The sequence below is a fragment of the Eucalyptus grandis genome, chromosome 7 (assembly GCF_016545825.1).
Source record: "Eucalyptus grandis isolate ANBG69807.140 chromosome 7, ASM1654582v1, whole genome shotgun sequence".
Lineage (NCBI taxonomy): Eukaryota > Viridiplantae > Streptophyta > Magnoliopsida > Myrtales > Myrtaceae > Eucalyptus > Eucalyptus grandis.
The window spans coordinates 42,798,269-42,870,357 of record NC_052618.1 but is presented as its reverse complement, the minus strand read 5'-3'; the positions used below and the strand labels follow the sequence as shown (position 1 = coordinate 42,870,357).

General features: G+C 39.0%; 3 protein-coding genes across 5 annotated transcripts; all 3 read left to right on the top strand.

The window, feature by feature from the left end:
• The first annotated feature begins 14,676 nt into the window (after positions 1–14,676).
• Positions 14,677–22,729, top strand: LOC120296157. Its single transcript, XM_039317825.1, has 10 exons — positions 14,677–14,868; positions 16,728–17,270; positions 17,707–18,864; positions 19,007–19,334; positions 19,517–19,772; positions 19,856–20,072; positions 20,185–20,537; positions 20,747–21,084; positions 21,167–21,230; positions 21,985–22,729. The coding sequence occupies exons 1-10, from the start codon at positions 14,713–14,715 to the stop codon at positions 22,727–22,729; spliced, it is 4,158 nt and encodes a 1,385-aa protein (XP_039173759.1). The 5' UTR covers positions 14,677–14,712.
• A 1,847-nt stretch (positions 22,730–24,576) lies between these two features.
• On the top strand, positions 24,577–63,470 carry LOC120296358. Of its 3 annotated transcripts, none has more exons than XM_039318245.1 (3): positions 58,905–59,202; positions 59,651–59,888; positions 60,565–63,470. In XM_039318245.1, exon 3 carries the CDS (start codon positions 61,525–61,527, stop codon positions 63,328–63,330), a length of 1,806 nt encoding a protein of 601 aa, XP_039174179.1. In that variant the 5' UTR covers positions 58,905–59,202; positions 59,651–59,888; positions 60,565–61,524; the 3' UTR covers positions 63,331–63,470. The 3 variants fall into 3 exon arrangements, with proteins under 3 accessions (XP_039174180.1, XP_039174179.1, XP_039174181.1); XM_039318247.1 differs by having other exon boundaries at positions 60,565–61,476; XM_039318246.1 differs by lacking the exons at positions 58,905–59,202; positions 59,651–59,888 and adding an exon at positions 24,577–24,631.
• Positions 49,274–58,915, top strand: LOC104455602 (the record flags this gene model as incomplete). Its single annotated transcript, XM_039317824.1, is given in 12 exon segments — positions 49,274–49,492; positions 49,660–50,158; positions 52,012–52,554; positions 52,993–53,629; positions 53,632–54,149; positions 54,291–54,618; positions 54,801–55,056; positions 55,140–55,356; positions 55,471–55,823; positions 55,975–56,481; positions 57,234–58,425; positions 58,850–58,915. Coding segments are annotated over 11 exon segments (4,773 nt in total), but the record flags the coding sequence as incomplete, so codon positions are not given.
• Positions 63,471–72,089: the final 8,619 nt, after the last annotated feature.

The window sequence follows — 72,089 nt, the reverse complement described above, 5'->3', positions numbered from 1 at the left end:
TGTATGTATGTATGTATGTATGTATGTATGTATGTATGTATGTATGTTTGTATGTATGTTTGTATGTATGTATATGTAAAACCAAGTTTGTTACTAATCATGTTAAGTTATGCTATGCATGATTACGGCTAGAGGATGTCTCTGGGCGGAGCAATTGTATTAGATGACAGCTTTAAGGAACCTCAAAGTATTAAATGCGTGAAGAGGGTGAACGAAATAGCCAAACGGAATTGGAGGGTTTATGTAGATAAAACCAACATATATTCCCAAGGGATTGAGGGGGCACCTGATGCAGTATCCGATTCATGTGAGCAGAGATGATAAAGTCGATTCTTTGGCTGGTCTTGAAACGTTTCCTGCAAAATCCTCCGTTCCCCCACCACTCTTGCCGATGCTCTCACAACAAGATCAACTAAGTAAATTAGTTGCATTTGATTATAAAAGTGAGCAAATGCAATGGATATATACACCTAAATTTTCAAGTGATTTTAGGTTAAATCCCTGTAATTTGAACTTCTGAAACCGGGAAATATGAGGAGTAGAATGAGAAAGCATGAGCATGACTAAGCAATTTGGGATTTAGATAAGATACTCTCTACTAATTAAAGCAAGTTGTGGGATCACATGAGTTGGGATGTTATCGTGTGAGTCTTGCATTTTGCTCAAAGTTTTCAGACACATAACTTTCATCTACATCAATGGAGATATAAATCGTGTGGTTCATTTAGTTCTTCTTCCGAATATTTTCCAATGGAGATTCATGCTATAAAGTTGTTATTATCTTAAAGGGAAAAGATTAAACTTTTCCAGATCAAGAAAAATGTCTTGCCAGCCTTGTCGATCAAGAGAAAAGAAACTGGCTTTGATCTCTTTTTTTTTTTTAATTTGTGAAACAAAAAAACTAAAAGACATTATTAATAGTGTAATTTTAGTTAGAAAACTCGTTAAAGCTTTTCTGTTAAATTCTTGAAAGACCTTAAAAATCTAGCATATTATACTATAATTAATTTTTGCACATTGAATGCATTTATATTGGATAAAATGATTCTTTTTCTGTCCCAAATAAAAGTTGAAGAGCTTTTTAAAGAGAAAAGTAAAAGTGCTGCATAAAAATTTCTTGGTGATATATGATAATAAAAGTGCCTTTTGCTCATTAAGTGCAATCAAATTTAATGAGTTTAGAGCATTTTTTATTGATAACAACTAGTATAATGAGAAAATTTCAAGAGTTAACTTTTTTTTTTAAATTATTAGTATAATTATGAACATCACATCTAAAAATATCATAATCTAGAGTAATAAATAGCTAAATTAATTTTACGAGAATGAGAAAACCTTAATGTCTAAAAAACTCTATTATGCATGACAATTGATATTATGTATTACAAAAAAGACTAAAGATGCAGGTATGCATAACACGTGTCACCGGTTGACAACATTAAGTATATTATCACAAGAACGAAGGTAGCCATGATCGAACCGGTTGCTAGCCTGCAAGAAAGTGTTGAAAATATCGATATCTACTTTAGACTCCATTTGTTTTAAAGAAAACAGTTTTCTAGAAATTATTTTATGACTTTCTTGTGTTTAAATGACAAAAACTAATTGATTTACAGAAATGTTTTCCATAGATTGAAAGTAACAAGTTTAGATTTGGGAAAAAATGACTTTCTTTTTTTGGCAAGAAGGAAATCGGTTTCTGTTAATCACTTAACAAATAAAAACAAACCATTTTTCTTGAAAGTGATTTTCTTGGAAATTACTTTCTTTTATCATGAGATTTTCAATTAAATAAACACACCTTTAGTACTAAAATTGTTGGCTCACTTGACTACTGTGGAGTTACATGCTATATTTAAGAAGTTACACACCGACCAATTAACAAAGGAAAGGTTGACAATATTTAAGTGATAGAAAAAAGCAATTATATTGTAAGGATGGACATATTTTGTTAAAAAAAGCTTTGTAATGTTAAATAAAATTGAATACATAAAAATAGCACAAGTATGCCAAATTGAATCATCATGGGCATCCAAATTTGCTTCCTGGCAAACCATTTTGGTGGATACCATTTGTCTTTACATGTGCCCAAAACTCGAGTTCATTAAATTCTCCTCCTCCAGTCACCATGACTTGTATTACAATGACTAATTTTTACAGGTCCCTCTCTCTCACATATATATTACTTTGTGCCGCCAATTTTTATTGATTGATTATATAAAAAAATATCTCTTTTGAAAAATAGTTCATAATAAAGGAGGTTTTCATTGAGTATTTTTTGTCCAGACCGAGGACCGAATCGCCCATTGGGTTCGGTCCGGTTTGAAATCAACCAGGATCAACCAATAATTTTTTATTTCATTTTTGTACTCCTTAAAAGGGCAACCGAGGACCTTACCAATCCAATGGGTTCGATGATGAGCGAGGTCAGCAAAGAAAGGCACGCGGTGAGGGTCAAGTTGGGCGAGCATTGAACATAATGAGTATCGAATGTCGAGCGGGAAGCAACAAGCCAAGCGAGCATTGAGCGGCAAGCGGCACAAGTGACCCAAAGCGAATGAGGCGAGTGTCAAGTGGTGAGCGAAGAAGTTGTTTATTTCGATTTTGGCAAATTGAAAACTAAGAGGACAAATAATACATAATAGAACAAATACTATAGCATGATACCATAAAGAGTTGTTTATGCCTTTTTGGACGTCGTGAGAACTCCTCACAAAAACATTTTCCTCATTAGTAAATTATGACTATTGACACCGTAAAAGATATTAAAAATCTAAGTTATTAATGAATAATGTAAAATTACTTGAACTCATCACTAAAGAGCTGTTTAATATTGTTGATGCTGTTTATTTTAAGATTTTCTCTATATAAAAAAATTATAAGTAATATATTAGATATATATATATAAATAGTCAAGGTTGGCAGGTTGGACCGACCGAAACTCTCGTGGTCGAGAACCAATCCGTACAATCTTGGTCCAGGAATTTTAGGACCGGGGACCGACCCAATCTCCTTGGGAACCGGACCCGGGACCGGCGGGGTTGGGCCGGTCCAGGATTGGTCCAGGGTTGACCCTAGACCGATGCTCACCCCTATTACTAATAGATGGAGCAACTATTCTTAAATATAGTTACAGTGCTATATAAGGACAGATATTCCAGAGGCTATGAATGATAGTTTGGAATATAGAGCAGCATCAATCAACAGTGAAGAGTTCTCTAGTTGAATACCCTAACTCTATTAATTATGCATTTTGTACTTGATGTAGTGAATTTCCAAGCTATAAAATTAGTTAATCGGTTGAAATTTGTAATGAAAGAAGGTTAAAAAACTTATTGATAATATAAATAAATAGATGCATCAAGCAGAGAGGTAAATTTCTCCAATTGAATAATTAACTCTTACTCCTTTTCATCTTACTATTTTCCATGCAAATTGTTGTTTGACTTTCCCGTGCATCACGCTGGCTATAAAGCCAGTAATATGATAGTAATAGTGTGTCACTTACCGTTAAAAATAATAATAAAATTTAACGTATGGGTCATACAACTTGTCGTGATATTGTTACTTGAGTCTTAAAATGTAACAGATCACTAATCAATGATTGGTCTTTGCCGACATCGTCGTCCAGTACTAAAGGGGAATGTTGGAGGGGTAAACTATGGGCTCTTAGAAGTTATAAAGGAGAATTCTCTTTTCCCCGAAAATGCAAATTCACAATGGAGAAAGTAGTGGTTGAGGGACCGGCATGCATGTGTGGACAATAAGCATTATACAAATTTTATTCTTCCTGAAATTAAGCGTACACAAAGCTCTTTCAAATATGGACATCTTTAATGGTTTCCTTGAACATGCTTAATATAATAGCATATATATTTTCCAATATCAAGTGAAAAAAGAAATTCGATAGTATCACGATAATGCACTTGATTAGAATTTATACATAACCCTCCAATGTATGGTCCACTATCCGGTCCCTCATCATTGAGAAAATTCCAAAAAGAGCTTGAAGTGCCCTCATTTTCTCAAATAAGAGACATAAAATGGATATCGTTTTCAATAAGAGTTTGAGATACCCTCGTTTTCTTAAATAAGGATTTAAAATGAATCTTGTTTCAAATAAAACCTGAGGTGGCCATGTCGGTTCAAAGAAAGACCTAATTCATCGGCTGATAAGGGCATTTTCTTCCTTTACTTTTTTGAATTTTTCCTTTTTCCTTTTTCTATATTAGATGAAATTTTTGAAAAAAAAAATGGAAGGGGAAAGGAAAATGGCAAGGGCTCTATAGGCCCTCGGCGCTGCCGCCCCACCATCCCCAAGAAGGGTTGGCGATGGTGGGGGATGGCCGACCAAGGGTTGGCGAGGGTTGCCACCCTCCCTTAGATCAAGTCGCCGGCCACGGCCGAGGCCCGCCGAGCCTCATCGATACTTGGTCAGCCATCCCCCACCATTGCCAGCCGACACCGACAACGAGGGCTTAGTCCTCGCCTAATTTCCTTCTTTTTTGTTTTTTGTTTTAAAATTAATTTATTTTTAATATAATTTAAGTAATATTTTAAATTCCTTCACTGATCGGAATATTTAGCCGGTTAGCGAGTCAAACTGTCATGGTCACTTCAAGCCTTTATTTGAAACTATCATGGTCATTTCAGATTTTTATTTGAAATAAAGTTCATTTCATAATCTTATTTGAAAAAATGAGAACACTTCATATCCTTATTTTGAATTTTCCCCTCATCATTATGGCTTAGGAGACAAACCAAAGAAAGTGAATAGTAAAGGAATTAGTCACAAACTCTGTATGAAGTGTGTAGAAGATAATGCAGAACAAAAATCTTATATTACCATACGTCTTTTTATACGGCCAAGCACCATTCGTTGCAATTGTCCCGAACTTTGTTGCTACACTCCATAAAGCCTAATATTCCCCGTCACTTTCCCCTTCACTTCGGTAGCCTTGGTCCGGCTCTGCTCCACAGCCTACTCTCCTGAAGACAACCAAGGATGAGAATTCCGTAGAGTATTTCTCGGGTAAAGATTCTCTTGAACTTGGGTAACTTGTAAAGTCTTAAAAGAGTAGTTAACTCCGAGAAGGTCATTGTCTTATCGAACACTTCTTCACATTTGTCACAGCCAACAATTAGTTCCATATTTTTGCGCGACCCCACCACCAGCTCCTTGATTTGCCCTACCTTCGCTCAACGAGAAAATGGGTGGGAAAAGAATCTCCAAAAGGGGCACCCGAAGCCTTTATGTCTCTCAAGTTGGGTAACGGAACCTTTGGGAGACCATCGTACTACCATATGTGCCTCAAGTTGTCCAGATCACGCAAAACTAGCATCTGCATTTCACCATTCTTTCTAACCGTCCCATTACTTTTGTTTATGATTTCAATCGAACGGCATGATTTCACTTCTAGAACCTTGAGACAGCACTGTAGCCTCTTCCGTGGGGCAATGCATAGGAGATTGTCAAAGTACTTTAATTTAAGGGATTCCAATTTGCAAAAAGACTAGGTGGGAATTTGATTGTTCCATAACTCTTTACACTGAACGCCTTTAATTCTTAGCCCTCTACATTGGGAAATGCACCAGGATAATGTGAGAAAGGACAATAAAATTGTTTGTTCTAAAACATGATATTGCAAGAACACATATGAGCATAGTAAGGAGCAGAGCAAACCATCTCATTGAACAATGGCTTTGGCAATTCATCATCCTCTTCGGCTGTCTCGCCTAATGACCTCTTGACATGCGTAGGACCCGCGATAAATGCTCCAAAGTTATGGCACCATAAAATTCATAGACTTCTTAAGGAGGCAAAATAGTACAAACAACTTCCGGAACTGAAATAAATCAAGTCATTGAGCTCGTCAAAGTCTTAGTGAACTTAAAGCAAGGAAACTCATCACTTCCGCTTTTGTTCAAACGCCTTCTTCCTTGGGAGTCGTTTCCTTCGATCTGTTTACAATACCCAATGGTGAGCAAATTTCAACCCAGACATCTTTCAGACAAGGAAAAATCAAAACTATTTTGAAGTCACTCTTCACCACATTTCTCAGCCTTCCCGCTTTCCTCTCCCTCACTTCTTCCAATTTGGGGAGCAATAAAATTTTTATTCCGCATTTGAATCGCTGGATCTAAATTCAAACAACGATTCCAAGGAGGAATAATTAAAAACATAGGAAATTTTCTCAATCTCACGTATACTAGTAGTACAACTCGATTCAATAAATTCAAAAAAAATCAAAATATTCAAAAAATAAAAATCAATGTTGGCTGGCCGACCATCATGTCAATGTTAGCGACTTCTGGTCAAAATTGGCAGAAATGACTACATCTACCAAATCGTCAAAAGGTTTAAAACTAAATTAATACAATTGAAATGTTTATAATTGAATTGGTCGTCATGCAATAAGTTTAAGACTTTTGGATAATTTTCCTATCGATTACTAGTGGTGTGGTCAACTAATCACCATTGCTTGCAAGTACGAGATACCTTACACATGTCTCCAAGTAAGATGAGATTTGTAACGCGTGAATAATAATGATTGATCGATTACATGAGAATCGGCTCGTGCTAAATTGCAATACAACAATAATGAGTTCTAGAGTCAAAGAACATTAAGTCAAAAAGAATTCCGCCCCTAAAATTTTTTAGCGTCAAATAGGATACTTGTCTCATATACCGCAATTTCTAAATGTCTTTTTAGAGACAAATTCAAAACAAATGAAAATCTGCCACTAATCTAAGTAATTAGTATTATTGTCTCTAATTATGACTTTTAGCTACTCTTCATCCAAAGCATATGTGTCTTGATATGACTGCTCAATACCACGCACGCTCCCCACGTGCATGACTACTTTCAACCCTTTTACACATGTCTCCAAGTAAGATGAGATTTGTAACGCGTGAATAATAATGATTGATCGATTACATGAGAATCGGCTCGTGCTAAATTGCAATACAACAATAATGAGTTCTAGAGTCAAAGAACATTAAGTCAAAAAGAATTCCGCCCCTAAATCATTTCGTTTCCTAGATTTCCATTATGACTGGCGAAAAATTTGAGATGCATCATTTTTTACTTAAGAAACCCACGCACTCATCTTAAGAACTTTCATATTTTCTTTTTCTTCCCTTTCCTTTTCCATTCGACTCTATATATTTTTCGGTGCTTCAGCCATCTCCAAGATCAATAATCTCTAATTATTAGAATGATTAGCCATAGTTATCGAGAGATGGTGCATGATAATTGAACGTAAAAGAAAGATTTCTCTTAATAATTTTAAAAAATAAATAAATTGTGATAGGGCTTGAGATATAAAAGAAGGAAGAGAAACTACTCAATTTTGATTATGCAAAAAATTAAAAATAAAAATTGTAAAATTCAATTAAACACACCCAGTAAATTTGCTGAACACGGAGAAAAGCCAAAAGGAAAATAAATGAGGAACAGACATATCTCCATTTTCCTCTTGGATCTCCCATAATTTTCTCATCAAGCAGCAACCAAGACTGCGACACACGTACGTGATTAACTATTACAAACATATTATATTTGCTCTTATTCCTATCTTTGTTTTTTCGTCTTCTTTTCTTTTTCATTTTTTCCACAAGGAGATAGTCAAATTTCCACTTTCGGTGGATGTCTCCATCATGAACTTTAGTGGAGAATAATTATTTTTATAATAAAAAAAAACAACAAGAAATTTTTTCAAGTGACTAGCTCGTGGTAATTATTATGCAAAATAAATAGCATATTCTATGTTCATGTATCAGGAACTGATAATATTTAACTTCCCATGGAAAGTTAGGGGAAAAGACACGTTTAGTGTTCCCGGGAAGACAGCAGAAGGAAGATACGAGGATATTTATAAAGACCGATGTAAAACATTTCTTTGTTCCGGAAATTTTGACAAAAAGTGGATCATGTTCTTAGGTTGCTGTTTTTGGTATGCCCATTTTTATGGTCAAGGGCATGTCATGACAAAATTCTAACAATAAATATATTATTCTTTATTAAGTGTTGTAATGCATATGTACTTTATAAATTTTAGGCTAAAATTTATATTTTCTTTTTGGTGATTCTATGATTATCTACTTCTGAGAAACCGTTCCCCAAGGAATTGTCCAAAAAAGAAAAAAATGATCTCTAGCAATGGGTGTGTCTGACTAGAAACAGAGTATATTCTTTACTAAAAACGAAAAACGTGAATACCTTTCGAAATAAAGTGGATGCAAATTTGTCAAACCGAAAGCCATGCACACCATAAGCGTACCAAGAGGCAGAGGGCATAGATGCCAAACAAGGCTAAACCCTATATGTCACCGTCAAAACCGTTCCTCCAGCTCGGGGAAGGACGTAGACGCTCCTGAATTCGATAGAGTAGATGCCACCATCTTAATAGACAGTTCCTTCTTTAAAAGGCACTGTTGGAATTATTGACTTGCAGAGACTTGTTCAGAAATTAGTAAATATGGCACTCAAGCCGAGGCTTGATGATGATTTAAGGATCATACTTGACCCCTCATTATCAAGAATTCCCAACCACAGGAGCAGATTTCTCCCATAGCACGGATGTCCACTCCCGGCTCGACTTAAGAAATATTTAAGTCTGTTCAGTATTATTTTGGATAGTTCTAATTTAATAGCAAATACAGGACAACAACACCAAAGTAAGTTGGTGTCTTGTTTTTACTTTTCACGAAACGTATTACTCAAGTGGCGAGAATCATGCAATCATGCTTGCGAAATGGACTGTCAAGACATTCTATTACGGTTCTATTCTCATTTCTTTTTCTTTTTTTTTTTTTAACATACTATTCTCATTTCTTGACTAACTTAATTTTAAAGTGAAACAAATGAGACCTCAAAGTAATTGTTTTCAAGAATGGACTTTTGCCAATGTGAAAATGCTTTTCTGTGGGCGCACTTATATTATATGCTCAAATGGAACGTGTTAGAAAAACTTAAAACGTGCAAAACCCTTCAATTATCGAAGACCCAATCTTTCGAAATCATGAATCAATCCGCCCCTGCTATTAACCAATAAAGGAATCCCACACATCTTTTGAGAATAATACCTTTTGGTCGTTTTTAGATGTGTTCGCCGCCAGGGGTTGGAGTATCTTGGCTAATTGTCTATCTAGATTTTGCTTCGATAAAATAATAATAATAATAATAATAATAATAAAATGCGTTCATTTGGGAAAGTGCAAATGTATATACTTTTTTTTTTTTAATACTTTGAGAGGCATAATTTGATGCAAAACTAATATACTAAATAACTTTTTTTCATTTGATACAATACATGGTCTTAAGAATAAGTGAGTCACATTCAATATTCAATTATTAAATGTATTACTTATTATTAGTGCTTTCAAAATACTTATTCCATATATTTAGGGATAAATGCAATGGAAGTCATAAATTTACAACAAAAATGGGATTAAATCCTAAAACTTTCAAAAAGTTCAACTAAGTCCTAGTACGAATGTGCAATCGAGTCTTCAATCTTTTAAAAAATACAATTGAGTCTTAAAACTTATCAAAAATTATAATTAAGTCTTAAAACTTTCAAAAAGTGTAATTAACACGATGACCCGAATGAATCATTTTGTCAAGTTTTAAGATTTAATTGCATTTTTTAAAAGTTTTATGATTCAATTGCACTTTCATAATAAGTTTTAGGATTTGATTGTACTTTTTAAATGTTTTAAGCTCATTGCCCTTTTTCTTAGTTGGTCAACTATCGAGTATTTCTTGCTGGCCTCCTTTTCCATTTCAAATAATTCCTTTCTCTAACTAGACAATTAATTTTAAGAATAATTTTAGTAAATTAATGTCGTTAGAACTATGTAATGGCATGCCCTTGATCTAAAAGTGGGCCATCAAGACCAGCAATCTAGGAGCACGATCCCTCTCTCTCCAAATTTCAAGATCAAATGATTCGCTTTTACGTCTGATATCGGAAATATCCTCGTATCTTCCTGCTGTCTTCCCGGGGAACACAGAGTGTTTTCTGCTGTCAGTTCCTGATATTCGACCATAGAATATACTATTTATATTTGATTATGACGACCACCAGCTAATCACTAGAATTTCGGACATTGAGAACCCCACTGGCATCTCTCCGTTCCGTACATGGGGAAAACAAGAAATACGAGAACGTATTTCTTGACTAATGAATATCTTGATTCTTAAGATGGCTAATTTTTTTTTAATATAAGTGCTGTTTTTCACCTTTATTATTGATATAATGACTTCCGAAATGAATATAATCAAGCTCACTAAAACATAAAATGTCAGAGATATTATAAACAGGCCTTGTAATGGTAATATAACACAATCTAATAACAAAATGATGATGGAGACATCCACCGAAAGTGGACTATCTTCTTTTGCCCCCGTCGGCCGGTCGCCGGAGGCCGGCGATTGGCCGAAAAAAGAAAAAATAAAAAAGAAAGGAAAAAATGAAAAAATAAAATAAAAATATTAAAAAATTAAAAAATTAAAAGAAACAAAAAAAGAATAAAATTTACCAAAACGTATTTACATTCATTTTTATTTAGGAACAAGTTTACCAAATACGTTTTTTATTTAAAAATTCCCGGAACAGAAACACTTTTTTTATGTATTTACATTACATGAACAGAAAAAGAAAGAAATAAAAACATACGCGCCCTTATATGTCATGCGATATTTATTAAATGACCTAGTTTAATGACGAGAAAGTTCTAATTAAATGAACTTAAAAAAAAAAAACTAAATGACGTGCATTTGATATTTCTATTTTAAAAATGCAAAATGATCTAGCTAGATTAAAATTTTATCTAATTTAAACTAAGGATTATGTCACATTAAATCCTAATTTAAACTAAAATATTATTTTAATCTAACATGCAATTTATCTAAAAAGATTATCTAAATTTAAAATGAAGCATACCATTCTAACCTAATATGCTCAATGATTTTTTTGTTATTTTCTTTATGAAAATTCGAAATTAAAATTAATACATAATTAAACATGCAATCCAAATAACAAACTAACAACCTAAATGAATGCATTTTTATATTTTTTATATTTTTCTAAATTCGAAATAAAATCCATATTCTAGATATGCAAGATGACAAGAAATATTCCAAAACAAACTGAATCCTAATTCAAATATTGTTTGGATTTTTTTATTGATTCTCTAAAACAAGCAATTATCAAATAAACATTGTATTTAAACTAATCAATGCATTCAATCAAATAAAGAATTAAAATAATCAAAAAAATAACTTGTTGTCTTACAAATCAAATTAATGATTATTCTAACTCTTATTATCACGACAAAGAGTTCAAAATAACTAAAAATCGATCCGAATTCTTACAAATCAAATTAATAATTATATTAATTCAACACTTAAAATACTATCGACAAACCCCAAAAATTAATATAATTAAAAAAATAATCAGACATCTTACGAATTAAATTAGTAATTACAATAATTATGGAGAAGACCCTACAAAATTCATGAAATGAAGATCACTTCAAATTTTCACAATCTTAAGAGAAATAAATAAAATAAAGTTAATACAAAAAAAAAAATACCTAATTTCCTTTTCTTTTATTTTCTATTTTTCTTTTCCTGCTTTCTTCACCCACGGCTGAGCGGCTTCGGTGGATCACTGGGGTTGGGTCGCCGGCGTTCAGAGCTCCGGCAAAGACCAGCGACGGGTTGATCGGCGGCGAGCGGTGGCGCCGCAAGGAGCAGCAGCAGGTAGCCTCGTTCGGGCTCGGGCAGAGGATCGGCGTCGGGTTGTGGCAGAGAATTGGCGTCGGGCTATGAGTGGGCTCGACTCGAGCGACGGGGGCTGCTGGTACTCGGGCGATCAGGGGCGCAGCAGCAGTGGAGGTGCAGCGAACCGGCTCGGGATCTGCTGTGTCGCGGGTTGCAGACAAGTTGGGGTGAGATCGGCGTTCCGGTGCGGCAGATCGGGCTCCGAGCGGGCAATAGTAGGGACGGTCCGGCGTCTGGGTCGTCGGCGTGCTTGCGGGTACAGAGGCTGCGACTGGAGTGGGTTCGTCAGGGGTCGTCGGCGTGCTCGCGGGTACAGAGGCTGCGACTGGAGTGGGTTCGTCAGGGGTCTTCGGCTCCGAGTAGCAGGTGGATCGCGGTTCAGGCGAGGCCGGGGAGGCGTTGGGCAGCAACAACTCGTCGGGATCGTGGGTAGGCGCCGCACGAATGGGAGAGCTGGGACGGACACCGGCGGGGCTTCGAGCGAGGCGGTCGCGGTTGGCCTCGGCTTCCAGGCGGCGTCGGTGTGGCGAGACAGCGGCGTCCGGCGGACAACGTCGGTGACCGGTCGGGATGCTGGCGGAGCGGCGGTGGGCGCGGGGGTCTTCGCGGATGGAAGTTGCAGAGGGGGGCGAGCGGCGAGGGAGACGATGAACAGTCGTCCCTCTGCCGCTTGTAATTTTCTCCTCTGTCCCCTTTTTTTTTTTAGCTTTTTGCTGTTTTTTTGCTTTTTCTACTCTTTTTTTTTCTTCCAAAGAACCGAAAAATCCCCCTTTTATCATTGATCTCCGTTCGCGTCCTTTTATAGGCAAAACAAAACATAATCTTTTTTGTTAATATTTTCATCTCACGAATATTGCTTATAACCTCTTGATCACAAAAATTGTTATCTAAAAATATTCCCCCTCATTTCATCATCTATTGATAAAGATAATATTACAATACGATTTTCTTAATTTTCAAAAATCATCATAATATCGGATCAGATCTTAATTTTTCACAAGATAATTAATTAAACATAACGACGGGCTTGAGTTAATTTTCTCTTTTCGTGGGCCTAGCCTAGATTGCTAATTTAAAACCCAAAACCACTAATTCGACCCATTCGCCACCGATCCAGTAAATAAATGTAAAATAAAATGCAAATTAAAAATAAAATGTATCTAAATCTATATGCTATGCAATTAATATTTTTTTAGGGATAAAATTAATCGATAAATGATTAAATGGGTCGCCAAAATTTAGGTGTCAACATTTGTAACGCGTGAATAATAATGATTGATCGATTACATGAGAATCGGCTTGTGCTAAATTGCAGTACAACAATAATGAGTTCTAGAGTCAAAGAACATTAAGTCAAAAAAATTCCGCCCCTAAAATTTTGTAGCGTCAAATAGGATACTTGTCTCGTATACCGCCATTTCTAAATGTCTTTTTAGAGAGAAATTCAAAACAAATGAAAATCTGCCACTAATCTAAGTAATTAGTATTATTGCCTCTAATTATGACTTTTAGCTACTCTTCATCCAAAGCATATGTGTCTTGATATGACTGCTCAATACCACGCGCGCTCCCCACGTGCATGACTACTTTCAACCCTTTTACACATGTCTCCAAGTAAGATGAGATTTGTAACGCGTGAATAATAATGATTGATCGATTACATGAGAATCGGCTCGTGCTAAATTGCAATACAACAATAATGAGTTCTAGAGTCAAAGAACATTAAGTCAAAAGAATTCCGCCCCTAAAATTTTTAGCGTCAAATAGGATACTTGTCTCGTATACCGCAATTTCTAAATGTCTTTTTAGAGACAAATTCAAAACAAATGAAAATCTGCCACTAATCTAAGTAATTAGTATTATTGTCTCTAATTATGACTTTTAGCTACTCTTCATCCAAAGCATATGTGTCTTGATATGACTGCTCAATACCACGCGCGCTCCCCACGTGCATGACTACTTTCAACCCTTTTACATAAAGGATGTAAATTATATAAAAAAGAAGCTATAATAAATAATAAAAAAAAAAACATAACCAGCACGCGAGTTGTAACTGAATTGAAACACTCCACCTGTCGAATCCCGATTATCTCCATGCATCGACTTCGCCTGATTATCGTCGTATTCGGTTGGCGTTGTCCCCACGCATGGAATTTCCCGGTTGAAGGAAGAATGACAGAGAAAATGTAATGACTCTGGGAATCTTTTGCCTCGCAAGTTTCGTGAAACCTTGAAGAGGGGTTTCTCCCTGGTGGGTTCAGGTAGACTTCAGAGCGAGCACAAACAGTGTTGCGCAAGGAGAAAGCAGAGGGTGGTTGGAGCAGCAAGTGGAGAAGAGACAATCCCAATGACCTGACTGATTTTGTCTTCTCTTGGTCTCTTCACGACATTCTCAACGAAAACCTCTACCATGACAAGGTTTCTTTCTATTCTTCCCCGATCTTTGCTTTTTTTTTTTTTTTTAATTTCCTTAAATTTGCCAAAATTAGGTGTCAACAAGATTTGTCCAATTTTTTTCGTCTACTTATTATTTCAGTATCAACAAATAATTTTAATATCTTCTCTTTTGCCTCGCAAGTCGACGAAGCTTAGGTTGCAAGAAATCGAAACATTGAAAAAGCGAAGAAAAGCGGGGAATCTTTTCGCCTTTCGTAGACCTCGAATGGTTGGTTGCCGAAAAGACCTTGAGTTGCTTCTTTTAAGAGTCCATGGACGACCCCTTTACCTTCCCGTGTCATTCTTCTTCGTCGCTAAGAATGCTCACTTCGGAGCTGAAAAAGGGCTGATGATGTCCGTACAAGCTTTGCGCAATATTCGCCTCGAAAGTTCCTTGAAACCTCAGAGCGATTTTTCCCTGGTGCTTTGATGGGCAAGAAAAGGGAGAAAGAAACAAGTAGAAGATTTTAGTGCGTGGGTTCAGATGGATTTGGGAGGGAGCACAAACAGAGCGGTGGGCGTGGAGATAGCAGAAGGTAGTTTGAGCAGGAGGAGGAGACACAGTACCAATGACCTGACTGATTTGGTCTGCTCTTGGTCTCTTCACGACATTCTCAACGAAAACCTCTTCCATGACAAGGTTTCTTTTTATTGGTTTCTCATCTTTGCTTTTTTCGTTTTATCAAGCCCTGTTGGTTTTATTCTCGTGGAAGTTCGATGAGACTGGTTTTTACTTGAGAATTTTCCAAATGATGCTAGTTCCTTGCGCTCTACTTTTTTTTTTTCCCTTATGCTTCTAGTTAGCCTAGCCTAATAAAAACCTAGCTAAGTATATTAAAAATATCAAAAATTATGTATGACTTTGATGTCAAAAATTTCTGTCGACTTACTTTAGAGCCAAATCATAAAAAAAAAATGATCACTTAAGTGCCTTAAGTTATAAATTATGGCCAACATATTACGTGACATTTTTATTTAAAAAATAATTCCAACATGGATTATGACATGACTATACTCTTCATAAACGACGCCGTATGAGAAATAATCCTTCAATATGCTCTTCCATTTTCTGGGAAAATTTGCATAGAGAAGGAAAAAGAGAGGGAAAGAAGAAAGGAGGGAGATTGAGAACCCCTGAACTGAATCAAAGCCGAGAAGAGAGAGAGAGAGATCAGCTTGAGGAAGCCTTCAGATCAGGTCCTGGTAATCTCTGTCAGAGCCTTAGTGTCTTTCCTCGAGCTCGGTCAAGACCTTCACTTGTTCCTTTTCGTCCTCCCACCGGCCTAGTGTACAAACACCTAAAAATTGTCTTTGTCGAGGGAAGCTTGGGCTTTGAGCTCGATTTGGCGTGTGAGTGGAGATAAAAGGATAGCAGCTCAGCTTGGTGGTGGTCTCGCAGTTTGGGGCGGCGTCACGAGTGTGAGTGCAGCAACCGGCTAGTGAGTCTCGCGTGGCAAGGACTCTCGACCAAAGTTGGCCGAGCACTCCATCTGTGTGTTTTGGAATTGTGAATTTTGACTCAATGTGGCCGTAGATATCAATTGTATAACTCCTTTTGAAGGTTCAACACTTTGTAGGAAACGCCAAAGAGGTCTTCATAGTGCAGGGAGGCATCTTTCACAGAAAAGGCAACGGGGAGTGTAGAGTTAAAAAAAAAAACCAAATGAAAATTTGAAAAGTGGTCTTTTTCTTCTTCCTTGGTGTTTTGTCCGCTTCAACGAAATACTCGATTGCAACCTTGTGCCGCCGCTGATCTTCTTTCAGCAGCCACTGTCTGAGACGCTATCCACACTTGTTCTTAATAGCTTGAGGTTTCAGATCCAAGCATTTCCAGGGCAGAAGGAAGCGAGACCACTCAGCTACGATGGCGGCGACAATGGAGCTTCTCTCCCCCCACGACGATGACAGTGGCGACGGAGCTTCTCCCACACTACAATGATGACAACAGTGACGAAGCGTGGTCACGACTGAAGCAACCACCTTCATCATCTTCCACTTTCCTTCTTTAATCTTTTGCAAATTGAAAAGGAGAAACTTAATTTGGACAAAAATCCTAAATTGCAAGTAAAATTACGGTTTATAGTTGGGGTAAACATATAAAGGATGTCATTTTGGACAATTAATGCTAATTGTACTCTCCGATTAACCACATCGACTTCAAAAATTAATAAAAAAGTATCACGTCGGATTTCTGGTTAGCTAGATTGGCGTTGGCACCGAAATGATTATTTTTCAAAACTTTTTATATTTAAGTGATCCAAAATAAATTTTGGCATCAAAGTTAGTACCGTACACAACTTTTGGCGCTTCTAGTGTGTTTATCCCTAAAAACCATGCATTCGACTTGGTGAGATAGAACCCTTTATGTTTCTACTTTGTTCGGAAAATTCATTAGGTATTTTAGGAGTACATGTTATGTTGTACGGAATTTGGTCGACGTATTGTTTGAATGTTGAGGTTGGTTGGTCCTATTTGACATTTGGCGAGCTATGTTCGTAGGTGGAGACTATACCGGAGACATTTCAGTCGGTCCAGCATTATCTCGGATCGCAGGTCTACCCTTTGCTGGAAGAGACACGGGCGAGTCTGTGCTCGAGTTTGGAAAATATTTCTTCGCAGCCTTTCACTGAGGTTACTGACTCTGTGAAATGCACGAGAAGTGGGAACACATATGCTGTTAAGGCCGGTCGGTGGAGCAATGAATCCAACACTCGTGGCAAGGAAACTTACAAAACTTTGCCTGGAGATATCTTGATTCTAACTGATGCTAAGCCTGCAACTGTTCCTGACTTGGAGAGGTCCGGAAGAAGATGGGTGCTTGCATCAGTAAAGATGATTGGAGGAGACAATGAAGAGAATAAGGCAACGTCATCCACAAACTTTACAGTAATGGCATTATTGGACCATGAAGTAAATAATCCCTGGAAGCCAATCTATGCAATTTTCCTGACAAATATAGCCACTAACAGAAGGATATGGGATGCGTTGCATATGTCTCTGAACTTGGATATTGTGAAGGAAGTTCTCTGCACAGATTTGGTGGTACGACTTTCCTTTTCGCACCTTTAGTCCATTTAGACTTAAAATTGCTATTATATTCCTCTAAGCTTCAAAACTTCATTTTACACCTGTCGATTTGTAAGTTCCACTGGAAATAAGATAAATGATGCTTTAAGCCATTCTGTTGCATTAAAAGATAAGGATGATTGTTTCTTTTAGTTGGTCCACATCATTATGTGGAGATGAAAGCAGATATGGGAAATTAGTGAAGTCATGTCTTCAGTAGGGCAAATTAATTCCTTGGAGGCGACTTACTCAATAGTACTAGACCTTAAAATTTTCTGTACTATACTTTTCATGGGATTTGAGTTTGTGCTGTGCAATGCTCTTTATATCATATTAACACCAATTAAGTTTCAGAACCTTCTACCATATTTACATGGTCTGGATTATCACAAGAAATGTGTTTTGGTTGCAGGCTGACAAAGTTTCTAATATTTGTATTACGAAAGGTAATGGTTCTGCAAGTGAGAGCCTTGACGAGAGATTCTACCATGATCTGAATGAATCCCAAAAAAATGCAGTTGTGGCCTGTCTCAATAAACTCAAATGTGAGAACAAGCCATCTGTCAAACTGATATGGGGTCCTCCTGGAACTGGGAAGGCTACAACTGTCGCTACACTGCTATTTACTCTCATGAAAAGGAAACGTAGAACCATTGTTTGTGCTCCTACACATGTTGCCATCAAGGGAGTGGCATCTCGTGTTCTAAAGCTGCTAAAGCAATCAGATAATGGTTTAAGCACTGAAATGAAAAGTTTTCTCTGTTACTTTGACATGCTTATTTTTGGGAACAAGGAGCGGCTGAAAGTTGATGCCAACATTGAAGAAATATACTTGGAACATCGTGTAGAGTGCTTTTCCAAATTCACTAGTCTAAATTCCATGATAGATACACTTGCCAACTGTGTCCGTCAATACCACATATTTTTGGAAAACGAACACATAAAAATAAGCAAATCAGGAAGTGATGATGATGGGAGTGGATGCGGAAGCGGTGAGCTTAAATCATTTCTTGAGTTTTTCAGGGACCGATTCAAGGCAACTGTCCAGCCCCTGCGGAGATGCCTCAATATTTTCTGTACTCATATATCCAGAACTAATTTCCAGAATATTACATCCCTCCTTAACTTACTAGATTCTTTTGAAACTTTATTCTGTGGAGAGAATTTGGATTCGGAGATGATGGAGATAACTCTTTCACGTGATGAAGTTAGCCTGTTTTCATTTGAGACGTCCATGGGTCCACTATATGATTTATACATGAAGATACAGGAATGCCTTTCCTTGTTGCTAACTGTTCGTGATTCTCTGAAGGATCTAAAACTTCCAAACTTTACAAGTAAGGACATGATAGCCGACTTCTGTTATCAACATGCTTCCCTGATTTTTTGCACTGCTTATAGTTCATATAAGCTGTACTCCGTGGAAATGGAGCCTCTCAATTTACTGGTAATCGACGAGGCAGCCCAGTTGAAAGAATGCGAGTCAGTAATTCCTCTGCAACTCCCTGGTGTCAAGCATCTGATTTTAGTTGGAGATGAGTGTCAGTTGCCTGCTATGGTTGAAAGCAAGGTAATGTTAAAATATCTGAAAGGTAACAATGCATTTGGTTTTGAAAGATGTGTAATATCCTTCTCTTCATTTGAACTTAGATGGGCTAAATGTTCTATACCTGACGTCCGTTGAATTTTTATATCATGTTTTATTTCGTCAGCTTTCTAATAGGGCTGGTTTTGGAAGGAGTCTGTTTGAACGATTGAGTTCACTGGGTTATTCAAGGCAACTTCTCAATATACAATATCGGATGCATCCATCAATAAGTCTGTTTCCGACTTCAAAATTTTATCAAAACCAAATTTTGGATGGGCCAAATGTGAAGAGCAAAAGTTACAGAAAAAGTCATTTGCCATGGCCGATGTTTGGCCCTTACTCGTTCATAAATATTCCTGATGGACAAGAACAAATCGGTGATGATGGCTGTAGCCTTAGAAACCCTGTTGAGGTGGAAGTTATCTCGAGGATAGTGAGGAATCTGTACAGAGGTATGTCAAGAGAATTTTGTACATATTGCTTCGAGCACATGGATATTACATGTATTACTTAATCATATAGGTGTAGATTACGGCCATTCATAGTTCTTTTCCTAGGATATTTCTTTCGAAGTTTTGCAACCCTCATAAAATGATATCATTTTTGTGATGGTGTTATTTCCTTTTCTTTGCAGCCTGGGATGGGTCAGAAGAACATCTGACAGTAGGTGTCATATCTCCCTATGCAGCTCAGGTTGCTGCAGTTCAAGCTAAACTTGGAAAAAGGTATGAAAATATCAAGGGCTTTACGGTCAAGGTGAAGTCAGTGGATGGATTCCAAGGTGGTGAAGAAGACATTGTTATAATATCCACCGTAAGATCAAACTCACGTGGGACTATTGGGTTCTTGTCCGATACTAAGAGAACCAATGTTGCTCTTACCCGGGCCAGGTACTGCATCCTCTTAACTGTGTCAAATTACATTTTTAGGGTGATATAGCAAGTAAATCCCTGAGTTAATTTCCTATCTATAGGTATTGTCTGTGGATTCTGGGAAATGGGCAAACACTGACGAAAAGCGATTCTGTGTGGAAAGCTGTGGTTGACAATGCAAAGAGTCGTGGATGTTTCTTCAATGTTGATGATGACAAGGATTTGGCTAAAGCCATCTTGGATGTGAAGAAAGAGAATAATCAGCTTGATGATCTGCTTGACAGAGGCAGTGTACTTTTCAGAAATGCAAGGTGGAAGGTAAAAAACTTTGCTCAACAGTATTCTATGGCTACATTTATTTTCAAAATAAGCATTGAGTTTTATAGAACTTGTGACAACATATCTTATTGTTATTCTTTGGTCTTATCAGGTTCTTTTCAGTGACAACTTCCTGAAGTCTTTCAGAAAGCTGGCATCACTCAGGACAAAGATGTCCATCATCAACCTTCTGTCAAAACTCTCCAGTGGCTGGAGACCAAAGAAGAGAAATGTGGATATAATTTGTGAACACTCATCTCATATCGTAAGACAATTTAAAGCTGACAGTTTCTATGTCATATGCACGACTGATATTGTAAAGGAACTGATATACATCCAAATCCTGAAGATATGGGATGTATTGCCTTTAGAGGATGTGGTAAAATTGGTCAAACGTTTGGACAGCATATTCGAGACATATAGTGATGATTTTATTAGTCATTGCAATGAGAAATGCATTGAGGGGTAAGTCTGATCTTTTTTTCTTCTTATCTTAAGATAGGTAGCACATCTCTTACTAAATTAGAAAGCATTGTTTTCCGGATAGATGACTAAAATATCTTGAATTGATCTTATCCCCCTATTTTCTTTCATTTCACATGCCTCTTCCGGTTATAGGGATCTGCAAGTTCGAAGACCTGGGCATGTACTTTCGATTTTGTCCGCTATCGAAGTCCTAGTGAAGGTCAATTTGGGAGTAGTTCTGATGCTGATGCTTCAGATCGTAGGTTGTATGTGGAGAATGTGAAAGTGAGCGAGAGTTTGCTTCTGATGAAATTCTACCCCTTATCATCAGATATTGTCAGAAATTTGCTCGATGACAGTGATGGTAATAAAGCAAGTGTTCCGTTTGAAGTAACAGATCAAGAACGAGAGATAATTCTTTTCCCCAGAAGCACTTTTATACTTGGGCGATCTGGAACCGGTAAAACTACAGTCCTGACAATGAAGTTGTTTAGAAATGAGAAACTGCATGATGAAGCAACCAAGGGATTTCAGGAAATCCAAAGTGGTATTAGCCACAGCAAAGATGCCTCCTGGAAATCAATGTTGAGGAAATCGGTGAAGGAGCAGAGGATTGTGTATTGCGCCAGCTTTTGTGACTGTCAGTGCAAAATTATGTTTTGCGGTCAAACAGCATTTGTCTCAACTTAGAAGGTACATAAAATGTCATTGGGCGATGTTTGAAAAACAGAATAAATATTCTGCAATTTTCCTATGAACAAACATATGCAAGGTTAATGGATTGTCAAATCTTCTAATGAATTAGTCCGAACAAGGAGATAACCCCTTTGGCATGCTACTATTTTTCTCCTAGCAGAGAAGCTCAATCAAGATACTCCATATATAGACTTAGATAGGACAATATAAATGTAGCAAGAGTGCATGGGTCAAATCAGTGCTTTGCCATTCTCGGGTGCTACCACTTGGCTTTGGCTGCTAGAAAATAGATTTAATCATTGCATGTTAGAGATCGACATCATCTGCTTGCTGATTTCGAACTAAAGATTAATTTGTGCGGCAATAGTCCCTATTTTGGTCTTTGTGCGACTTCTTTAGTTTGCATTTCCACTTATTGGAAACTTCCATATTCAGCTTTGTGATTGTAGCATTGTACGTTTAGAAAGAAAATTTATTTTAAATGAAAATATGCATTTATGAGCAGAATCGAGAAAGGACCATCTGTTCTACAAATCCTGCTGTGGGGGAAGATTTTCATTGCCAGCTGATGTAAATGCTATCCATGTCTCGTAGTATATCATTACAATCTTGGTGCATCAGCATGTTCTAATTCCCTTTTCGCTGTTAGTGTCAAGTAGAAATTATGAGATTGCATGTGTAGTGTAGGTATTCCCATCAGTTTGTTAAATATTAATTTTCATTTCTAACTGCTAGCTCAATTATCTTGCAGCTCCAGCATTGGTGCAAAACATAGAGGAGGAAGCTCTTCAGTTGGTGAGATTGTTGATGATGCAGCATTATTCAAGGATATCCCGGATTCATTTGTAGATATATCTCCCAACTCTTATCCCCTTATTATAACTTTTCATAAGCTTCTGATGATGCTAGATGGAACAGTTGGGGCTTCATTCTTTGAAAGGTTTCCTGATCTAAGGGAGTTTTGTCATGGCCAAACCTACAATTCCAGACCAGTTGCCTTACAAAGTCTTGTAAGAGCAAAGGAGGTTACTTACGAAAAGTTTTGTGCAGTTTATTGGCCTCACTTCAATGACAAGACAAGAAGGAGGCTTGATCCTTCCAGAGTCTTCACTGAAATAATGTCCCACATAAAGGGCGGTCTTCCACCAGCAGATGGTTGTGAAGGCAAACTTGACAGACCAGCTTATGTTTCTCTTTCAGAGGGTCGTGTCTCCACTCTGAGTATTCAGAGAAGAGAAGAAATTTATGATGCTTTTGAGGATTACGAAAAGATGAAAATGAAAAATGGTGAATTTGATTTGGCCGATCTTGTCAATGATCTTCATTGCCGTCTTTTTCGTGGGCAGTTTACCAGTAATTTGGTGGATTTTGTATATGTTGATGAAGTGCAGGATCTCACCATGAGGCAAATTTCACTGTTCAAGTATATATGTAGAAATGTTGATGAGGGCTTTGTGTTTTCTGGCGACACCGCGCAAACTATTGCAAGGGAGTAGACTTCAGTTTTCAAGATGTAAGGTCCCTTTTCTACAAAGAGTTCTTGATAGATTCAATGGATGGACCTGATATCAGAATGGAAAAGGGTTGTCTTTCCAAAACTTTCCATTTGAGCCAGAACTTCCGCACTCATGCTGGTATACTCAAACTGGCGCAGAGCGTTGTTGATCTTCTTTACCATTTTTCCCTTTTTGCGTTGATGCTTTGGACCCCGAAACTAGCTTCATAAGTGGCGAAGCCCCAATTTTACTTGACTCGGAGAATGAAGAAAGTGCCATACTATCAATTTTTGGCAACCATGATGTTAGTGGCAATTTCGTTGGCTTTGGAGCAGAGCAGGTTATTTTGGTTCGAGATGATCACTCTAGAGATGAAGTTTCAAACCTTGTGAGAGGGCAAGCCCTAGTTCTGACGATAGTGGAATGCAAGGGGTTGGAATTTCAGGTAGGCGTGTGTCTGGTTTGGATTGTTTGCCATGGGATTTTAGTGGTAGCAGCAATAGAGATTTCATGAACATTTTTTCTAATGGGTCTTGACCAATTTGCTGCCAGCTGTTATTCTGTAAAAAGCTTTGATTTGCATTTTCATTCTGCGTACCCTTTTTGTATGTAGACAGTGGCATCTAAATACACATAATGTAGAGATTGTTCAGGCTTATGTCGACATCATTCTCAGCTTAATGGACAATATCAAAGATCTTGCAACTTCACGATTGATCTTGATTGGCTGGTGTGTCAGAATGAGTCCAAATATTCTTTTCCTAAATTTTTAGATCTGTCCATGTATTCATGAAACTTGAAATCTGTCATTTCGGTGTTAAATCAGATGTTTTTCTTGAAACTTTTTGCTATGACATCGTGTAGGACGTCTTATTGCACAACTTCTTTGGCACATCACCTCTGAAAAATCAATGGAGGGTCATTTATGGATACATGAAGGAGCAAGCTTTGCTCAATAACAGCTCTCAATGGTCTTCCCAAGTTTCGATGACGTGAAGCACGATATATTACGCTCTGAATTGAAGCAATTGTACGTCGCAATTACTCGGACAAGACAGAGATTGTGGATATGTGAGAATGCCCTGGACTTCTCCAAACCAATGTTCGACTACTGGAAGAAGAAGTGCCTCATTCAAGTTAGGTTGGTAGATCATGCCTGTGCAGAAGCAATGCAGGTCAGGAGCACGCCGGAGGAGTGGAAGTCACAAGGTTTTAAGGTTTGCTGTTTTTCTGTTCTTTTCTTTATTGTTTGTTTCCTCTTCAAGGAATTGTTATATTGGCCTCATTTGGAGTCAACATGATCTGTGAATGCTAGGGATTTTGGAATGACAATAATGACTGTAGAAGTATGACTGATCCTGAAAAAAAGTGTGTAGAATGTGGACGTTCTATGGTACAAAGTATGGTGATCGATTTGCCAACTTTATTGGTTTTTAATAATTTGGCCAGTTGCTTCATTTAGACACAATGGTTAAACCACATGATATCAATTTTCCTTGAATCTTTATCGTTTTTGAGGTTATCAGGTCAATGGCAGTGCCTTTCCTTGGTTCAAGGCTACACCACTGATTTTTCCAATAAAGGAGGACCGTGTTTTTCTATTTTCTTTTTTTTCACCTTCTCTGAAGAAGCTGTTGATATCTCTTTTTATTTAAACTTTGCAAGCTCTTACATGAGGGTAACTACCGAATGGCAACGACGTGCTTTGAGCGAGCAAGGTACGAATACGGGGAGAAATTGGCTAAAGCCTCTGCTTTCAAAGCAAATGCAGATCTCAAGCATGTTTTAAGTCCAAAAGAGGCTTCTGACCTTCGAAGGCAGGCTGCAGAGATTTTGAAGCAATTGGAGTGGCTGACTCTGCAGCGGAGTGTTTCTACATGTTGAAGGAATACGAGAAAGCAGGTATGATGTTTACTTTGTTTCAATTTCTTTCAAAATGATAAGATGGACAATTTATATGCTTTATGCTGCTTCTTTATATTTCTCCTCGTCGTAGTGATGTCAAAGCTGCCTAAGAACGAGGTAGTTTGACATTGATCTCAATTATGCTCTTATTAATAGTTTTTACATGCATGGTACCCTCTTGTTTATTCATATGATCAAATCTTCTCTCTCAAAATTTCCAACAAAAGAAATTCAGTCTTACTTGTTTTCCCAAATGGTTTTGGTGATTGGAGCAGCTGCAAATAACGTTGACTTCATGATTATGCCTTCGCTTTGAGAAGTTGATTATTTTATATATGACAACGCACTCTTATGAGCTTGGAAAAATTTGAGCTGCAAAGTTCTTAACACTGACTGACCACACCCATAAGGTTAGAAAAGCCGTGGCTATCAGTTGAATACTCCATATATACTCTGGTTTATCAGCAACTTCTTGGTATTGTAGTCACCTCTGGACGTTGATCTTGTTTTGTATCTTGACATCGGACAATATGGTTGAGCTCTGCAAGAGCATCTCTGGCAACTTCCAAATGTCCCTCTGCTAATTTGTATCTTCTAAACATCGTGAAGTTATTAAATCTTATGCAAAGATCAGGACACCAGAAATGGGACTAACACTAAATTTTTTTGTGCTTCAACAGGTAGTATATTTATGGAAAAATGTGGAGAATCTGCTCTGCAGAAAGCTGGGGAGTGTTTTTCTCTGGCTGGGCACTACAGTCGTGCGGCGGAGGCATACGCAAGGGGAAATTTTTTCTCCAAGTGCTTGTCCAATTGTGCCAAAGGAGAACTCTTTGAAATGGGTCTGCAATATATTGGGAATTGGAGAAGGCTGGGAAATGAGGACAGGGGAACAGTAAGGAAAAGTAAAGAAATAGAGAAATTGGAACAAGACTTTTTAGAGAGTTGTGCCCTTCATCACTATGACCTCGGAGACTACAGGGCCATGATGAAGTATGTGAAGGCTTTTCGTTGCATTGATTCAATGCGAAACTTACTCAAGAGGCTAGGATGCCTTGATGAGCTTATCAGTTTGGAGGAAGACTTTGGTAACTTTTCGGTGGCAGCAAAGATTGTGAGGATGAAAGGTGACATCCTTCGCGAGGCTGATCTACTTGGAAAGAGTGGACAAAACAAAGAAGCGTCAATGAATATCCTGTGGTACGTGTTATTCTATTCCTTTGGGCTCCTGGAAGCAAAGGGTGGCCCTTGAAGCAGTTTGCACAAAAGGAGGAGCTGGTAGCAAAAGCCAAACATCTTGCAAAGTCCGAGCCTATTGCCTTCTACGAATATGTTTCTGTAGAATCAAGCATTCTGCTAAACAAACAGAGCAGCTTGGCTGAATTGAAAGAATGTTTTAGTACTTCCAGGAGAAATGGAAGTGTCAGAGGTGAAATACTATGCGCTCGAAATATTCTGGACTTCCATCTTCGTCAAAATATCTCTAATTTTTTTGGGAATATGATTGGCTTGTCGACCCAATGGAGTATTCTGAACCACGGATCCTGGGGAATCAGATTTCCATTGACTCATTGGTCTGCTTTTGGAATCTTTGGAGAGAAGATTGTTAGAATTATAAAGTGTGTAGAATGTGTGGAGATGGTTGAGGAAATGGAAAATAGGTGCTGTTGGGAGTTCTGTTTGAATTACTTTGGTGTTTTGGAGCAACGGACCAACATGCAAGGAACTTATCACCTTCTAAACCCAGATGCTGATTGGGTCAGAAACATAGACAAAAGAATTCTTCAAAGAAATGGACAATTGGTTGCTTTGGAGCTTCGACAATTGGTCTCTGCTGCTCAAAAGTATTGGTATTCTGAGCTTACTTCTCTTGGTATGGAGCTCCTGGACAAATTGGATGCACTTCATCTGTTTTTGGCAAAGAGTTCTCTGCCGAACTTCTGGCAAAGCAGATGTCTTGTTCTCATACATGAGGTTGCAAAGTTCCTTCAAGAACTCGATTGTCCCAATCCCTCGTTCCGGGATAGCGGGGCACTGGAGGGTTTCATCGACACATCCTGTAGGAGGTACTTTGGTCACATATTTCCTCTTGACTGGCGACTATCACCAGCAGAGAATATGATATCTCTAAGAGGAAGTCAGGCTTCTCGCCTTTTACTTAGAAGAACAATAAACCTGATAATTTCGAAGAAGGATTTTTCACATGGGAAGATGGGTGAGCTTGCGACTTTGGTTCTTGGGTCTGGAATGCTCGATGATGATTTGTACAGGAAAATTGCAGAATCATTTAAAGGAAATACGTCATGGGAGGCATTCATGGAATGCATTTGTCGGGATGTACCATCAGAACTTCCTCAGGCTAGCGATGGACCCGTGGAAATCTCTTTGGCTTGGAACCTTTATCGAGCTTTGGCAGATACTTGCAATGCTAATTGGACTGAAAGAAACTCCATAACACCAATTTGCTTTTTGTATCTGTTGGAACGACTTTGATTTTGTTTTCTTGCTCCAAAGGGCAGTTTTATGCAACCAAGTCTTCTCTAGTTGAATGGCTAATCTGCCATGAAGGTTTAGGAAGGCGCGGCCTCAGTTTCAACCTGACAAATTGCTTGGAGCCCATCATTGGGTTCGTTACTAGCACTATTAGGCAGCTGCTTTGCAATGAGGAAGAAACCAGAGAATGGATCAAAAGATCAAAACTAAATGTGATGGAGTACTACCCGCTGTTGGTCTTGAAGTTGGTTCTGTTGGTTTGTTTGCTTCACTTAAATTTTGGCATCAGTCCATACTTTCTCAATGATTTGCTAGGTAAGAGTTGGATTTCTGAGCAATTACCTGCAGAGTTTCTTCGTATTCTCTCACATTGCCAGAAGAGGAACTTCCAGAAAACTTCAGTTGGTGTTCTCGCCGAAGCATTCAAAAAAGTTGATGATCCCCTCGTAATTACCAATTTCGCTGCAGATTGTTCCAATTTGTTGTGTCCACATGCCATCATTTTAGACTTGAAATCAAACAAATGCAAGGAAGAGATTATGAAAGTTTTATTCCCCAAAGATGGAAGCACTGTGAGCTCTTGCAAGTTGCAAGATCTGACTGAAGTTTCCGAGGATTCCTCTTCATCTTCCAACGGTGTTCCAGCACCAGTTGTGCATATGGTCAGTGCAAACACGTTGTCTTTGGAGCATGAATGCGAAGGACACAATTCTGCTCCAGTGAAAGCTCAAAAAACCAATGATGTGAAGAGGGATGGGCAACATGACTGGGAAGGACACAATTCTGCCCCAGTGAAAGCTCCAAAAACCAATGATGTGAAGAGGGATGGGCAACATGACTGGGAAGGACACAATTCTGCCCCAGTGAAAGCTCCAAAAACCAATGATGTGAAGAGGGATGAGCAACATGACTGGGAAGGACGCAATTCTGCCCCAGTGAAAGCTCAAAAAACCAATGATTTGAAGAGGGATGGGCAGCCTGTCGTTTGGCACTTGTTAATGGTCCTCGGGGTTGGGGCAGTGCTTGGTTTCCTGGTGTGGAAATAAGAACAAGGGCAATTGCAAGTCCATAGGTAAGCAAAATAGAAAGGGAGTGGCAAGAAGAGATGAATCCCTTCATTTTTCCTATATGATGTTTTTGATTGAAAATTGTGCGTTATAATCTACAAGTAATCCACCTTCTTGTATATACATGTGGAACTTTTTAGTATAACAGTTCTTAGAATTGAAGTGAAACAGATCTCCCAGACAGGAAGGTCAGTACTCTATAAATTTCCTGAAGTTCTAGCAGTGAATAGTCATGAAAATGTACTGTTCCTTACTTGACTGCAATTGTTGTTCCTTCTTTTTCACCTCTCTGAACTTTTAATTCTCTCATGCCTCGTGATAGCTCAAATGCAGTTAAAGAGATTAATGACATGAACTTTGTGCTCTAATTAAGTGTGAAATTACATGTTTTAGTTATAATCAAAAGTCTGAGAATGAGTGTTAGAGTAGGAATAGAGTAGGACCGACCAAAAAAAAAAATGTATCCAATTGAGTTGGGAAAGAAAAATCATCCTAGATTCTTAACCTAGTACATAAAAACCGACTTATGTTTCATTCAGTCTGTTTATTTGTAAGAGATCCAACTTGACCCACCTGAACTAAATTTTAAAAAACGGGGAAATACATTTTTTGTCCCTATGTAGTGTTTCATTCATTCCATTTATTCGTAAGAGTTCCAGTTTGACCAACCTGTAGTCAATTAAAAAAAAAAAAAACAGGGTAGTTACATTTTCTGTCCCTATAGTGTTGGGGAATTCAATTTTCGTCCTTATCCTTCGTTTGGTTACGAGTCTAATTCTTGGATTATACTTCGACGACAATCAAAGTCATTCCATCAAAATTTCCCATCAAAATTCGTCAGAAATTGCTGAGATAGCAAATGTTACTATCTCGTACCTCCTAAGGGTGTAAGTCTCCAAATAAAAAATTACAATTTAAATCTGCATACTTTCTATAATGCTCAAATTTAGTTTATGATATGTATGTGCGCAAATCTTTATAGTTTATACTGGCACCACTTAATACTATTAGAGACACTTTAATGATTTAGACCACTTAATAGACGGTCAAAATAGTGGTTAGAAGATTTGAAAGTCAGTCTACGTCTTTATGAAACTAGTCCTCAATATGTCCATACGAATTTGAACGGAAATAAAGATGTTGCGTATAGTAAAGACGATCTTAATGGGTGGTCGATCTAATCAAGTATATTTGCAAACGTAAGAATCACTAATTGACACTTGGTCTCGATTTGACGTTTTCATTAGGTTTGGATGAATACGATGAAAACAATTAAGTACTCATTAGAAAATAAAAATGGGGATTTGTTTTGTCAAAAAATAAATTACATGGACTAAAATTGATCTTTCGTATAAGTATGAAAACTACAACTGTAATTTGTACATGTACGGCCCACATGTCAACATAGGCAGTGCCGACTAAGCACTTTCCGGTGAACTCCGAACGGAAATTCGATGGTAGAACTTAAATTGTGGCCGTAGAGTAGGATAGATTCCAACTTGTAACCAAATAAAGTAAGATCAGAATCGAGTTCCTCCAATACCACACGGGCCAAAATGTAACTATCCTAAATAATTTGAGAGTAAAGGAGCTACGGTTTGATTCCTTTTGGCAAAATTCATGGTAACATTACGCCAAAATAACGAGAATTTGTAGCCAATCACTGGATAATGAATTATTGATGATTGATAGCTTTTACAATGTACCGTATCTTTCAAAAACTCCAAACTAATACATTTATGATAAGTTTATTTCAAATTAATTTTTATCTACCAAAAATTACGAACTAGTACATTTATAATAAATTTACATCAAAATAATTTTTTTACAACCCAAAATCGGTGCATTTATGACAAATTTATCATTTGTTAGTTTCTATTAAATTGGCTTAATACCACAAAAAGTCACAAACTGGTATATCGTGATAACGGAAGGTAAAACTCCAAGCGGAACACTTGCTAGTTACCACGTCACTTAACTCAACAATTTGACAATAAAATTTAACAGAAATCCTAACCGGTACACTTGTTATAAATTTACCCAAAATAATTTTTTTACAACCGAAAACTCCAAACTGATACATTTATGCCAACTTTACCATCCATTAGTTTTTATTAAATCGGACTAATACTACGAAAAACCATAAATTAATATATCTATGATAAACAGAGGATAAAATCCTAAACTGGAATATCCGTCTATTACCACGCGTCACTTAACATAAGTGCACTAGGATTTTTCTAGGCCAAAAATCAATGATTTAATATATATATAACATTTGTATTACTTGGAAAAAGTGAAGGATAAATATTTAGGCTATCAATAAAGACACATGGATATAAATTGTTATTGATAATAAAAACATTTTCTGCCGGGTATTTTTAATCTATAAAATTAAATATATTTCAAATTATTAATTTTTCGCACAATAAATGAACTATGTAGGGGTGAGTATCGATCTAATTCTAACCTAAATGAATTTGCCAATTTTAGGTGGTTCCCGGTTCTAGAGGTAGCAAAATGGGTCTTAGACCCATATTGACCCATTTAAATCATAAATTGGTCATATATAGGTCACTTATTTTTTGAAGAAATTAGTTAAATGGGTTTAACAATTAAAAACTTAAGATAGGTGGGTCTCAAGTGGGTTTTAAATGGTTGGATTTAGAACTCATTTTCAACCAAAACCTCACAATCTCCCTCTTCTCTCTTTAACTTTATAAAAATATATATATATTTTTATAAAAATCGAAATTATAATTATTTTTTATTTGTCTTTTCTTTTCTTTTTTCTTTCCTTTTCTTTTTCTTTCTTCTTCCTTCGGTGGCCAGGTGAGCCTCGAGCTCGCCAGATCTCGGCAAAGTGGAGGCCTTGCGACGTTCGACGAGGCAAAGGCCTCACCAAAGTCCGGCAAGGCTCGAGCCTCGGCGATTTGGAGACCCTCGAACTCGTTGGCGTCGGGTGAGGCTCAAGCCTTGGCGGCGTCGAGCGAGCTCGAGCTCGCCGAGTCTAGCAAGGCAGAGGCCTCGCCAATCTAGCAAGACTCAAACTTGCCGGCGTCGGGCGAGGCTTGAGCCTTGCCGGATCCGACGAGCTTGAGCCTCACCAATCTAGCGAGCCTTGCCAATCTAGCGAGCTTTGAGCTCGTTGGTGTCGGTGAGCCGAGCGAGCTCAAGGCTCACTCGTGGCCGGCCGGCCGCTAGCTGTCGTCATGGCTGGCGGCTAGCCAAAGAAGAAGAAGAACAAAAAAAGAAAAAAGAAAAGAGAAAAGAAAATTAAAAATTATATTATTAAAAAAAATTTAAAAATAATTAAAATTCGATTTTTTAAAATAATTATTTTAAAAATTGTCCATTAAATTTGTGTTGTACAAAACTAATTTAGCAATGCCATTTAAAGATATATATATATATATATATATATATATAAATAAGAAATAATTTTTCTTAGGTTTAATTAAATGGGTCGAATATTAGTCGAGTATAGGTCGGGTTGAGTATGGGTAAAAAATTTGCACTGTAATAAATGAGTCATGAATGGGTTAAATGGGTCGATTTGGGTCGGATCATTTACGACCCGACCCGACCCGACCCGACCCACCCGTTTAACGGGTCTACCCGGTTCCAACAATTTGAAATGGATAATAATTGTTCCAGTTCCCAATTTCAGGAGCAAAACACATGTGGCCAGTTGCATTAATCCTCATATTAGCCTTTTAGCATCAACCAATCGAATACCTACGCGAGTGCAGCGAAATTTATATATATATATGTACGTATGTATATGTAAAACCAAGTTTGTTACTTATCATGTTAAGTTATGCTATGCATGATTACGGCTAGAGGATGTCTCTGGGCGGAGCAATTGTATTAGAGGACAGCTTTAGGGAACCTCAAAGCATTAAATGCGTGAAGAGGGTGAACGAAATAGCCAAACGGAGTTGGAGGGTTTTATATAAATAAAATCAACATATTCCCAAGGGAATGAGGGGGGCACCTGATGCAGTATTTGATTCATGTGAGCAGAGATGGTAAAGTCGATTATTTGGCTGGTCTTGAAACGTTTCCTGCAAAATCCTCCGTTCCCCCACCACTCTTGCCGATGCTCTCACAACAAGATCAACTATGTAAATTAGTTGCATTCGATTATAAAAGTGAACAAATGCAATGGATATATACACCTAAATTTTCAAGTGATTTTGGGTTAAATCCCTGTAATTTGAACTTCTGAAACCGAGAAATAGGAGGAGTAGAATGAGCAAGCATGAGCATGACAAAACAATTTGGAATTTAGATAAGATACTCTCTACTAATTAAAGCAAGTTGTGGGATCACATGAGTTGGGATGTTATCGTGTGAGTCTTGCATTTTGGTCAAAGTTTTCAGACACATAACTTTCATCTACATCAATGGAAATATAAATCATGTGGTTCATTTAGTTCTTCTTCCAAATATTTTTCAATGGAGATTCATGCTATAAAGTTGTTATTATCTTAAAGGGAAAAGATTCAACATTTCCAGATCAAGGAAAAATGTCTTGCCAGCCTTGTCGATCAAGAGAGAAGAAACCTGCTTTGATCTTTTCTTTTTTCTTTTTAAATTTGTGAAACAAAAAAACTAAAAGACATTATTAATAGTGTAATTTTAGTTAGAAAACTCGTTAAAGCTTTTCTGTTAAATTCTTGAAAGACCTTTAAAATCTAGCATATTATACTAAAAATGATTTTTGCACATTGAACGCATTTATATTGGATAAAATGATTCTTTTCTGTCCCAAATAAAAGTTGAAGAGCTTTTTAAAGAGAAAAGTAGAAGTGCTGCATAAAAATTTCTTGGTGATATATGATAATAAAAGTGCCTTTTGCTCATTAAGTGCAATCAAATTTAATGAGTCTAGAGCATTTTTATTGATAACAACTAGTATAATGAGAAAATTTCAAGGGTAACTTTAAAAAAAAAAAATTATTCGTATAATTATGAACATCCCATCTAAAAATATCATAATCTCGAGCAATAAATAGCTAAATTAATTTTACAAGAATGAGAAAACGTTAATGTCTAAAAATTGACTCTATTATGCATGACAATTGATATTATGTATTACAAAAAGACTAAATATGTAGGTATGCATAACACGTGTCACCGGTTGACAACATAAAGTATATTATCACAAGAATGAAGGTAGCCATGATTGAACTGGTTTGCTAGTCTATAAGGAAGTGTTGAAAATGTTGATATCTACTTTAGACTCCATTTATTTGAAAGAAACAGTTTTCTAGAAATTATTTTATGATTTTCTTGTGTTTAAATGACAAAAACTAATTGATTTACAGAAATGTTTTCCATAGATTGAAAGTAACAGGTTTAGATTTGGGAAAAAAATGACTTTCCTTTTTAGCAAGAAGGAAATCGCTTTCTGTAAATCACTTAACAAATAAAAACAAACCATTTTCTTGAAAGTGATTTTCTTGGAAATTACTTTCTTTTATAATGAGATTTTCAATTAAATAAACACGCCTTTAGTACTAAAATTGTTGGCTCACTTGACTATTGTGGAGTATATATTTTGGTCAAAAACTGGTTATATATTAGATAAAAGTAGCATTACAACCAGGATGAAAAACATCAAAGGCTAAAATATCGTGCAAAGGAGACGGGGGAAAGGAAGCCCAAGAAGACTTCAAAAGACCATTGTCATGGGCCTTAGTAGCCCAATCTGGGGCAGCATTGGCTGTTCTGCGGCAAAACCTAATCCGCGACTTGACGAGACGAGGGAGAAGGACAGCAGCTTCGGCGAGGAAGGGGCGAACCTCCCATGGCGACAGATGGGGATCTTTCACCGCTTCCACCAAAACAAGGTAGTCTGATTCGATGATAATGGGGTTGGAGGTCCAGTTTGAGTTGATCAAATGGTTGAGGGCGAAACACAGTGCTTGAGCCTCCACCTGCAAAGCAGAAGACGCAGGTACGGTCTTTGTAATTCCTTCAACGATATATCCTTTATGATCTCGACAAATGAAGGCGACTGATCCTTTATCACTACTTGGCTTGAAAGCCCCATCAACATTCATCTTCAGAACTCCGGGATTAGGCGGATGCCATAAGCTATCCATATCTGGGAGATGTCGATCTACAGAAGCAGAAGATATGACAGTAGTGCGGGCCTGGCTTTGAGCTTCAGCCATGACATAGGATGGAGCAGGAGTCTGATGGCGAAAGATAAACCTATTGCGGGACTTCTAGATATTCCACAGTAGTGTGGTGATGAGCTCAGATCCAGGTAACTGTTGTTTAATAGCAAGTATGTTAGCTAGCCAGTCTTCGATGCGTGTAATTTCTGCTAGTTGAATGGGATAGCTGATTTGGGGGTGGGACCAGACCTGGGAAGTCCAAGGACATAATAAAAATAGGTGCTCTGATGTTTCAGGTTATTGGGTTGAACATAGGGTGCATATGGGATCGGGGCAGAGTTTTCGGCGAAAAAGGTTAGCCCTAGTGGGGAGGGCATTCTGGCATAACGACCAAATGAAAAATTTAACTTTGGGAGGTATTTGGAGTTTCCATATTTTCCTCCATAAGAGGTCAGGTGGCTGATAAGAGGAAGATGGCTTAAATATAGGATTGCAGAGACTAACCTGGCTAAGAACAGAATAAACACTTTTAACAGTATAATTTCCTTGAGATGTACAAGGCCAAATAATTTTGTCAAATGCAAAGCTAGGTCTAATAGGAATCTTGATAATTTTTGCGATGGTATTACTATCAAACAAATGATTCAAGAATGGCGAGATTCCATAGGTGAGTATTAGAATCAATCGGCTTAGATACCTTTTGAGGTTCCTGTTTAGCAGCAGATCCTCCTATTTTGCAGTTAGGTAGCCACCGGTCTTCTCTAATTCGGATGCTAGATCCATTGCCCACAGACCATCGAATCGAAGGTAAGATAGAATCCCTGCCGGTAATGATACTCTGCCAACCCCAGGAAGATCGAGTCCCTTTTGGGGCTGTTAGGAAATCCCCTGAATGAAAATACGGACCTTTGAACAGATTAGCCCATAATGAAGTAGGCTGATTTAGGAGACGCCAAGCCTGTTTACCCAACATGGCTTTATTAAAAGCCACAAGGTCCCGAAACCCCAGACCACCCATCTGTTTTCCAGTCTTTAAAACTTCCCAGCTTTTCCAATGGATTCCATATTTTCTGCTATCATTTTGCCACCAAAATCTTGCTATCTTTTTTTCAATGGATTTACATAGCAAATTGAGGTATCGCTTTTGCACAACGCTTTTAATAAGAACTTCTTTACCACCCTTAGAAATTATACTCTCTTTCCATCCATCTAACTTAGCATTGACTTTCCCTAGTATCCAAGCAAACATATCTCGTTTAGATTTGCCCCAGTCCGACGGGATCCCAAGGTATTTTGCTGTTTTAGCTAAGACCGGAATTTGAAGTTCATGTGCTAAGTTATCCTGTAGTTGGGAGGGACACCCTTTGCTACAGAAAATACCTGATTTGTTTCGGTTGATTGCCTGTCCTGTAGCCATATAGTACTGATTGAGAATATTGGCTAGCTCGTGACATTCTTGTCTTGATCCATCTAAAAAAAATATAGCATCGTCGGCAAAGAACAAGTGAGTCAACGTAGGGCACCATCTGTTAAATTGGATACCTTTCAGATTACCCATATTGAGAGCTTGATGGATGAGAGTACTTAACATGTTTGCCATTAGAATAAAGATATAAGGTGATAAATGATCTCCCTGTCGAATTCCCCTTGATGGTTGGAAATATTGTAGCTGAGTACCATTGAATTTGACACTAAAGGAAACAGTAGTAATGCACTGCATAGTCCGTTGAACCCAAATAGGATGAAAACCTAACCTGGATAGGTAGTCTTTGAGAAAGTCCCGCTCAACACGGTCGTAGGCTTTTGACATGTCCATCTTGACCATGACCTAGAATTTTTTCTTTCTAGTTTGTGTCTTAAGCTGATGTAGAGTCTCCTGCACGATTAAAATGTTGTCTTGTATTTGACGGCCACTAACAAATGCACTTTGTTCCATAGAAATAATGCCAGGCAAGAAAGGCTTTAATCTGTTGGCTAACACCTTGGAAATAATCTTATATGCGAAATTACAAAGGCTAATGGGTCGGTATTGATCCAGACATTCTGGATTAGGGACTTTCGGTATGAGAGTGATGATGGTCTTGTTGAGATCAGGGGGTAATAAACCAAATTTAAAAAACTGTTGGTAAAATAAGCCATTAAAACCGTCGGGACTGGGGGCCTGGGATTTCCCTAGCTGAAAAACAGCGGTATGAATTTCCTCTTGAGTAACATCAAAAATAAGTTGCTGGTTCATAGCCTCTGTCACAACACACTCACATTGTTGTAGGATGGGACCATAGTCACGAGTGCCTTCAGATTTGTAGAGCGTAGAGAAAAATTCGAGTCATGTCTTTAAGAAGCGATCATCTCGAACCCATATTTGTCGTGCATCCATTAGCATCCTGATTCGATTTCTGTTTCGCCTTTGAATGGTAGTGTCATGAAAAAACTTTGTGTTTTTATCACCCCACCGAAGCCATTTAATCCGTGATCTCATTGCCCAATATTGTTCTTCCTGCTGCCATGCACTATGGAGTAAACCTTTCAGCTCAGATATTTTTTGTTGATCTATTGTAGTGGTAGTCTGGTTAGTTAACATCTGGATTTACTGCTGTAAGGAGTTAATCTGCTCGCTTGCTTTTGAAAAAGTGTTTTTACTCCACCTCAGAAGAGCCCCACTGACTTGTTGTAGCATTTTTGGCAGGGTATAGCCCTTTGCACCAGCTGAAGCCCAAGCTGTGTCGATGACTCCTTGACATTCCTAATGCTGCAGCCAATATGCTTCGAAATAAAAGGTCTTCCCTTTTCTGAGTTTGGTAGCTTCGGTTGAAAGAATCAGCGGACTGTGATCCGAACCCACTACCGGTAAAGCACATACTTCTGCCTCAGAAAAAGCAATCCTCCAGGTCCAATTACAAAGAACCCTGTCCAGTCTCTCTTTGATCAACTCATTCCCCTCACGGTATTTCATCCAGGTAAAGGCGCATCCCTTGCTGTCAATATCCATTAACGCACAGTCATGTAATACCTCTCTAAAGATTTGCATTCGACCAAAATCAGGGGGACATTTGCCTACTTTCTCCCAAGGATAGGCTATTTCATTGAAGTCCTCGGCGCAGATCCAAGGTAATGAGTTGATGGATGCAATTCTATAGAGAGCTGTCCAAAAGGGCTGACGAGATTGAGGAGTTGTTGGAGCATGTACACAGGTGAGTCTCATAGTAGTTCCTTTCCCATATTCAGTGCATATAGAATCGATAAAGTCGGCTATAGAGAGTTCCACCTGAAGAGAAATGTGAGTATGCCAAAAGATAGCCAATCCACCTGCGATGCCTATTGGGTTAACTATATGAGAAAAAGGAAACTTAAGTTGACGCTGCATTTTAGAAAGAAACGAATCTCGGTTCTTGGTTTCCATTAAAAAAAGTACATCTGGCCTGTCTTTGGCCACTAGGGCCTTTAGTGCATGAACTGTCAGGGAAGAGGCCAATCACGATAGTTCCAACATATAAGCTTCATTGTTCTACCGGTAGCTTTTTAGGGCAAGCCACCTCAGCCCGGTTCTGAACTTCGTCTTCCATTAAAACAGGAGTATCCAATAACTTGTTGTCATCAATTGAATCCATTCCATGGGTACCAGCTTCATATGGATTATATCGTTTCAATTTCTTAGATGACCCTATTTTGGTTGCAACACGGGATGGTTTAGTCTTCTTGGCATTCACAGGCCGTTGAACCTTGGGTTGTTGGACATTGCACAGCACAGATTGTAGAGCAGGGGTCGTGATCACAACACCTCTGGTGGACTCCGTCAAGGGAGGAGGGATGGGAGAAGAAGCCTGATAAGTTTTCACAACGTACCCTGTGTCTATAATTGGCAAGTCCTGGTGCCTAGTTTCAATTCTATCCTTTGGAAAATGAGGAATACTTAAGTCGTTCTTGTGATATACTGGAAGGATGCCTTTCTGTTTGGATGAGCCTGGAATCATATCAGTAGTGAGTGGCTTTCGGCTTGCAGTAACTACTTGATATTCGACCTTAGATGTAATGACTTCTGATGGGGGTAGAGCATGTACTTGTGATGTTATGAATGGAGGAGTTTCTGGGACAACATCATATGTGTCATCGGAGAGAGGGCTACCTTCATAGAAAGTGTTCCAGTATGGACTATGCTGATTAACTTTAGCTCGCAGCCCGGTGACCGAAGGCCATCTTCTCTTTACCTTCCATCTTGGCTTCGGTAAAAGGTATTGTCGGACAGTACATGGCATAATGTCTCATGATTCCACATGAATAACAAAAGTGGGGAAGCCATTCGTAATGGAAATCTAGCCAGAGTGCTTTGCCTGCAATCCGAATTAATTGGCCAGATTTTAAAGGTTCACTTGAGGTAAGTTCTACTCTAACCCGACCCACTTTTGAAGTAGTTCCATCTTTGGTATCAAACTGACCTTCCAGCATTCTTCCAATACTCCTAACTGCTCTGCTTAACATCTGGGTTGTGCACCATTCCAAGGGAAGACCAAATACTTGGATCCAGAATGCACATTTCGAAAAATCGTAACAGTGAAGAGGTGTGTTTGGCTTCTAGGGTTGAAAAAGCGTCAAATTGTTAGAGAAATGCCAAGGTCCTCCCGCTTCTATTCTCTTTTTATCACTTTCGAACTTGAATTTCGCGATATAGATATCCATTTCCTATTGCGTGATTTGCACATTTTCCGTGCGCCATGCGCGCTGCATTGCACTCTGAAATGCTGGTAGATTAATAGATGAGTGTGATAAAACCTTACCGACTAAGATCCGTCGACATTCGTCAAGTTTTTCCAGGGGAGGCGACTCATCCCAAGTGTCGATTTCCTGCTCAGACCATAGGCGACCCAATCTGTTACAAAGGGCAGCAATATGAGCTTGCTCTTCCTTTTCGGGAAATTCCATGAGGTTAGTCGTAATTCAGAATTCTGAGGAAGTAGTAGCTGAGTTCCGCATGTTAAAGATTAACGGATATGATGGGGAAATTGGGCGAGTTTAACAGGAAGATAATGATCTTAAATGTTCAGCAGAGAGGACATGAAGTGAACGGGCGAGAGCGAGAAGGGCAACGAAGCAAAACCAGCATCTTCATCTTGCCAAAGAAGAATCGGTGACATGCAAGTGGGTAGGGCGATTGGGAGGGGTCCAATAATTCATGGCTGGTTATAGAAGAATCCTCAAACGAGGTCCGAACAGAAAGCGAAAGACAAGAGCAAGAAGACGATGACCTTCGAGATGGTATAGATTAGAGGTGGAGAGAGGAATTGAAGGTGCGAGGTGGTATAGATTAGAGGTGGAGAGTGGAATTGAAAGTTAGGGTTTTGAGGTAAATTGATGGAAAACTACCATTAATGGTAGAGGGAAACTCTGCATATCGAGAGAGAAATCACTCAAGAATAGCTACTTTCTTATTTCGAAACGCAGAAAGTAAGCTAGAAGAGGTTAACTAGGTAGTATGTGGATAACGAAATTTTTTTTCTAGTATCGAGTTACATGCTATATTTAAGAAGTTACACACGACCAAATAATTGAGGAAAGGTTGACAATATTTAAGTGATAGAAAAAAGCAATTATAAACTGTAAGGATGGAGATATTTTGTTAAAAAAAAAGCTTTGTAATGTTAAATAAAATTGAATACATAAAAATAGCACAAGTATGCCAAATTGAATCATCATGGGCATCCAAATTTGCTTCCCGGCAAACCATTTTGGTGGATACCATTTGTCTTTACATGTGCCCAAAACTCGAGTTCATTAAATTCTCCTCCTCTAGTCACCATGACTTGTATTACAATGACTAATTTTTACAGGTCCCTCTCTCTCACATATATATTATTTTGTGCCACCAATTTTTATTGACTGAGTATATAAAAAAATATCTCTTTTGAAAAATAGTTCATAATAAAGGAGGTTTATATTGAGTATTTTTGTCCAAATTGAGGACCGAATGACCCATTGGGTTCGGTCCGGTTTTAAGTCAACCCAGGACCAACCAATAATTTTTTTATTTCATTTTTTGTACTCCTTAAAATGGCAACCGAGGACCATACCAATCTAATGGGTTCGATGATGAGCGAGATCAACAAAGAAAGGCACGCAGTGAGGGTCAAGTTGGGTGAGCATTGAACATAATGAGCATCGAATGTCAAGCGGGAAGCAACAAGCCAAGTGAGCATTAAGCGACAAGAGGCACAAGTGACCCAAAGTGAACGAGGCGAGTGTCAAGTGGTGAGTGAAGAAGTTGTTTATTTTGATTTTGGCAAATTGAAAACTAAGAGGACAAATAAGACATAAGAGAACAAATACTATAGGATGATACCATAAAGAGTTGTTTATGTCTTTTTTAACATCGTGAGGACTCCTCACAAAAACATGTTCCTCATTAGTAAATTATGACTATTGATACCGTAAAAGGCATTAAAAATCTAAGTTATTAAAGAATAATGTAAATTACTTGAACTCATCACTAAACAGTTGTTTAATATTGTTGATGCCGTTTATTTTAAGATTTTCTCTATATAAAAAATTATAAAAAATTATATATATATATATATATATATATATATATATATAAAATAAATAGTCGTGGTTGGTCTGGGTTGGACTAATCCGAAACTCTTAGGACCGAGAACCAATCCGCACTGGTGCCGGTCCGGTAATTCTAGGACCGGGGACCAACCCAATCTCCCTGGGAACCGAACCAAGACCGACAAGGTTGGGCCGGTCTAGGATTGGTCCAAGGTTGACCCTAGACCGATGCTCACCCTTATTACTAATAGATGGAGCAACTATTCTTAAATATAGTTATAGTGCTATATAAGGACAGATATTCCAGAGGCTATGAATGATAGTTTGGAGTATAGAGCAGCATCAATCAACAGTGAAGAGTTCTCTAGTTGAATACCCTAACTCTGTTAATTATGCATTTTGTACTTGATGTAGTGAATTTCCAAGCTATAAAAATAGTTAATCAGTTGAAATTTGTAATGAAAGGAGGTTAAAAAAATTATTAATAATATAAATAAATAGATCTGCATCAAGCATAGAGGTAAATTTCTCCAATTGAATAATTAATTCTTACTCCTTTTCATCTTACTATTTTCCATGCAAATTGTTGTTCGACTTTCCCGTGCATCACGCTGGCTATAAAGCCGGTAATATGATAGTAATAGTGTGTCACTTACCGTTAAAAATAATAATAAAATTTAACGTATGGGTCATACAACTTGTCGTGATATTGTTACTTGAGTCTTAAAATGTAACAGATCACTAATCAATGATTGGTCTTTGCCGACATCGTCGTCCAGTACTAAAGGGGAATGTTGGAGGGGTAAACTATGGGCTCTTAGAAGTTCTAAAGGAGAATTCTCTTTTCCTCCAAAATGCAAATTCACAATGGAGAAAGTAGCGGTTGAGGGACCGGCATGCATGTGTGGACAATAAGCGTTATACAAATTTTATTCTTCCTGAAATCAAGCGTACACAAAGCTCTTTCAAATATGGACATCTTTAATGGTTTCCTTGAACATGCTTAATATAATAGCATATATATTTTCCAATATCAAATAAAAATAAGTTCGATAGTATCATGATAATGCAGTTGATTAGAATATATACATAACCCTCCAATGTATGGTCCAATGTCCGGTCCATCATCATTGAGAAAATTCCAAAGAAGGACTTGAAGTGCCATCATTTTCTCAAATAAGAGATATAAAATTGATATCGTTTCCAATAAGAGTTTGAGGTACCCTCATTTTCTTAAATAAGGATTTTAAATGAATCTTATTTCAAATAAAACCTAAGGTGGCCATGTCAATTCAAAGAAAGACCTAATCTTGTTTCAAATGAATCGTCAATTTTTACTTTTTTCTTTTTCTATATTAGATGATTTTTTTTTTTAATGGAAGGGGAAAGGAAAATGGCAAGGGCTTTATAGGCCCTCGGCGCCGCTGCCCCACCATTCTCAAGAAGGGTTGGCGATGGTAGGGGATGGTCGACCAAGGGTTGGCAAGGGTTGCCACCCTCCCTTAGATCAGGTCGCCAGCCACTGGCCGAGGCCCGCCGAGCCTCGCCGATCCTTGGTCAGCCATCCCCCACCATTGCCGGCCGACACTAACAATGAGGGCTTAGTCCTCACCTAATTTCCTTCTTTTTTTGTTTTTTTAAATTAATTTATTTTTAATATAATTTAAGTAATATTTTAAATTCCTTTACTGATTGGAATATGTAGCCGGTCAGCGAGTCAAACTGTCATGGCCACTTCAGGCCTTTATTTGAAACTATCTTGGTCATTTTAGATTTTTATTTGAAATAAAGTTCATTTCATAATCTTATTTGAGAAAATGAGAACACTTCATATCCTTATTTTGAATTTTCCCCTCATCATTATGGCTTAGGAGACAAACCAAAGAAAGTGAATAGTAAAGGAATTAGTCACAAACTCCGTATGAAGTGTGTAGAAGATGATGCAGAACAAAAATCTCATATTACCAGACGTCTTTTTATACGGCCAAGCATCATTCATTGCAATGGTCCCGAACTTTGTTGCTACACTTCATAAAGCCTAATATTCCCCATCACTTTCCCCTTCACTTCGGTAGCCTTGGTCCGGCTCGGCTGTTCCATAGCCTACTCTCTGAAGACATCCAAGGATGGGAATTCCGTAGAGTATTTCTTGGGTAAAGATTCTATTGAACTTGGGCAACTTGTAAAGTCCTAAAGAGTAGTTAACTCCGAGAAGGTCATTGTCTTATCAAACACTTATTCACATTTGTCACTGCCAACAATTAGTTCCATATTTTTATGTGACCCCACCACCAGCTCCTTGATTTGCCCTACCTTCGCTCAACAAGAAAATGGGTGGGAAAAGAATCTCCAAAAGGGGGCACCCCGAAGCTTTTATATCTCTCAAGTTGGTAATGGAACCTTTGGGAGACCATCGTACTATCATATGTGCCTCAAGTTGTCCAAATCACGCAAAACTAGCATCTGCATTTCACCATTCTTTATAACCGTCCCATTACTTTTGTTTATGATTTCGAACAGCACTACAGCCTCTTCCAAATATGAGGTGGGGTAATGCATAGGAGATGTCAAAGTACTTTAATTTAAGGGATTCCAATTTGCAAAAAGACTAGGTGGTAATTTGATTGTTCCATAACTCTCTACACTGAACATCTTTAATTCTCAGCCCTCTACATTTGGAAATGCACTGGGATAATGTGAGAAAGGACAATAAAATTGCTTGTTCTAAAACATGATATTGCAAGAACACATATGAGCATAGTAAGGAGCAGAGCAAACCATCTCATTGAACAATGGCTATGGCAATTCATCATCCTCTTCGGCTGTCTCACCTAATGACCTCTTGACACGCGTCGGACCCGCGATAAATGCTCCAAAGTTACGGCACCATAAAATTCGTAGACTTCTTAAGGAGGCGAAATATTACGAACAACTTCCAGAACTGAAATAAATCAAGTCATCGAGTTCGTCAAAGTCTTAATGAACTTAAAGCAAGGGAAACTCATCACTTCCGCTTTTGTTCAAACGCCTTCTTCCTTGGGAGTCGTTTCCTTCATCTGTTTACAATACCCAACGGCGAGCAAATTTCAACCCAGACCATCTTTCAGACAAGGAAAAAACAAAACTATTTTGAAGTCACTCTTCACCACATTTCTCAGCCTTCCAGCTTTCCTCACCCTCACTTCTTCCAATTTGGGGAACAATACAATTTTTATTATGCATTTGAATCGAGGGATCCAAATTCAAACAACGATTCTGATTAGGAATAATTAAAAACATAGACAATTTTCTCAATCTCACGTATACTAGTAGTACAACTCGATTCAATAAATAAATAAATAATTCAAAATATTCAAAAAAATAAAAATAGTGTTGGTTGGCCGACCATCATGTCAATATTAGTGACTTCCGGCCAAAATTGGCAGAAATGACTACATCTACAAAATCGTTAAAATGTTTAAAACTAAATTAATACAATTGAAATGTTTATTATTGAATTGGCCGTCATACAATAAGTTTAACACTTTTTGAACAATTTTCCTATCGATTACTAGTGGTGTGGTCAACTAATCACCATTGCTTACAAGTACGAGATACCTCACACATGTCTCCAAGTTAGATGAGATTTGTTGTCGCGACCAATTTTTCGGGTGTGAACCACCTATGATTAGGTTAATGGACTACTAAGTCTTTAAACTTAGCTCAGGTTATCCCAAGCCCATACCAATTCACGACTTAAATATTCAAATATTTAACATGCAAAAGATTATTAACTAGGAGTCGTCACTAATCAGTTTATGGTAGGTTGATTAGACACCTAAGTAAAATAATGGGAGAATTACTTTACTCATACAAATCAGAGACTAAAGGGTACGGGGACTTGGTTACACCAGACTATCCTAGTGCCATTTCGGTACCTTTCTATTTCATTTTTAAAAAAAAAAGATATTTGGCAATTGAATTGATTTTAATTTAACTTCCTAACATGTGAGGTAATCATACTGGTGCGTATACCACCAATTCCTAACATGTAAGGTGATCATTTTTGTGCGCATACCACCAATTTAACACTCAAGAACTCGAAGTAACGAAAGCATCTGTATTGTTAATCCTAGATATGATTTCTAATTAACACGCAATTTTAATTTTTTGTTTTCATTTATTTAATGAAAATCATGACTTATGCAATGCATGTCACTATTCTAACATGAAATGATATGATAACATGACCAAAATTGTATGACATAAATAAGCATGCAATTTATCCTAAAGCGTGAAATGAATTCATTCTAATTCTTTTATATTTTCCATGAAATTTGAAATTAAAGAAATGCAACAATTAAATATGCAATCCAAATTAATCAAATAACTTAATTCTAATGATGGGTAATGCGATGCAATGACATACAAAATTATTTTAACTAAAATGACAGGCAACATACAATTTAGTATGTGAGTTAGGGCCTGCATGTTTTTATTCCTAAAAAGTGTTCAGAAACACTTTTTTTTTTTGTTTTTTGTTCTTTTGTTTTTTTTGAACACAAAAAGAACAAAAAAAAAAAAAAAAAAAAAAAAAAAAAAACACTTACTTGTTTAGAAACAATTTTGAAGAAACATTTCTTCTTCTCTCTCTTCTTCTTCTCTTCTTTTTTCTTTTTTCTTCTTTTTTTCTTTCGCCGGTGCCGGCCTCGGCCATGGCCAACGACCGGCCATTGAGGGCCGGTGATGCCGTCGAGGGTCGACGACCTCGCGCCGGAGCCTTGCCCGCGCCGGCCGAGGCCGAGCCTCGCCTTGGCCGGGGCGAGCTTGGGCGAGGCTGCCGACCCCGTCGGCCCGGTCGCGGAGGCCGGCGATTGGCCGAAAAAAAAAAAAAAAAAAAGAAAGGAAAAAATGAAAAATAAAATAAAAATATTAAAAATTAAAAAATTAAAAGAAACAAAAAAAGAATAAAATTTACCAAACGTATTTCTGTTCATTTTTTATTTAGAACAAGTTTACCAAATACGTTTTTATTTAAAAAATTAGGAATGTAAAACATTTTTTTATATATTTGTTCCCATGAACAGAAAAAAGAACAAAAATAAAAACATGCGCGCCCTTATATGTCATGCGATATTTATTAAATGACCTAGTTTAATGACGAGAAAGTTCTAATTAAATGAACTTAAAAAAAAAAAAAAAAAAAAACTAAATGACGTGCATTTGATATTTCTATTTTAAAAATGCAAAAATGATCTAGCTAGATTAAAATTTTATCTAATTTAAACTAAGGATTATGTCACATTAAATCCTAATTTAAACTAAAATATTATTTTAATCTAACATGCAATTTATCTAAAAAGATTATCTAAATTTAAAATGAAGCATACCATTCTAACCTAATATGCTCAATGATTTTTTTGTTATTTTCTTTATGAAAATTCGAAATTAAAATTAATACATAATTAAACATGCAATCCAAATAACAAACTAACAACCTAAATGAATGCATTTTTATATTTTTTATATTTTTCTAAATTCGAAATAAAATCCATATTCTAGATATGCAAGATGACAAGAAATATTCCAAAACAAACTGAATCCTAATTCAAATATTGTTTGGATTTTTTTATTGATTCTCTAAAACAAGCAATTATCAAATAAACATTGTATTTAAACTAATCAATGCATTCAATCAAATAAAGAATTAAAATAATCAAAAAAATAACTTGTTGTCTTACAAATCAAATTAATGATTATTCTAACTCTTATTATCACGACAAAGAGTTCAAAATAACTAAAAATCGATCCGAATTCTTACAAATCAAATTAATAATTATATTAATTCAACACTTAAAATACTATCGACAAACCCCAAAAATTAATATAATTAAAAAAATAATCGACATCTTACGAATTAAATTAGTAATTACAATAATTATGGAGAAGACCCTACAAAATTCATGAAATGAAGATCACTTCAAATTTTCACAATCTTAAGAGAAATAAATAAAATAAAGTTAATACAAAAAAAAAAAAATACCTAATTTCCTTTTCTTTTATTTTCTATTTTTCTTTTCCTGCTTTCTTCACCCACGGCTGAGCGGCTTCGGTGGATCACTGGGGGTTGGGTCGCCGGCGTTCAGAGCTCCGGCAAAGACCAGCGACGGGCTGATCAGCGGCGAGCGGTGGCGCTGCGAGGAGCAGCAGCAGGCAGCCTCATTCGGGCTCGGGCAGAGGATCGGCGTCGGGCTGTGGCAGAGAATTGGCATCGGGCTGTGAGTAGGCTCGACTCAAGCGACGGGGGCTGCTGGTACTCGGGTGATCAGGGGCGCAGCAGCAGTGGAGGTGCAGCGAACCGGCTCGGGATCTGCTGTGTCGCGGGTTGCAGACAAGTTGGGGGTGAGATCGGCGTTCCGGTGCGGCAGATCGGGCTCCGAGCGGGCAATAGTAGGGACGGTCCGGCGTCTGGGTCGTCGGCGTGCTCGCGGGTACAGAGGCTGCAACTGGAGTGGGTTCGTCAGGGGTCGTCGGCGTGCTCGCGGGTACAGAGGCTGCGACTGGAGTGGGTTCGTCAGGGGTCTTCGGCTCCGAGTAGCAGGTGGATCGCGGTTCAGGCGAGGCCGGGGAGGCGTTGGGCAGCAACAACTCGTCGGGATCGTGGGTAGGCGCCGCACGAATGGGAGAGCTGGGACGGACACCGGCGGGGCTTCGAGCGAGGCGGTCGCGGTTGGCCTCGGCTTCCAGGCGGCGTCGGTGTGGCGAGACAGCGGCGTCCGGCGGACAACGTCGGTGACCGGTCGGGATGCTGGCGGAGCGGCGGTGGGCGCGGGGGTCTTCGCGGATGGAAGTTGCAGAGGGGGGCGAGCGGCGAGGGAGACGATGAACAGTCGTCCCTCTGCCGCTTGTAATTTTCTCCTCTGCCCCCTTTTCTTTTTTTTAGCTTTTTGCTGTTTTTTTGCTTTTTCTACTCTTCTTTTTTCTTCCAAAGAACCGAAAAATCCCCCCTTTTATCATTGATCTCCGTTCGCGTCCTTTTATAGGCAAAACAAAACATAATCTTTTTTGTTAATATTTTCATCTCACGAATATTGCTTATAACCTCTTGATCACAAAAATTGTTATCTAAAAAATATTCCCCCCTCATTTCATCATCTATTGATAAAGATAATATTACAATACGATTTTCTTAATTTTCAAAAATCATCATAATATCGGATCAGATCTTAATTTTTCACAAGATAATTAATTAAACATAACGACGGGCTTGAGTTAATTTTTCTTTTCGTGGGCCTAGCCTAGATTGCTAATTTAAAACCCAAAACCACTAATTCGACCCATTCACCACCGATCCAAGTAAATAAATGTAAAATAAAATGCAAATTAAAAATAAAATGTATCTAAATCTATATGCTTGCAATTAATATTTTTTAGGGATAAAATTAATCGATAAATGATTAAATGGGTCGCCAAAATTTAGGTGTCAACATTTGTAACGCGTGAATAATAATGATTGATCGATTACATGAGAATCGGCTTGTGCTAAATTGCAGTACAACAATAATGAGTTCTAGAGTCAAAGAACATTAAGTCAAAAAATTCCGCCCTAAAATTTTGTAGCGTCAAATAGGATACTTGTCTCGTATACCGCCATTTCTAAATGTCTTTTAGAGAGAAATTCAAAACAAATGAAAATCTGCCACTAATCTAAGTAATTAGTATTATTGCCTCTAATTATGACTTTTAGCTACTCTTCATCCAAAGCATATGTGTCTTGATATGACTGCTCAATACCACGCGCGCTCCCCACGTGCATGACTACTTTCAACCCTTTTACACATGTCTCCAAGTAAGATGAGATTTGTAACGCGTGAATAATAATGATTGATCGATTACATGAGAATCGGCTCGTGCAAATTGCAATACAACAATAATGAGTTCTAGAGTCAAAGAACATTAAGTCAAAAGAATTCCGCCCCTAAAATTTTTAGCGTCAAATAGGATACTTGTCTCGTATACCGCAATTTCTAAATGTCTTTTTAGAGACAAATTCAAAACAAATGAAAATCTGCCACTAATCTAAGTAATTAGTATTATTGTCTCTAATTATGACTTTTAGCTACTCTTCATCCAAAGCATATGTGTCTTGATATGACTGCTCAATACCACGCGCTCCCCACGTGCATGACTACTTTCAACCCTTTTACATAAAGGATGTAAATTATATAAAAAAGAAGCTATAATAAATAATAAAGAAAAACATAACCAGCACGCGAGTTGTAACTGAATTGAAACACTCCACCTGTCGAATCCCGATTATCTCCATGCATCGACTTCGCCTGATTATCGTCGTATTCGGTTGGCGTTGTCCCCACGCATGGAATTTCCCGGTTGAAGGAAGAATGACAGAGAAAATGTAATGACTCTGGGAATCTTTTGCCTCGCAAGTTTCGTGAAACCTTGAAGAGGGGTTTCTCCCTGGTGGGTTCAGGTAGACTTCAGAGCGAGCACAAACAGTGTTGCGCAAGGAGAAAGCAGAGGGTGGTTGGAGCAGCAAGTGGAGAAGAGACAATCCCAATGACCTGACTGATTTTGTCTTCTCTTGGTCTCTTCACGACATTCTCAACGAAAACCTCTACCATGACAAGGTTTCTTTCTATTCTTCCCCGATCTTTGCTTTTTTTTTTCTTTTTTTTTTTTAATTTCCTTAAATTTGCCAAAATTAGGTGTCAACAAGATTTGTCCAATTTTTTTCGTCTACTTATTATTTCAGTATCAACAAATAATTTTAATATCTTCTCTTTTGCCTCGCAAGTCGACGAAGCTTAGGTTGCAAGAAATCGAAACATTGAAAAAGCGAAGAAAAGCGGGAATCTTTTCGCCTTTCGTAGACCTCGAATGGTTGGTTGCCGAAAAGACCTTGAGTTGCTTCTTTTAAGAGTCCATGGACGACCCCTTTACCTTCCCCGTGTCATTCTTCTTCGTCGCTAAGAATGCTCACTTCGGAGCTGAAAAAGGGCTGATGATGTCCGTACAAGCTTTGCGCAATATTCGCCTCGAAAGTTCCTTGAAACCTCAGAGCGATTTTTCCCTGGTGCTTTGATGGGCAAGAAAAGGGGAGAAAGAAACAAGTAGAAGATTTTAGTGCGTGGGTTCAGATGGATTTGGGAGGGAGCACAAACAGAGCGGTGGGCGTGGAGATAGCAGAAGGTGGTTTGAGCAGGAGGAGGAGACACAGTACCAATGACCTGACTGATTTTGTCTGCTCTTGGTCTCTTCACGACATTCTCAACGAAAACCTCTACCATGACGAGGTTTCTTTTTATTCATTTCTCATCTTTGCTTTTTTCGTTTTATCAAGCACTGTTGGTTTTATTCTCGTGGAAGTTCGATGACTTGAGAATTTTCCAAATGATGCTAGTTCGTTGCGCTCTACTTTTTTTTTTCCTGTCCTTTTAGTTAGCCTAGCCTAATTAAAACCTAGCTAAGTATATTAAAATTACCAAAAATTATGTATGACACTTACTTTGATGCTAAAAATTTCCGTCGGCTCACTTTATAGTTAAATTGTAGAAAAAATGATCATTAAGTGCTTCCGGTTATAAATTACGGCCAAAATATTAGGTGGCATTTTTATTTAAGTAATAAGTCCAACATGGATTATGACATGACTATACTCTTCATAAACGACGCCGTATGAGAAATAATCCTTCAATATGCTCTTCCATTTTCTGGGAAAATTTGCATAGAGAAGGAAAAAGAGAGGGAAAGAAGAAAGGAGGGAGATTGAGAACCCCTGAACTGAATCAAAGCCGAGAAGAGAGAGAGAGAGAGAGATCAGCTTGAGGAAGCCTTCAGATCAGGTCCTGGTAATCTCTGTCAGAGCCTTAGTGTCTTTCCTCGAGCTCGGTCAAGACCTTCACTTGTTCCTTTTCGTCCTCCCACCGGCCTAGTGTACAAACACCTAAAAATTGTCTTTGTCGAGGGAAGCTTGGGCTTTGAGCTCGATTTGGCGTGTGAGTGGAGATAAAAGGATAGCAGCTCAGCTTGGTGGTGGTCTCGCAGTTTGGGGCGGCGTCACGAGTGTGAGAGTGCAGCAACCGGCTAGTGAGTCTCGCGTGGCAAGGGACTCTCGACCAAAGTTGGCCGAGCACTCCATCTGTGTGTTTTGGAATTGTGAATTTTTGACTCAATGTGGCCGTAGATATCAATTGTATAACTCCTTTTGAAGGTTCAACACTTTGTAGGAAACGCCAAAGAGGTCTTCATAGTGCAGGGGAGGCGTCTTTCACAGAAAAGGCAAAGGGGAGTGTAGAGTTAAAAAAAAAAAACAAATGAAAATTTGAAAAGTGGTCTTTTTCTTCTTCCTTGGTGTTTTGTCCGCTTCAACGAAATACTCGATTGCAACCTTGTGCCGCCGCTGATCTTCTTTCAGCAGCCACTGTCTGAGACGCTATCCACACTTGTTCTTAATAGCTTGAGGTTTCAGATCCAAGCATTTCCAGGGCAGAAGTAAGCGAGACCACTCAGCTACGATGGCGGCGACAATGGAGCTTCTCTCCCCCCACGACGATGACAGTGGCGACGGAGCTTCTCCCACACTACAATGATGACAACAGTGACGAAGCGTGGTCACGACTGAAGCAACCACCTTCATCATCTTCCACTTTCCTTCTTTAATCTTTTGCAAATTGAAAAGGAGAAAACCTAATTTGGACAAAAACCTTAAATTGCAAGTAAAATTACGGTTTATAGTTGGGGTAAACATATAAAGGACATCGTTTTGGACAATTAATGCTAATTATACTCTACGGTGAATCATGTCAATTTCAAAATTTAATAAAAAAGTATCAACGCTAGATTTTTTAGCTAGATTGGCGTTGGCACCGAAATGATTATTTTTCAAAACTTTTTATATTTAAGTGATCCAAAATAAATTTTTGGCATCAAAAGTTAGTACCGTACACAATTTTTGGCGCTTTTTGTTTATCCCTAAAAACCATGCATTCGACTTGGTGAGATAGAACCCTTTATGTTTCTACTTTGTTCGGAAAATTCATTAGGTATTTTAGGAGTACATGTTATGTTGTACGGAATTTGGTCGACGTATTGTTTGAATGTTGAGGTTGGTTGGTCCTATTTGACATTTGGCGAGCTATGTTCGTAGGTGGAGACTATACCGGAGACATTTCAGTCGGTCCAGCATTATCTCGGATCGCAGGTCTACCCTTTGCTGGAAGAGACACGGGCGAGTCTGTGCTCGAGTTTGGAAAATATTTCTTCGCAGCCTTTCACTGAGGTTACTGACTCTGTGAAATGCACGAGAAGTGGGAACACATATGCTGTTAAGGCCGGTCGGTGGAGCAATGAATCCAACACTCGTGGCAAGGAAACTTACAAAACTTTGCCTGGAGATATCTTGATTCTAACTGATGCTAAGCCTGCAACTGTTCCTGACTTGGAGAGGTCCGGAAGAAGATGGGTGCTTGCATCAGTAAAGATGATTGGAGGAGACAATGAAGAGAATAAGGCAACGTCATCCACAAACTTTACAGTAAGGGCATTATTGGACCATGAAGTGAATAATCCCTGGAAGCCAATCTATGCAATTTTCCTGACAAATATAGTCACTAACAGAAGGATATGGGATGCGTTGCATAGGTCTCTGAACTTGGATATGGTGAAGGAAGTTCTCTGCACAGATTTGGTGGTACGACTTTCCTTTTCGCACCTTTAGTCCATTTAGACTTAAAATTGCTATTGTATTCCTCTAAGCTTCAAAACTTCATTTTACACCTGTCGATTTGTAAGTTCCACTGGAAATAAGATAAATGATGCTTTAAGCCATTCTGTTGCATTAAAAGATAAGGATGATTGTTTCTTTTAGTTGGTCCACATCATTATGTGGAGATGAAAGCAGATATGGGAAATTAGTGAAGTTATGTCTTCAGTAGGGCAAATTAATTCCTTGGAGGCGACTTACTCATTAGTACTAGACCTTAAAATTTTCTGTACCATATTTATATCATGGGATTTGAGTTTGTGCTGTGCAATGCTCTTTATATCATATTAACACCAATTAAGTTTCAGAACCTTCTACCATATTTACATGGTCTGGATTATCACAAGAAATGTGTTTTGGTTGCAGGCTGACAAAGTTTCTAATATTTGTATTACGAAAGGTAATGGTTCTGCAAGTGAGAGCCTTGACGAGAGATTGTGCCATGATCTGAATGAATCCCAAAAAAATGCAGTTGGGGCCTGTCTTAATAAACTCAAATGTGGGAACAAGCCATCTGTCGAACTGATATGGGGTCCTCCTGGAACTGGGAAGACTACAACTGTCGCTACACTGCTATGTACTCTCTTGAAAAGGAAACGTAGAACCATTGTTTGTGCTCCTACAAATGTTGCCATCAAGAGAGTGGCATCTTGTGTTCTAAAGCTGCTAAAGCGATCAGATAATGGTATAAGCACTGAAACGAAAAGTTTTCTCTGTTACTTTGACATGCTTATTTTTGGGAACAAGGAGCGGCTGAAAGTTGATGCCAACATTGAAGAAATATACTTGGAACATCGTGTAGAGTGCTTTTCCAAATTCACTAGTCTAAATTCCATGATAGATACACTTGCCAACTGTGTCCGTCAATACCACATATTTTTGGAAAACGAACATACAAAAAGAAGCAAATCAGGAAGTGATGATGATGGGAGCGGATGTGGAAGCGGTGAGCTTAAATCATTTCTTGAGTTTTTCAGGGACCGATTCAAGGCAACTGTCCAGCCCTGCGGAGATGCCTCAATATTTTCTGTACTCATATGTCCAGAACTAACTTCCAGAATATGACATCCCTCCTTAACTTACTAGATTCTTTTGAAACTTTATTCTGTGGAGAGAATTTGGATTCGGAGATGATGGAGATAACTCTTTCACGTGATGAAGTTAGCCTGTTTTCATTTGAGACGTCCATGGGTCCACTATATAATTTATACATGAAGATACAGGAATGCCTTTCCTTGTTGCTAACTGTTCGTGATTCTCTGAAGGATTTAAAACTTCCAAACTTTACAAGTAAGGACATGATAGCTGACTTCTGTTATCAACATGCTTCCCTGATTTTTTGCACTGTTTCTAGTTCATATAAGCTGTACTCCGTGGAAATGGAGCCTCTCAATTTACTGGTAATCGATGAGGCAGCCCAGTTGAAAGAATGCGAGTCAGTAATTCCTCTGCAACTCCCTGGTGTCAAGCATCTGATTTTAGTTGGAGATGAGTGTCAGTTGCCTGCTATGGTTGAAAGCAAGGTAATGTTAAAATATCTGAAAAGTAACAATGTATTTGGTTTTGAAAGATGTGTAATATCCTTCTCTTCATTTGAACTTAGATGGGCTAAATGTTCTATACCCAACGTCCGTTGAATTTTATATCATGTTTTATTTCAACAGCTTTCTAATAGGGCTGGTTTTGGAAGGAGTCTGTTTGAACGATTGAGTTCACTGGGTTATTCAAGGCAACTTCTCAATATACAATACCGGATGCATCCATCAATAAGTCTGTTTCCAACTTCAAACTTCTATAAAAACCAAATTTTGGACGCGCCAGATGTGCAGAGCAAAAGTTACAGAAAAAGTCATTTGCCATGGCCGATGTTTGGCCCTTACTCGTTCATAAATATTCCTGATGGACGAGAACAAATCGGTGATGACGGCTGTAGCCTTAGAAACCCTGTTGAGGTGGAAGTTATCTCGAGGATAGTGAGGAATCTGTACAGAGGTATGTCAAGAGAATTTTGTACATATTGCTTCGAGCACATGGATATTACATGTATTACTTAATCATATAGGTGTAGATTACGGCCATTCAAAGTTCTTTTCCTTGGATATTTCTTTTGAAGTTTTGCGACATTCATAAAATGATATCATTTTTGTGATGGTTTTATTTCCTTTTCTTTGCAGCCTGGGATGGGTCAGAAGAACATCTGACAGTAGGCGTCATATCTCCCTATGCAGCTCAGGTTTCTGCAGCTCAAGCTAAACTTGGAAAAAGGTATGAAAATATCAAGGGCTTTATGGTCAAGGTGAAGTCGGTGGATGGATTCCAAGGTGGTGAAGAAGACATTGTTATAATATCCACCGTAAGATCAAACTCACGTGGGACTATTGGGTTCTTGTCCAGTACTAAGAGAACCAATGTTGCTCTTACCAGGGCCAGGTACTGCATCCTCTTAACTGTGTCAAATTACATTTTTAGAGTGATATAGCAAGTAAATCCCAGAGTTAATTTCCTATCTGTAGGTATTGTCTGTGGATTCTGGGAAATGGGAAAACACTGAGAAAAAGCAAATCTGTGTGGGAAGCTTTGGTTGAGAATGCTATGAGCCGTGGATGTTTCTACAATGTTGATGATGACAAGGACTTGGCTAAAGCCATCTTAGATGTGAAGAAAGAGAATAATGAGCTTGATGACCTGCTTGACGGAAGCAGTGTACTTTTCAGAAATGCTAGGTGGAAGGTAAAAAGCTTTTGCTCAACAGTATTCTATGGCTACATTTCTTTTTCAAAATAAACATTAAGTTTCAAAGAATTTGTGACAACATATCTTATTGTCATGCTATGGTCTTTTCAGGTTCTTTTCAGTGACAACTTCCTGAACTCGTTCCGAAAGCTGACATCACTCAGGACAAAGATGCCCATCATCAACCTTCTGTCAAAACTCTCCAGTGGCTGGAGATCAAAGAAGAGATATGTGGATATAATTTGTGAACACTCATCTCATATTGTGAGACAATTTAAAGCTGACGATTTCTATGTCATATGCACGACTGATATTGTAAAGGAAGAGAGATACATCCAAATTCTGAAGATATGGGATGTATTGCCTTTAGGGGATGTGGCAAAATTGGTCAAACATTTGGACAGCATATTCGAGACATATAGTGATGATTTTATTAGTCGTTGCAATGAGAAATGCATTGAGGGGTAAGGCTGATAATTTCTTCTTACTTAAGATAGGTAGCATATCGCTTACTAAATTAATAAAGCATCTCTTTTCCGGATAGATGACTAAAATATCTTGAATTGATGTTATCCCCCTATTTTCTTTCATTTCACATGCCTCTTCCTGTTATAGGGATCAGGAAGTTCCGAAGACCTGGCCTTTTGATGTTGTGCGCTATCGAAGTCCTAGTGAAGATCAATTTGGGAGTAGTTCTGATGCTGATGCTTCAGATCATAGGTTGTATGGAGAGAATGCAGAAGTGAGTGAGAGTTTGTTTCTGACAAAATTCTTCCCCTTCTCATCAGATGGTAATGAAGCGAGTTTTCCATCTGAAGTAACAGAGAAAGAACAAGAGATAATTCTCTTCCCCAGAAGCACTTTTATACTTGGGCAATCTGGAACCAGAAAAACTACAGTCCTGACAATGAAGTTGTTGAGAAATGAGAAACTGCATGATGTAGTAACCAAGGGATTTCAGGAAATCCAAAGTGGTATCAGCCACAGAAAAGATGCCTCTCTGGGAATCAATGTTGAGGAAATTGGTGAAGGAGCAGAGGATTGCGTAGTGCGCCAGCTTTTTGTGACTGTCAGTGCAAAATTATGTTTTGCGGTCAAACAGCATTTGTCTCAACTTAGAAGGTACATAAAATGTCATTGGAAGATGTTTGAAAAATAGAATAAATATTCTGCAATTTTTCCAATGAACAAACATATGCAAGGTTAATGGATTGTCAAATCTTCTAATGAATTAGTCCGAACAAGGAGATAACCCCTTTGGCATGCTACTATTTTTCTCCTAGCAGAGAAGCTCAATCAAGATACTCCATATATAGACTTAAGACAATATAAATGTAGCAAGAGTGCATGGGTCAAATCAGTGCTTTGCCATTCTCGGGTGCTACCACTTGGCTTTGGCTGCTAGAAAATAGATTTAATCATTGCATGTTAGAGATCGACATCATCTGCTTGCTCATTTCGAACTAAAGATTAATTTGTGTGGCAATAGTCCCTATTTTGGTCTTTGTGCGATTTCTTTAGTTCGCATTTCCACTTATTGGAAACTTCCATATTCAGCTTTGTGATTGTAGCATTGTACGTTTAGAAAGAAAATTTATTTTAAATGAAAATATGCAATTATGAGCAGAATCGAGAAAGGACCATCTGTTCTACAAATCCTGCTGTGGGGGAAGATTTTCATTGCCAGCTGCTGTAAATGCTATCCATGTCTCGTAATATATCAGTACAATCTTGGTGCATCAGCATGTTCTAATTCCCTTTTCGCTGTTAAGTGTCAAGTAGAAATTATGAGATTGCATGTGTAGTGTAGGTATTCCCATCAGTTTGTTAAGTATTAATTTTCATTTCTAACTGCTAGCTGAACTATCTTGCAGCTCCAGCATTGGTGCAAAACATAGAGGAGGAAGCTCTTCAGTTGGTGAGATTGTTGATGACGCAGCATTATTCAAGGATATCCCGGATTCATTTGTAGATATATCTCCCAACTCTCATCCCCTTATTATAACTTTTCATAAGCTTCTGATGATGCTAGATGGAACAGTTGGGGCTTCATTCTTTGAAAGGTTTCCTGATCTAAGGGAGTTTTGTCATGGCCAAACCTACAATTCCAGACCAGTTGCCTTGCAAAGTCTTGTAAGAGCAAAGGAGGTTACTTACGAAAAGTTTTGTGCAGTTTATTGGCCTCACTTCAATGACAAGACAAGAAGGAGGCTTGATCCTTCCAGAGTCTTCACTGAAATAATGTCCTGTATAAAGGGTGGTCTTCAACCAGCTGATGGTTGTGAAGGCAAACTGGACAGACTAGCTTATGTTTCACTTTCAGAAGGTCGCGTCTCCACTCTGAGTGTTCAGAGAAGAGAAAAAATTTATGATGCGTTTGAGGATTATGAAAAGATGAAAATGAAAAATGGTGAATTTGATTTGGCCGATCTTGTCAATGATCTTCATCGCCGTCTTTTTCATGGGCAGTTTACCGGTAATTTGGTGGATTTTGTATATGTTGATGAAGTGCAGGATCTCACCATGAGGCAAATTTCACTGTTCAAGTATATATGTAGAAATGTTGATGAGGGCTTTGTGTTTTCTGGCGACACCACGCAAACTATTGCAAGGGGAGTAGACTTCAGTTTTGAAGATGTAAGGTCCCTTTTCTACAAAGAGTTCTTGATAGATTCAATGGATGGACCTGATATCAGAATGGAAAAGGGTTGTCCTTCCAAAACTTTCCATTTGAGCCAGAACTTCCGCACTCATGCTGGTATACTCAAACTGGCGCAGAGTGTTGTTGATCTTCTTTACCATTTTTTCCCTTTTTGCGTTGATGCTTTGGACCCCGAAACTAGCTTCATAAGTGGCGAAGCCCCAATTTTACTTGACTCGGAGAATGAAGAAAGTGCCATACTATCAATTTTTGGGAACGATGATGTTAGTGGCAAGTTCGTTGGCTTTGGAGCAGAGCAGGTTATTTTGGTTCGAGATGATCACTCTAGAGATGAAGTTTCAAACCTTGTGAGAGGGCAAGCCCTAGTTCTGACGATAGTGGAATGCAAGGGGTTGGAATTTCAGGTAGGCGTGTGTCTGGTTTGGATTGTTTGCTATGGGATTTTAGTGGTAGCAGCAATAGAGATTTCATGAACATTTTTTCTAATGGGTCTTGACCAATTTGCTGCCAGCTGTTATTCTGTAAAATGCTTTGATTTGTATTTTCATTCTGCGTACCCTTTTTTGTATGTAGACAGTGGCATCTAATTACACATAATGTAGAATTTGTTCAGGCTTATGTCGACATCATTCTCTAGCTTAATTGACAATATCAAAGATCGTGCAACTTCACGATTGATCTTGATTGGCTGGTGTGTCAGAATGAGTCCAAATATTCTTTTCCTAAATTTTTGAGCTCTGTCCATGTATTCATGAAACTTGAAATCTGTCATTTCGGTCTTAAATCAGATGTTTTTACTTGAAACTTTTTTGCTATGACATCGTGTAGGACGTCTTATTGCACAACTTCTTTGGCACATCACCTCTGAAAAATCAATGGGGGTCATTTATGGATACATGAAGGAGCAAGCTTTGCTCGATAACAGCTCTCAATGGTCTTCCCCAAGTTTTGATGACGTGAATCACGATATATTATGCTCTGAATTGAAGCAATTGTATGTCGCAATTACTCGGACAAGACAGAGATTGTGGATATGTGAGAATGCCCTGGACTTCTCCAAACCAATGTTCGACTACTGGAAGAAGAAGTGCCTCGTTCAAGTTAGGTTGGTAGATCATGCCCGTGCAGAAGCAATGCAGGTCAGGAGCATGCCGGAGGAGTGGAAGTCACAAGGTTTTAAGGTTTGCTGTTTTTCTGTTCTTTTCTTTATTGTTTGTTTCCTCTTCAAGGAATTGTTATATTGGCCTCATTTGGAGTCAACATGATCTGTGAATGCTAGGGATTTTGGAATGACAATAATAACTGTAGAAGTATGACTGATCCTGAAAAAAGTGTGTAGAATGTGGACGTTCTAAGGTACAAAGTATGGTGATCGATTTGCCAACTTGATTGGTCTTTTAATAATTTGGCCAGTTGCTTCATTTAGGCACAATGGTTAAACCACATGATACCAATTTTCCTTGAATCTTTATCGTTTTTTGAGGTTATCAGGTCAATGGCAGTGTCTTTCCTTGGTTCAAGGCTACACCACTGATTTTTCCAAAAACGGAGGACCGTGTTTTTCTATTTTTCTTTTTTCACCTTCTCTGAAGAAGCTGTTGATCTCTCTTTTTATTTAAACTTTGCAAGCTCTTACATGAGGGTAACTACCGAATGGCAACGATGTGCTTTGTGCGAGCAAGGTACGAATACGGGGAGAAATTGGCTAAAGCCTCTGCTTTCAAAGCAGATGCAGATCTCAAGCATGTTTTAAGTCCAAAAGAGGCTTCGGACCTTCGAAGGCAGGCTGCAGAGATTTTTGAAGCAATTGGTGTGGCTGACTCTGCAGCGGAGTGTTTCTACATGGTGAAGGAATACGAGAAAGCAGGTATGATGTTTACTTTGTTTCAATTTCTTTCGAAATGATAAGATGGACAATTTATATGCTTTAGCTGCTTCTTTATATTTCTTCTCGTCGTAGTGATGTCAAAGCTGCCTAAGAACGAGGTAGTTTGACATTGATCTCAATTATGCTCTTATTAATAGTTTTTACATGCATGGTACCCTCTCAAAATTTTCTCTCTCAAAATTTCCAACAAAAGAAATTCAGTCTTACTTGTTTTTCCCAAATGGCTTTGGTGATTTGAGCAGCTGCAAATAACGTTGACTTCATGATTATGCCTTCGCTTTGAGAAGTTGATTATTTTATATATGACAACACGCCTCTGCTCTCTTATGAGCTTGGAAAAATTTGAGCTGCAAAGTTCTTAACACTGACTGACCACACCCATAAGGTTAGAAAAGCCGTGGCTATCAGTTGAATACTCCATATATACTCTGGTTTATCAGCAACTTCTTGGTATTGTAGTCACCTCTGGACGTTGATCTTGTTTTGTATCTTGACATCGGACAATATGGTTGAGCTGTGCAAGAGCATCTCTGGCAACTTCCAAATGTCCCTCTGCTAATTTTTATCTTCTAAACATCGTGAAGTTATTAAATCTTATGGAAAGATCAGGACACTAGAAATGGGACTAACATTAAATTTTTTTGTGCTTCAACAGGTAGTATATTTATGGAAAAATGTGGAGAATCTGCTTTGCAGAAAGCGGGAGAGTGTTTTTCTCTGGCTGGGCACTACAGTCGTGCAGCGGAGGCATACGCAAGAGGAAATTTTTTCTCCAAGTGCTTGTCCAATTGTGCCAAAGGAGAACTTTTTGAAATGGGTCTGCAATATATTGGGAATTGGAGAAGGCTGGGAAATGAGGACAGGGGAATAGTAAAGAAAAGTAAAGAAATAGAGAAATCGGAACAAGACTTTTAGAGAGTTGTGCCCTTCATCACTATGACCTCGGAGACTACAGGGCCATGATGAAGTATGTGAAGGCTTTTCGTTGCATTGATTCAATGCGAAACTTACTCAAGAGGCTAGGATGCCTTGATGAGCTTATCAGTTTGGAGGAAGACTTTGGTAACTTTTCGGTGGCAGCAAAGATTGTGAGGATGAAAGGTGACATCCTTCGCGAGGCTGATCTACTTGGAAAGAGTGGACAAAACAAAGAAGCGTCAATGAATATCCTGTGGTACGTGTTATTCTATTCCCTTTGGGCTCCTGGAAGCAAAGGGTGGCCCTTGAAGCAGTTTGCACAAAAGGAGGAGCTGGTAGCAAAAGCCAAACATCTTGCAAAGTCCGAGCCTATTGCCTTCTACGAATATGTTTCTGTAGAATCAAGCATTCTGCTAAACAAACAGAGCAGCTTGGCTGAATTGAAAGAATGTTTTAGTGCTTCCAGGAGAAATGGAAGTGTCAGAGGTGAAATGCTATGCGCTCGAAATATTCTGGACTTCCATCTTCGTCAAAATATCTCTAATTTTTTTTGGGAATATGATTGGCTTGTCGACCCAATGGAGTATTCTGAACCACGGATCCTGGGGAATGAGATTTCCATTGACTCATTGGTGTGCTTTTGGAATCTTTGAGAGAGAAGATTGTTAGAATTATAAAGTGTGTAGAATGTGTGGAGATGGTTGAGGAAATGGAAAATAGGTGCTTTTGGGAGTTCTGTTTGAATTACTTTGGTGTTTTGGAGCAACGGACCAACATGCAAGGAACTTATCACCTTCTAAACCCAGATGCTGATTGGGTCAGAAACATAGACAAAAGAATTCTTCGAAGAAATGGACAATTGGTTGCTTTGGAGCTTCGACAATTGGTCTCTGCTGCTCAAAAGTATTGGTATTCTGAGCTTACTTCTCTTGGTATGGAGCTCCTGGACAAATTGGATGCACTTTATCTGTTTTTAGCAAAGAGTTCTCTGTCGAACTTCTGGCAAAGCAGATGTCTTGTTCTCTTACATGAGGTTGCAAAGTTCCTTCAAGAACTCGATTGTCCCAATCCCTCCTTCCTGGATAGCGGGGCACTGGAGGGTTTCATCGACACATCCTGTAGGAGGTACTTTGGTCACATATTTCCTCTTGACTGGCGAACATCACCAGCAGAGAATATGATATCTCTAAGAGGAAGTCAGGCTTCTCGCCTTTTACTTAGAAGAACAATAAACCTGATAATTTCGAAGAAGAATTTTTCACATGGGAAGATGGGTGAGCTTGCGACTTTGGTTCTTGGGTCTGGAATGCTCGATGATGATTTGTACAGGAAAATTGCAGAATCATTTAAAGGAAATACGTCATGGGAGGCATTCATGGAATGCATTTGTCGGGACGTACCATCAGAACTTCCTCAGGCTAGCGATGGACCCGAGGAAATCTCTTTGGCTTGGAACCTTTATCGAGCTTTGGCAGATACTTGCAATGCTAATTGGACTGAAAGAAACTCCATAACACCAATTTGCTTTTTGTATCTGTTGGAACGACTTTTGATTTTGTTTTCTTGCTCCAAAGGGCAGTTTTATGCAACCAAGTCTTCTCTAGTTGAATGGCTAATCTGCCATGACGGTTTAGGAAGGCGCAGCCTCAGTTTCAACCTGAGAAATTGCTTGGAGCCCATCATTGGGTTCGTTACTAGCACTATTAGGCAGCTGCTTTGCAATGAGGAAGAAACCAGAGAATGGATCAAAAGATCAAAACTAAATGTGATGGAGTACTACCCGCTGTTGGTCTTGAAGTTGGTTCTGTTGGTTTGTTTGCTTCACTTAAATTTTGGCATCAGTCCATACTTTCTCAATGATTTGCTAGGTAAGAGTTGGATTTCTGAGCAATTACCTCCAGAGTTTCTTCGTATTCTCTCACATTGCCAGAAGAGGAACTTCCAGAAAACTTCAGTTGGTGTTCTCGCCAAAGCATTCAAAAAAGTTGACGATCCCCTCGTAATTACCAATTTCGCTGCAGATTGTTCCAATTTGTTGTGTCCACATGCCATCATTTTAGACTTGAAATCAAACAAATGCAAGGAAGAGATTATGAAAGTTTTATTCCCCAAAGATGGAAGCACTGTGAGCTCTTGCAAGTTGCAAGATCTGACTGAAGTTTCCGAGGATTCCTCTTCATCTTCCAACGGTGTTCCAGCACCAGTTGTGCATTTGGTCAGTGCAAACACGTTGTCTTTGGAGCATGAATGCGAAGGACACAATTCTGCTCCAGTGAAAGCTCAAAAAACCAATGATGTGAAGAGGGATGGGCAGCCTGTCGTTAGGCGCTGGTTAATGGCCCTCGGGGTTGGGGCGGTGCTTGGTTTCCTAGTGTGGAAAACAGGAACAAGAACAAGGGCAATTGCAAGTCCAGAGGTAAGCAAAATAGAAAGGGAGTGGGAAGAGACGAATCCGTCTTCATTGTCCTATATGATGTTTTTGATTGAAAATTGTGCGTTATAATCTACAAGTAATCCACCTTCTTGTATATACATGTGGAACTTTTTAGTATAACAGTTCTTAGGATTGAAGTGAAACAGATCTCCCAGACAGGAAGGTCATTGCTCTATAAATTTCCTGAAGTTCTAGCAGTGAATAGTCATGAAAATGTACTGTTCCTTACTTGACTGCAATTGTTGTTCCTTCTTTTTCACCTCTCTGAACTTTTAATTCTCTCATGCCTCGTGATAGCTCAAATGCATTAAAAAAATGAGAAAGAAAATGTATCTTATTTACTTACGGATCATCTTGATATAGAAGTTTGCCTGATTGGAGTGAAAATACGTTACGAGATCCGGCCTGTGACAGCATTTGTCCATATGGGAGTGTACATAATTTATCTGTTGGTACCTTCCCAGACGAAGGACGACTCCATCACCGGAAAACTCTCCTATTTGTAGACAGATAAGCACAACAGTGAAGCCAAATCTGGATCTTGCTGGAGGATAAAGGATGACATTACACTAAGATTTGAATACTGGAACAAATCTGATCTTACAATGAGTCACCTCCTGAACAGCTTTTGTTTTGCTAAGAACTCGTCTCCACTCCATGGCTATATGATTTCGGGCCTCGGTATTAATTGAGCAATGTCAATGTTGTAAAATAATGAAGAAACTATCAAATCTTGCAATTAAATTAATGTGTAATCACCGGAGAGGAAAAAACAAAGAACACAAGAGTGTCGGTTCCTACTATATGAAATGAAAAGAGTGGACAACAAATAATCTACTAAGAAATCGGAGAATTACTGAGTTATAATTGCTCAGACTTGAGTGTTTGCCAGCCTTAAATTATACCCAAAACTCACAATACAAAACCACCCGTGTGTTCAAAGCTTCCTTTTTGCTCGTTTATGTTGAACTCCTCTAATCGTGCAGCAATGATAAAGCGCTTCGCTTGGCCAATCTAAGAAGCTCCTGTGCTGTCAAGGCAAAAGAGATGTGTCATGTCATCTAATTTGGACGCATGAATTCAAATTCAAGACATAATTTAACAGTCGACACTCAAAATTGCTGATGAGATTAGCTATTATCGAACCACTGAGATGGATCCTCGAAAAGCAAGTAGCAATAGCAATGCACCTGCTTTGATTTGGAAGAACTAAGGCGGCATTCTGTGTACCTTGAAGTTGAATGGAGTTATGATGTCCTGAACTTGCTTATCAAAAGCTTTGTCAAATACTGATAAATTCACCTTATTTAACCCGATTATTAAATATAAGAGAAAAATCGATTTAATTGTCAAAATGTGCAGAACCACGTCTCAAAAAAAAAGTGAACATGTAAATTATGTAACATATCTTAACGATTTCCATTGGACTAACGGCTGAAAATGACAATTTTATTAATTATTAATGAAAGAATATAAGAAAAAGGAGATATGATATCCAAATCATTTGATTCCTTTTCAATGAACTGTCGCTATCTTAATAAAGAAAAACGTGAGGGCTTAAGAGATTAATGACATGAACTTTGTGCTCTAATTAAGTATGAAATTACACATTTTAGTTATAATCAATGTACCCAATTGAGTTGGGAAAGAAAAATCATCCTAGATTCTTAACCTAGTACATAAAAACCAACTTATGTTTCATTCAGTCCGTTTATTTGTAAGAGATCCAACTTGACCCACCTAAACTCAATTTTAGAAAATGAGGAAATACATTTTTTGTCCCTATTCATTCATTCCATTTATTCGTAAGAGATCCAGTTTGACCAACCTGTACTCAATTTAAAAAAAAAAAAAAAAAAAAAAAGGTAGTTACATTTTCTGTCCCTATAGTGTTGGGGGAATTCAATTTTCGTCCTTATCCTTCGTTTGGTTATGAGTCTAATCTTGGATTATACTTCGACGACAATCAAAGTCATTCCATCAAAATTTCCTATCAAAATTCATCAGAAATTGCTGAGATAGCACTAGTTACTGTCTCGTAGCTCCTACGGGAGTAAGTCTCCAAAAAAAAAATATATATATACAATTTAAATCTGCATACTTTCTATAACGCTAAAATTTAGTTTATGATATGTATGTGCGCAAATCTTTATAGTTTATACTGGTACCACTTAATATTATTAGAGACACTTTAATGATTTAGACCACTTAATAGACAGTCAAAATAGTGGTTAGAAGATTTGAAAGTCAGTCTACGTCTTTATGAAACTAGTCCTCAATATGTCCGTACGAATTTGAACGGAAATAAAGATGTTGCATATAGTAAAAACGATCTTAATGGGCGGTCGATCTAATCAAGTATATTTGCAAACGTAAGAATCACTAATTGACACTTGGTCTCGATTTGACGTTTTCATTAGGTTTGGATGAATACGATGAAAATAATTAAGTACTCATTAGAAAATTTGTTTTGTCAATAAAATAAATTACATGGACTAAAATTGATCTTTCGTATAAGTATGAAAACTACAACTGTAATTTGTACATGTACGGTCCACATGTCAACATAGGCAGTGCCGACTTAGCACTTTCCGGCAAACTCCGAACGGAAATTCGATGGTAGAACTTAAATTGTGGCCGTAGAGTAGGATAGATTCCAACTTGTAACCAAATAAAGTGAGATCAGAATTGAGTTCCTCCAATACAACACGGGCCAAAATGTAACTACCCTAAATAATTTGAGAGTCAAGGAGCTACGGTTTGATTCTTTTTGGCAAAAATTCACAGTAACGTTATGCCAAAATAACGAGAATTTGTAGCCAACCATTGGCTAATGAATTATTGATGCTCGATAGCTTTTACAATATACCATATTTTTCAAAAACCCTAAATTGATACATTTATTATAAATTTATCCCAAATTAATTTTTTGATTATCAAAAACTCTGAACTGGTACACTTATAATTTTGTTCTTTCTCGAATTACTGTTCATCCTCTCTCCCAAGAGGGGCGATTTTCTCACTGTTCACCGGTTCTGATCTTCGCTCGGCTTGGGCGATTTAGCCATCCTTTTGCTCCGATTTCTGGCGCTCTTCTTCCTCTTGGCAATCCTTAACTCTTCACGGTATGCATTTGTCTTCTTTTGCCGAAGTGGAGAGCTCATCTACCCTAGTTTCGCAAGTTCGTCTAGTTCGACGCTGCAGTAGCTCCTGCTCGCAGGAGCTGCTCGAGCTTGTCCGGAGCTCAACCTGAGACTTGTGGTGGTGGTGGTGTTCCTCAGCGTCCCTTCTTCCTCACTTAGGCCCTGGTATGGATTTGCTATAGGGTCTAGTGGGTTGTTTGAGGCTTTGTAGGGGCACGATGGCATCCCCCTCGGATGCTGGTCGTCAAGGTAATGGGAAGGGGAAGGGCCCAAGCTCCCCCACTCGTTTTCCTGCAGGGCAAGTTGGTAAGCCGACTCAAGACTCTCGACCTTTTGAAGGGTCCGTCTCGGTTGAAGGTGGATCTAGCCATGGGCCAATCTCCAGGCCATCTTGGGAGGGGCGGTCCAGGGGTCGTAGCCGGTCTCATGGCCCTTCCAATAAGGCTCTGAGTAAGCCAAAAAGCTCCTCAAGACCTCCCCAACCCAGGTCTTGGGCCAATGTGGCGTGGCTGGCCGCGAAAGGTTATGAGTTGTCCTATGCTCCCTCGGATGTCGTGGGGGAGGAATCTATTGTTAACTTGTCTACTGAGGTGTTACAAGCCGCTGACCCTAAGTGGAATGAGTTCTTGGTGGGCCATTATGTGGGAAAGCGACTTCCTTTTCAGCTCACCGAACAAACGCTAAAGAGCACATGGGGTCCGAAACTAGTAGATGTGCTAGCCGACAACCAAGAATTCTATTATTTCCACATCCCCGATCCGGCGTTTAGGAGAAAGATCCTTGAGGAGGGACATATCACTGTGGCTAGGGTGCCACTCATTCTACAACAATGGAAACCACTCATGGAGTTGAAAAAGAGCAAGCATTCGGCAGTGCCGGTTTGGATAAGGCTTAAGAACCTGCCACTTGATCTTTGGTCTGCACCAGCAATAAGTGCTTTAGCTAGCTCCGTTGGGAAACCGCTCCATGTGGACCAACGCACCAAGGGGGAAATGATGATTTCCTTCGCCAGGGTGTGTGTGGAGATCCAAGCAAACCACCCGAGGGTCTCAATGGTGAAAGCTAATGTGGATGGTGTATCTAGGTCCATAGCTGTGGAATATGAATGGAAGCCCGTGGAATGCCTCAAGTGTGGGGTATTTGGCCACAATTGTGCTGCTGCCCCCAAGTCCTCTCAGCCTCCTACAGCCCCGAAGACTAATCCTTCGACCTCTGCCCCTTCGGAGCCTGCCCAAGCCTTTAGCCTACCCCCGGATGATCCAGTGGTCTCCGAGCAAGGTTGGAAACAGGTGAAGAGTAAGAAGAAAAAGTCCCAACCTCAGTTAGAGGGAAACTCCTCCACGCCAAGTGTGAGCGAAGAGCTGAGGCCCTTGAAGCTCAGATCAACAACATTGGTGAAGAGGTTACCTAGCACCTCTACACGCAGACCTCCCAAAGGGCTTTTGACCTTTTCGGAGCATGTGGAAGTTGCTCCATCTCCCTTAGATGACATAGTTAGTCCTTCTGAGCATAGTGACCCGGCGTTGGTCAGTCCGCTTGAGGTGGTAGGAGGAGCAAAGTTCCTTTCGGATGACGACCTCCTCTCCCCATGCACCTCTCCGAAGGCAGCTACGGTGGATATGAGGCCAACTTCAGTTATGGATCCTCCTCCATCGACATTGCAGGACAAACTGCTTGCTTTGGCGCCGGATCCTCCCCCTCCAGCGACCCGGCCAGCCACACCCTACACTCGATGTAGTCCATCCATAAGGAGGTAATGCCCTCCCTCCCTCTTGCAAATATGTATATAGGATGTTGGAATATTAGGGGGCTTGGCGCCCCTCTTAAGCAAGCGGAAGTGAGGAATCTAGTCTTGACGAATCGTTTATCCTTAATCGGCCTAGTTGAAACTAAAGTTCCTCACAATCTTTTCAATGCCGTCTTGACGAATCGTTTATCCTTAATCGGCCTAGTTGAAACTAAAGTTCCTCACAATCTTTTCAATGCCATCTCTGGGAATCTGCTGGCGAACTGGTGTTGGCGAGCTAACTTAGAATACTCCAATAGGAGTAGAATATGGGTTGGCTGGGATCCTACTACGATTTCCTTTGAACCTCTCTCGGTCTCTGATCAAGTGATTCATGGGGAGCTTTGTTGGTTGGACTCGAGTGTGACCTGTGTGATTTCTATTGTTTATGCTGAACATTCCTTTTCTTCTCGGCGTTTATTGTGGGAGGATTTGGTTTCTAGAAGTGCTGCTCTTCATGATAGGCCGTGGCTTGTAATGGGAGACTTTAATGCGATTAAGGATCCTTCGGACAGACTGGGTGGCATGCATCTTTGGTTGCCGAGCTTTGATGATTTTGGGCTTTATCTAGACCAGGCGGAACTGGATGACCTTAGGTACGTGGGGTTTCGCTACACCTGGTCAACGTCTTCAGGCCCTGCGCGCAAGGCAAGAAAGATTGATAGGGTCCTGATTAACCCTTGTTGGAGCCAGGTTTTTTCCTTTTCGGAGGCGTCCTTTCTCGTGCCTGGAATCTCTGATCACTCACCGATGGTGGTAAAGGTAGAGAATCCGGTTCTTCGAAGGAAACCTTTTAAGTTCTTTGATTTTTGGATGCAACACCCGGACTTTGAATCAATTGTGAAGCAAGTCTGGGAGGCTCTAGGGTCAGGGGTGCCTATGTTTAGGCTTGTGCACAAGCTGAAGGCCCTCAAAGGTCGACTCAAGCAATTGAATAGGGATTCATTTACTAACATATCCGTTAGAACGTTTGAAGCGAGGGAAGCCTTGAAACAAACTCAAGTTGGTCTCCTTCAAGATCCTACAAGTGTGGTTCTAGCTGACTTGGAGAGGGTGCAACGAAGATCCTTAGTGGAGCTCCGATCTCAGGAAGAGTCAATTTTTAGGCAAAAGGCCAGAGTCAAATGGCTCAAGGAAGGTGATCAGAATACGAAGTTCTTTCATCATTACGTCAATAAGAGACAGTTGAGGAATAGAATTCTTTCAGTCGTGGATGCTTCAGGTAATCAAATCACTGAACCTCAAATAGTTCAATAGCATTTTGTAGACTACTTCCAAGATCTTTTGTTATCAAGGCTGGATTGTGAGTCCCATTGGTGTCGGATCTAAGGGAAGTTATCCAAACTTGTCTGAATGATGATCAGATCGCCACCCTCAATTGTCCAGTTTCTGACTTAGAGATTCGTGACACACTTTTCTCCCTTGCTCGAGGGAAGGCACCCGATCCGGATGGCTTCACAGTGGAGTTCTTCAAGGAGAATTGGGACACGATGGGTCAGCTGGTCACGGAAGCTGTGAAAGATTTCTTTATTTCGGGGAAGCTCCTTAAGGAAATTAATAACACCATTTTGGTGCTGGTTCCGAAGGTACCCAATGCGACTACTGTTGATGACTATAGGCCTATCGCTTGTTGCGACACAGTTTACAAGGTTATTACTAAAGTGCTTGCAAAAAGGATTGTTGCCATGCTTCAGGACCTTGTAAGCCATTATCAAAATGCCTTTGTTAAGGGTCGTCGCATTAGGGATAATGTCCTCTTGGCACAGGAACTTTTCGCTGGTTTTCATGTCGAACCTTATACACCTAAATGTGCTATAAAAGTTGACTTCAGGAAGGCCTATGACACCGTAAATTGGCAGTTCCTTGAGAGTGTGCTACTTGCTTTTCGATCCCCTGATCGGTTGGTTCACCTCATCATGACTTGTGTGAGGACGCCTCGGTTCTCTATTGCGTTGAATGGGGAGCTTCATGGTTTTTTTCCCAGCGGAAGAGGCCTGCGCCAGGGGGATCCCATATCTCCCTACTTATTCACGTTGGCCATGGAGATACTCTCTGGGATTCTTCGGAGATGCTCGCGTCAACCAGACTTCAAATTCTTTTGGAGGTGTAAGTCCACTAGCCTTTCGCACTTGTTTTTTGCAGATGATATTTTTCTATTATGTGAATGTCACTTGCCTTCCATTAAGCTAGTTAAAGAAGTTCTTCAGAGTTTTTCATTATGGAGTGGCCTTATTCCGAATCAGAGGAAGAGCGAGGTATTCCTCTCTGGTGGCCAACCAACTCTTCGGGATCAAATCTTACAAGAACTCGGATTCCATGAGGGGCAACTTCCAGTTCGGTACTTGGGCGTTCCAATCATCTCCTCGAGGTTGGGGAAAGCGGATTGTGTTGCTCTTGTCAGGCGTATCACCTCTAGGGTGGAATCCTGGACACATCGGTTCCTTTCTGTAGCTGGTCGTCTTCAACTGATTAGGTCAGTTCTTCATGCCATACAGGCCTACTGGGCGAGTGTTTTTATTCTGCCTGCAGAAGTGCTGGATAAGATTGAGCGGATCCTTAGGCAATTCCTCTGGAAAGGACCTCAATTGGGTAGAGGGGGAGCCAAAGTATCCTGGGAGGATGTTTGCATTCCTAAGGTGGAAGGCGGTCTGGGTATCTGGAGGTTGCGTGAATGCAATAAGGCGGCTATGCTCAAACATATCTGGATATTATTTTCAGATAAAAAGTCTCTTTGGTGTAGATGGATCCACTCAACCTTCTTAAAAAGAGAGAACTTTTGGGTGGCGAAGCAGCCGTCTGTTTGTTCTTGGGCTTTGAAGAAATTACTACAACTCAGGACAGAATTCCGACTCCGCTTCCACTGGAGGATAGGCGATGGTCTTTCCACGTCTCTTTGGTTTGATAACTGGCATCCCAGGAGCCCGTTGAATCTAATTTTCACAAATTCGATTATCTACAGCTTCGGTCTTTCTAGGCAGGCTTCGGTGGCTGATCTCTTCTCAGAGGATGGCCAGTCTATTAGATCGGTGATTCAGACATGAGGCTCGCCACTTCCCACCTTGACTAGTATTATGGATCGGTTTTGTTGGAGGGAGACTTCTTCGGGTGTGTTCTTAGTGGCCTCGGTGTGGGAGCTTATAAGACGAAAGAAGGAGAGAGTCAGTTGGCACGGTCTCATCTGGAACAATGCCATCCTACCTCGGTACCAAATGAACCTTTGGCTCATCACTAAGCGTAGGCTACCTACACAATCCCTTCTTATGGCTCATGGCAGGATTGATGCTGTGTCTTGCCCCTTCTGCAATGAGGTGCCGGACTCAGTTAATCACCTCTTTTTTGGTTGTCACATTACCTCAATTGTTGCCTTCTTTTGGGCGACTAGATGTGGTCTTCCTTGGAGTAATAAGCCTTGGGAGGATATGCTTAGTTGGGCTTTGGCCTTGCTCTCAAGCAAGGAGTTTTATAAATGCATCAGCCGATTCTCTTTTGGAGCACTCTGCCACATCATTTGGAAGAATAGAAACGATATTCTCTTTAGGGGTGTGCAGATTTCTACTTCGGCTATGAAGAAGCACCTTCTTAAGGTTGTTAAAGATAAGGCTTGCACCTTCAAGAATGTGGAGGATTCCCCAAGAAACAGAAGAGTGCAACGTTCCTGGTGGACCCTGCTATCTTCAACGTCTAAGTTGGCCTTGCCCGGGTAGACACTTGGTGCTGCTTTGTGTTCTTCCTTTGGCATGTTGCCTTGTTTTGGTGTTGTCGGCCGATTGGCCTTTTTTCGGCTTCCTTTCACTCATCATGAGCCTGTTCATCTTGAGTGACAGTTCTTTGAAGCCGGTTGTCTGTACTTTTTGACCTTCCCCTTAATATTACTTACCTTACCAAAAAAAAAAAAAATC

Coding starts and splice junctions, on each gene's coding strand:
- LOC120296157 (XM_039317825.1), top strand. CDS start 14,713: ATGGATTTGGGAGGGAGCACAAACAGAGCGGTGGGCGTGGAGATAGCA. Junction 14,869..16,727: donor AAAACCTCTTCCATGACAAG/GTTTCTTTTTAT, acceptor CTATGTTCGTAG/GTGGAGACTATACCGGAGAC. Junction 19,335..19,516: donor AGTGAGGAATCTGTACAGAG/GTATGTCAAGAG, acceptor TTTTCTTTGCAG/CCTGGGATGGGTCAGAAGAA.
- LOC120296358 (XM_039318246.1), top strand. CDS start 61,525: ATGGTTGAGGAAATGGAAAATAGGTGCTTTTGGGAGTTCTGTTTGAAT.